This window comes from Copadichromis virginalis, linkage group LG16 (assembly GCF_057382275.1).
Source record: "Copadichromis virginalis isolate Kocher_CV1m ecotype Utaka linkage group LG16, C_Virginalis_male_GT1.1, whole genome shotgun sequence".
Taxonomy (NCBI): domain Eukaryota; kingdom Metazoa; phylum Chordata; class Actinopteri; order Cichliformes; family Cichlidae; genus Copadichromis; species Copadichromis virginalis.
Window position 1 is genome coordinate 1,942,231 of NC_140633.1, and position 72,089 is coordinate 2,014,319.

Below are 72,089 nucleotides of genomic sequence, written 5' to 3' on the forward strand. Positions count from 1 at the left end.
CAATGGAATTAGAATAAAAAAAACTGAATTGAAATGTACAGCACAGAGTTTGAATGAAAACAACGGAATTAGAATGTATTAATAGTCCATTGTTTTCATTCTAATTCTGTTGTTTTCATTCAAATTCCATTGTTTTGATTCAAATTCAGTTCAATGGAAAAACAATGGAATTTGAATCAAAACAACAGAATTAGAATGTACAGAACAGAGTTTGAATGAAAACAACAGAATTAGAATGAACAGAACTGAATTTGAATCAAAACAATGGAATTTGAATGAAAACAACAGAATTAGAATGTAGAGAACAGAGTTTGAATGAAAACAACGGAATTAGAATGTACAGAACAGAGTTTGAATGAACACAACGGAATTAGAATGTAGAGAACAGAATTTGAAAGAAAACAATGGAATTTGAATCAAAACAAGAGAATTGAAATGTATAGAACAGAGTTTGAATGAAAAAAACGGAATTTGAATGAGAACAAGAGAATTAGAATGTACAGAACAGAGTTTGAATGAAAACAACGAAATTAGAATGAACAGAACTGAATTTGAATCAAAACAATGGAATTTGAATGAAAACAACAGAATTAGAATCAAAACAATGGAATATTAAAACAAACAACAGAATTAGAATGAAAACAACGGAATTAGAGTAGAGAACAGAATTTGAAAGAAAACAATGGAATTTGAATCAAAACAACAGAATTGAAATGTACAGAACAGAGTTTGAATGAAAACAACGGAATTAGAATGTACAGAACAGACTTTGAATGAAAACAACTGATTAGAATATACAGAAAAGAGTTTGAATGAAAACAACGGAATTAGAATGTACAGAACAGACTTTGAATGAAAACAACGGAATTAGAATGTACAGAACAGAGTTTGAATGAAAAACGGAAGTAGAATGTACAAAACAGAGTTTGAATAAAAACAATGGAATTTGAATCAAAACAACAGAATAGAAATGTACAGAACAGAGTTTGAATGAAAAAAACGGAATTAGAATGTACAGAACAGAGTTTGAATGAAAAAAACAGAATTAGAATAAAAAAAACAGAATTGAAATGTACAGAACAGAGTTTGAATGAAAACAACGGAATTAGAATGTACAGAACAGAATTTGAATGAAAACAACGGAATTAGAATGTACAGAACAGAGTTTGAATGAAAACAACGGAATTAGAATGTACAGAACAGAGTTTGAATGAAAACAAGGGAATTAGAACATACAGAACAGAGTTTGAATGAAAAAAACGGAATTAGAATGTACAGAACAGACTTTGAATGAAAACAACGGAATTAGAATGTACAGAACAGAGTTTGAATGAAAGAAAACGGAATTAGAATGTACAGAACAGAGTTTGAAAGTAAACAACAGAATTTGAATGTACAGAACAGAGTTTGAATGAAAACAACGGAATTAGAATAAAAAAAACAGAATTGAAATGTACAGAACAGAGTTTGAATGAAAACAACGGATTTAGAATGTACAGAACAGACTTTGAATGAAAACAACGGAATTAGAATGTACAGAACAGAGTTTGAATGAACACAACGGAATTAGAATGTAGAGAACAGAATTTGAAAGAAAACAATGGAATTTGAATCAAAACAAGAGAATTGAAATGTATAGAACAGAGTTTGAATGAAAAAAACGGAATTTGAATGAGAACAAGAGAATTAGAATGTACAGAACAGAGTTTGAATGAAAACAACGAAATTAGAATGAACAGAACTGAATTTGAATCAAAACAATGGAATTTGAATGAAAACAACAGAATTAGAATCAAAACAATGGAATATTAAAACAAACAACAGAATTAGAATGAAAACAACGGAATTAGAGTAGAGAACAGAATTTGAAAGAAAACAATGGAATTTGAATCAAAACAACAGAATTGAAATGTACAGAACAGAGTTTGAATGAAAACAACGGAATTAGAATGTACAGAACAGACTTTGAATGAAAACAACTGATTAGAATATACAGAAAAGAGTTTGAATGAAAACAACGGAATTAGAATGTACAGAACAGACTTTGAATGAAAACAACGGAATTAGAATGTACAGAACAGAGTTTGAATGAAAGAAAACGGAATTAGAATGTACAGAACAGAGTTTGAAAGTAAACAACGGAATTAGAATGTAGAGAACAGAATTTGAAAGAAAACAATGGAATTTGAATCAAAACAAGAGAATTGAAATGTATAGAACAGAGTTTGAATGAAAAAAAACGGAATTTGAATGTACAGAACAGAGTTTGAATGAAAGAAAACGGAATTAGAATGTACAGAACAGAGTTTGAAAGTAAACAACAGAATTTGAATGTACAGAACAGAGTTTGAATGAAAACAACGGAATTAGAATAAAAAAAACAGAATTGAAATGTACAGAACAGAGTTTGAATGAAAACAACGGATTTAGAATGTACAGAACAGACTTTGAATGAAAACAACGGAATTAGAATGTACAGAACAGAGTTTGAATAAAAACAATGGAATTTGAATCAAAACAACAGAATAGAAATGTACAGAACAGAGTTTGAATGAAAAAAACGGAATTAGAATGTACAGAACAGAGTTTGAATGAAAAAAACAGAATTAGAATAAAAAAAACAGAATTGAAATGTACAGAACAGAGTTTGAATGAAAACAACGGAATTAGAATGTACAGAACAGAATTTGAATGAAAACAACGGAATTAGAATGTACAGAACAGAGTTTGAATGAAAACAATGGAATTAGAATAAAAAAAACTGAATTGAAATGTACAGAACAGAGTTTGAATGAAAACAACGGAATTAGAATGTATTAATAGTCCATTGTTTTCATTCTAATTCTGGTGTTTTGATTCAAATTCCATTGTTTTGATTCAAATTCAGTTCAATGGAAAAACAATGGAATTTGAATCAAAACAACAGAATTAGAATGTACAGAACAGAGTTTGAATGAAAACAACAGAATTAGAATGAACAGAACTGAATTTCAATCAAAACAATGGAATTTGAATGAAAACAACAGAATTAGAATGTAGAGAACAGAGTTTGAATGAAAACAAGGGAATTAGAACATACAGAACAGAGTTTGAATGAAAACAACGGATTTAGAATGTACAGAACAGACTTTGAATGAAAACAACGGAATTAGAATGTACAGAACAGAGTTTGAATGAAAACAACGGAATTAGAATGTACAGAACAGAATTTGAAGGAAAAAAACGGAATTAGAATGTACAGAACAGAGTTTGAATGAAAACAACGGAATTAGAATGTACAGAACAGAATTTGAATGAAAACAAGGGAGTTAGAACATACAGAACAGAGTTTGAATGAAAACAACAGAATTAGAATGTACAGAACAGAGTTTGAATGAAAACAACGGAATTAGAATGTACAGAACAGAGTTTGAATGAAAACAATGGAATTAGAATGTACAGAACAGAATTTGAATGAAAAAAACGGAATTAGAATGTACAGAACAGAGTTTGAATGAAAACAACGGAATTAGAATGTACAGAATAGAGTTTGAATGAAAACAACGGAATTAGAATGTACAGAACAGAGTTTGAATGAAAACAACGGAATTAGAATGTACAGAACAGACTTTGAATGAAAACAACAGAATTAGAATATACAGAACAGACTTTGAATGAAAACAACGGAATTAGAATGAACAGAACTGAATTTGAACCAAAACAACGGAATTAGAATAAAAAAACAACAGAATTAGAATGAAAACAATGGACTATTAAAACAAACAACGGAATTAGAATGAAAACAACGGAATTTGAATGAAAACAACAGAATTAGAATGTACAGAACAGAGTTTGAATGAAAACAACGGAATTAGAATGTACAGAACAGAGTTTGAATGAAAACAATGGAATTAGAATGTACAGAACAGAATTTGAATGAAAAAAACGGAATTAGAATGTACAGAACAGAGTTTGAATGAAAACAACGGAATTAGAATGTACAGAATAGAGTTTGAATGAAAACAACGGAATTAGAATGTACAGAACAGAGTTTGAATGAAAACAACGGAATTAGAATGTACAGAACAGACTTTGAATGAAAACAACAGAATTAGAATATACAGAACAGACTTTGAATGAAAACAACGGAATTAGAATGAACAGAACTGAATTTGAACCAAAACAACGGAATTAGAATAAAAAAACAACAGAATTAGAATGAAAACAATGGACTATTAAAACAAACAACGGAATTAGAATGAAAACAACGGAATTTGAATGAAAACAACAGAATTAGAATGTACAGAACAGAGTTTGAATGAAAACAACAGAATTAGAATGTACAGAATAGAGTTTGAATGAAAACAATGGAATTAGAATGTACAGAACAGAGTTTGAATCAAAACAACGGAATTAGAATGTACAGAACAGAATTTGAATGAAAACAAGGGAGTTAGAACATACAGAACAGAGTTTGAATGAAAAACGGAAGTAGAATGTACAAAACAGAGTTTGAATAAAAACAATGGAATTTGAATCAAAACAACAGAATAGAAATGTACAGAACAGAGTTTGAATGAAAAAAACGGAATTAGAATGTACAGAACAGAGTTTGAATGAAAAAACAGAATTAGAATAAAAAAAACAGAATTGAAATGTACAGAACAGAGTTTGAATGAAAACAACGGAATTAGAATGTACAGAACAGAATTTGAATGAAAACAACGGAATTAGAATGTACAGAACAGAGTTTGAATGAAAACAACGGAATTAGAATGTACAGAACAGAGTTTGAATGAAAACAAGGGAATTAGAACATACAGAACAGAGTTTGAATGAAAAAAACGGAATTAGAATGTACAGAACAGACTTTGAATGAAAACAACGGAATTAGAATGTACAGAACAGAGTTTGAATGAAAGAAAACGGAATTAGAATGTACAGAACAGAGTTTGAAAGTAAACAACAGAATTTGAATGTACAGAACAGAGTTTGAATGAAAACAACGGAATTAGAATAAAAAAAACAGAATTGAAATGTACAGAACAGAGTTTGAATGAAAACAACGGATTTAGAATGTACAGAACAGACTTTGAATGAAAACAACGGAATTAGAATGTACAGAATAGAGTTTGAATGAAAAAAACGGAATTAGAATGTACAGAACAGAGTTTGAATGAAAAAAACAGAATTAGAATGTACAGAACAGAGTTTGAATGAAAACAATGGAATTAGAATAAAAAAAACTGAATTGAAATGTACAGAACAGAGTTTGAATGAAAACAACGGAATTAGAATGTATTAATAGTCCATTGTTTTCATTCTAATTCTGGTGTTTTGATTCAAATTCCATTGTTTTGATTCAAATTCAGTTCAATGGAAAAACAATGGAATTTGAATCAAAACAACAGAATTAGAATGTACAGAACAGAGTTTGAATGAAAACAACAGAATTAGAATGAACAGAACTGAATTTCAATCAAAACAATGGAATTTGAATGAAAACAACAGAATTAGAATGTAGAGAACAGAGTTTGAATGAAAACAAGGGAATTAGAACATACAGAACAGAGTTTGAATGAAAACAACGGATTTAGAATGTACAGAACAGACTTTGAATGAAAACAACGGAATTAGAATGTACAGAACAGAGTTTGAATGAAAACAACGGAATTAGAATGTACAGAACAGAATTTGAATGAAAAAAACGGAATTAGAATGTACAGAACAGAGTTTGAATGAAAACAACGGAATTAGAATGTACAGAACAGAATTTGAATGAAAACAAGGGAGTTAGAACATACAGAACAGAGTTTGAATGAAAACAACAGAATTAGAATGTACAGAACAGAGTTTGAATGAAAACAACGGAATTAGAATGTACAGAACAGAGTTTGAATGAAAACAATGGAATTAGAATGTACAGAACAGAATTTGAATGAAAAAAACGGAATTAGAATGTACAGAACAGAGTTTGAATGAAAACAACGGAATTAGAATGTACAGAATAGAGTTTGAATGAAAACAACGGAATTAGAATGTACAGAACAGAGTTTGAATGAAAACAACGGAATTAGAATGTACAGAACAGACTTTGAATGAAAAGAACAGAATTAGAATATACAGAACAGACTTTGAATGAAAACAACGGAATTAGAATGAACAGAACTGAATTTGAACCAAAACAACGGAATTAGAATAAAAAACAACAGAATTAGAATGAAAACAATGGACTATTAAAACAAACAACGGAATTAGAATGAAAACAACGGAATTTGAATGAAAACAACAGAATTAGAATGTACAGAACAGAGTTTGAATGAAAACAACAGAATTAGAATGTACAGAATAGAGTTTGAATGAAAACAATGGAATTAGAATGTACAGAACAGAGTTTGAATGAAAACAACGGAATTAGAATTTACAGAACAGACTTTGAATGAAAACAACAGAATTAGAATATACAGAACAGAGTTTGAATGAAAAACGGAAGTAGAATGTACAAAACAGAGTTTGAATAAAAACAATGGAATTTGAATCAAAACAACAGAATAGAAATGTACAGAACAGAGTTTGAATGAAAAAAACGGAATTAGAATGTACAGAACAGAGTTTGAATGAAAAAAACAGAATTAGAATAAAAAAAACAGAATTGAAATGTACAGAATAGAGTTTGAATGAAAAAAACAGAATTAGAATGTACAGAACAGAGTTTGAATGAAAACAATGGAATTAGAATAAAAAAAACTGAATTGAAATGTACAGAACAGAGTTTGAATGAAAACAACGGAATTAGAATGTATTAATAGTCCATTGTTTTCATTCTAATTCTGTTGTTTTCATTCAAATTCCATTGTTTTGATTCAAATTCAGTTCAATGGAAAAACAATGGAATTTGAATCAAAACAACGGAATTAGAATGTACAGAACAGAATTTGAATGAAAACAAGGGAGTTAGAACATACAGAACAGAGTTTGAATGAAAACAACAGAATTAGAATGTACAGAATAGAGTTTGAATGAAAACAACGGAATTAGAATGTACAGAATAGAGTTTGAATGAAAAAAACAGAATTAGAATGTACAGAACAGAGTTTGAATGAAAACAATGGAATTAGAATAAAAAAAACTGAATTGAAATGTACAGAACAGAGTTTGAATGAAAACAACGGAATTAGAATGTATTAATAGTCCATTGTTTTCATCCTAATTCTGTTGTTTTCATTCAAATTCCATTGTTTTGATTCAAATTCAGTTCAATGGAAAAACAATGGAATTTGAATCAAAACAACAGAATTAGAATGTACAGAAAAGAGTTTGAATGAAAACAACAGAATTAGAATGTACAGAACAGAGTTTGAATGAAAACAACGGATTTAGAATGTACAGAACAGACTTTGAATGAAAACAACGGAATTAGAATGTACAGAACAGAGTTTGAATGAAAACAACGGAATTAGAATGTACAGAACAGAGTTTGAATGAAAACAACGAAATTAGAATGAACAGAACTGAATTTGAATCAAAACAATGGAATTTGAATGAAAACAACAGAATTAGAATGAAAACAATGGAATATTAAAACAAACAACAGAATTAGAATGAAAACAACGGAATTAGAGTAGAAAACAGAATTTGAAAGAAAACAATGGAATTTGAATCAAAACAACAGAATTGAAATGTACAGAACAGAGTTTGAATGAAAACAACGGAATTAGAATGTACAGAACAGAGTTTGAATGAAAACAACGAAATTAGAATGAACAGAACTGAATTTGAATCAAAACAATGGAATTTGAATGAAAACAACAGAATTAGAATGAAAACAATGGAATATTAAAACAAACAACAGAATTAGAATGAAAACAACGGAATTAGAGTAGAAAACAGAATTTGAAAGAAAACAATGGAATTTGAATCAAAACAACAGAATTGAAATGTACAGAACAGAGTTTGAATGAAAACAACGGAATTAGAATGTACAGAACAGAGTTTGAATGAAAACAACAGAATTAGAATGTACAGAACAGAGTTTGAATGAAAACAATGGAATTAGAATGTACAGAACAGAGTTTCAATGTAAACAATGGAATTAGAATGTACAGAACAGAGTTTGAATGAAAACAACGGATTTAGAATGTACAGAACACACTTTGAATGAAAACAACAGAATTAGAATGAACAGAACTGAATTTGAATCAAAACAACGGAATTAGAATAAAAAAACAACAGAATTAGAATGAAAACAATGGACTATTAAAACAAACAACGGAATTAGAATGAAAACAACGGAATTTGAATGAAAACAACAGAATTAGAATGTACAGAACAGAGTTTGAATGAAAACAACGGAATTAGAATGTACAGAACAGAATTTGAATGAGAACAAGAGAATTAGAATGTACAGAACAGAGTTTGAATGAAAACAACGGAATTAGAATGTACAGAACAGAATTTGAATGAGAACAAGAGAATTAGAATGTACAGAACAGAGTTTGAATGAAAACAACGAAATTAGAATGAACAGAACTGAATTTGAATCAAAACAATGGAATTTGAATGAAAACAACAGAATTAGAATGAAAACAATGGAATATTAAAACAAACAACAGAATTAGAATGAAAACAACGGAATTAGAGTAGAGAACAGAATTTGAAAGAAAACAATGGAATTTGAATCAAAACAACAGAATTGAAATGTACAGAACAGAGTTTGAATGAAAACAACGGAATTAGAATGTACAGAACAGAGTTTGAATGAAAACAACGGAATTAGAATGTACAGAACAGAATTCGAATGAGAACAAGAGAATTAGAATGTACAGAACAGAGTTTGAATGAAAACAACGAAATTAGAATGAACAGAACTGAATTTGAATCAAAACAATGGAATTTGAATGAAAACAACAGAATTAGAATGAAAACAATGGAATATTAAAACAAACAACAGAATTAGAATGAAAACAACGGAATTAGAGTAGAAAACAGAATTTGAAAGAAAACAATGGAATTTGAATCAAAACAACAGAATTGAAATGTACAGAACAGAGTTTGAATGAAAACAACGGAATTAGAATGTACAGAACAGAGTTTGAATGAAAACAACGAAATTAGAATGAACAGAACTGAATTTGAATCAAAACAATGGAATTTGAATGAAAACAACAGAATTAGAATGAAAACAATGGAATATTAAAACAAACAACAGAATTAGAATGAAAACAACGGAATTAGAGTAGAAAACAGAATTTGAAAGAAAACAATGGAATTTGAATCAAAACAACAGAATTGAAATGTACAGAACAGAGTTTGAATGAAAACAACGGAATTAGAATGTACAGAACAGAGTTTGAATGAAAACAACAGAATTAGAATGTACAGAACAGAGTTTGAATGAAAACAATGGAATTAGAATGTACAGAACAGAGTTTGAATGTAAACAACGGAATTAGAATGTACAGAACAGAGTTTGAATGATATCAAAGGAATTAGAATGTACAGAACAGAGTTTGAATGAAAACAAGGGAATTAGAATATACAGAACAGAGTTTGAATGAAAATAACGGAATTAGAATGTACAGAACAGACTTTGAATGAAAAAAACGGAATTAGAATGTACAGAACAGAGTTTGAATGGAAACAACGGAATTAGAATGTACAGAACAGAATTTGAAAGAAAACAATGGAATTTGAATCAAAACAACAGAATTGAAATGTACAGAACAGAGTTTGAATGAAAACAACAGAATTAGAATGTACAGAACAGAGTTTGAATGAAAACAATGGAATTAGAATGTACAGAACAGAGTTTCAATGTAAACAATGGAATTAGAATGTACAGAACAGAGTTTGAATGAAAACAACGGATTTAGAATGTACAGAACACACTTTGAATGAAAACAACAGAATTAGAATGAACAGAACTGAATTTGAATCAAAACAACGGAATTAGAATAAAAAAACAACAGAATTAGAATGAAAACAATGGACTATTAAAACAAACAACGGAATTAGAATGAAAACAACAGAATTGGAATGTACAGAACAGAGTTTGAATGAAAACAACAGAATTAGAATGTACAGAACAGAGTTTGAATGAAAACAATGGAATTAGAATGTACAGAACAGAGTTTGAATGTAAACAACGGAATTAGAATGTACAGAACAGAGTTTGAATGATATCAAAGGAATTAGAATGTACAGAACAGAGTTTGAATGAAAACAAGGGAATTAGAATATACAGAACAGAGTTTGAATGAAAATAACGGAATTAGAATGTACAGAACAGACTTTGAATGAAAAAAACGGAATTAGAATGTACAGAACAGAGTTTGAATGGAAACAACGGAATTAGAATGTACAGAACAGAGTTTGAATGAAAACAATGGAATTAGAATAAAAAAAACTGAATTGAAATGTACAGAACAGAGTTTGAATGAAAACAACGGAATTAGAATGTACAGAACAGAGTTTGAATGAAAACAACGGATTTAGAATGTACAGAACAGACTTTGAATGAAAACAACGGAATTAGAATGTACAGAACAGAGTTTGAATGAAAACAACGGAATTAGAATGTACAGAACAGAATTTGAATGAAAAAAACGGAATTAGAATGTACAGAACAGACTTTGAATGAAAACAACGGAATTAGAATGTACAGAACAGAGTTTGAATGAAAACAAGGGAATTAGAACATACAGAACAGAGTTTGAATGAAAAAAACGGAATTAGAATGTACAGAACAGAGTTTGAATGAAAGAAAACGGAATTAGAATGTACAGAACAGAGTTTGAAAGTAAACAACAGAATTTGAATGTACAGAACAGAGTTTGAATGAAAACAACGGAATTAGAATAAAAAAGAACAGAATTGAAATGTACAGAACAGAGTTTGAATGAAAACAACGGAATTAGAATGTACAGAATAGAGTTTGAATGAAAACAACGGAATTAGAATGTACAGAACAGAGTTTGAATGAAAACAACGGAATTAGAATGTACAGAACAGAGTTTGAATGAAAACAACGGAATTAGAATATACAGAACAGAGTTTGAATGAAAAACGGAAGTAGAATGTACAAAACAGAGTTTGAATAAAAACAATGGAATTTGAATCAAAACAACAGAATAGAAATGTACAGAACAGAGTTTGAATGAAAAAAACAGAATTAGAATAAAAAAAACAGAATTGAAATGTACAGAACAGAGTTTGAATGAAAACAACGGAATTAGAATGTACAGAACAGAATTTGAATGAAAACAACGGAATTAGAATGTACAGAACAGAGTTTGAATGAAAACAACGGAATTAGAATGTACAGAACAGAGTTTGAATGAAAACAACGGAATTAGAATGTACAGAACAGAATTTGAATGAAAAAAACGGAATTAGAATGTACAGAACAGAGTTTGAATGAAAACAACGGAATTAGAATGTACAGAACAGAGTTTGAATGAAAACAAGGGAATTAGAACATACAGAACAGAGTTTGAATGAAAACAACGGAATTAGAATGTACAGAACAGAGTTTGAATGAAAACAACGGAATTAGAATGTACAGAACAGAATTTGAATGAAAACAACGGAATTAGAATGTACAGAACAGAGTTTGAATGAAAAACGGAAGTAGAATGTACAAAACAGAGTTTGAATAAAAACAATGGAATTTGAATCAAAACAACAGAATAGAAATGTACAGAACAGAGTTTGAATGAAAAAAACGGAATTAGAATGTACAGAACAGAGTTTGAATGAAAAAAACAGAATTAGAATAAAAAAAACAGAATTGAAATGTACAGAACAGAGTTTGAATGAAAACAACGGAATTAGAATGTACAGAACAGAGTTTGAATGATATCAAAGGAATTAGAATGTACAGAACAGAGTTTGAATGATATCAAAGGAATTAGAATGTACAGAACAGAGTTTGAATGAAAACAAGGGTACAGAACAGAGTTTGAATGAAAACAATGGAATTAGAATAAAAAAAACTGAATTGAAATGTACAGAACAGAGTTTGAATGAAAACAATGGAATTAGAATGTATTAATAGTCCATTGTTTTCATTCTAATTCTGTTGTTTTCATTCAAATTCCATTGTTTTGATTCAAATTCAGTTCAATGGAAAAACAATGGAATTTGAATCAAAACAACAGAATTAGAATGTACAGAACAGAGTTTGAATGAAAACAACAGAATTAGAATGAACAGAACTGAATTTGAATCAAAACAATGGAATTTGAATGAAAACAACAGAATTAGAATGTAGAGAACAGAGTTTGAATGAAAACAACGGAATTAGAATGTACAGAACAGAGTTTGAATGAACACAACGGAATTAGAATGTACAGAACAGAGTTTGAATGAAAACAACGGAATTAGAATAAAAAAAACAGAATTGAAATGTACAGAACAGAGTTTGAATGAAAACAACGGAATTAGAATGTACAGAACAGAGTTTCAATGTAAACAATGGAATTAGAATGTACAGAACAGAGTTTGAATGAAAACAACGGATTTAGAATGTACAGAACACACTTTGAATGAAAACAACAGAATTAGAATGAACAGAACTGAATTTGAATCAAAACAACGGAATTAGAATAAAAAAACAACAGAATTAGAATGAAAACAATGGACTATTAAAACAAACAACGGAATTAGAATGAAAACAACGGAATTTGAATGAAAACAACAGAATTGGAATGTACAGAACAGAGTTTGAATGAAAACAACAGAATTAGAATGTACAGAACAGAGTTTGAATGAAAACAATGGAATTAGAATGTACAGAACAGAGTTTGAATGTAAACAACGGAATTAGAATGTACAGAACAGAGTTTGAATGATATCAAAGGAATTAGAATGTACAGAACAGAGTTTGAATGAAAACAAGGGAATTAGAATATACAGAACAGAGTTTGAATGAAAATAACGGAATTAGAATGTACAGAACAGACTTTGAATGAAAAAAACGGAATTAGAATGTACAGAACAGAGTTTGAATGGAAACAACGGAATTAGAATGTACAGAACAGAGTTTGAATGAAAACAATGGAATTAGAATAAAAAAAACTGAATTGAAATGTACAGAACAGAGTTTGAATGAAAACAACGGAATTAGAATGTACAGAACAGAGTTTGAATGAAAACAACGGATTTAGAATGTACAGAACAGACTTTGAATGAAAACAACGGAATTAGAATGTACAGAACAGAGTTTGAATGAAAACAACGGAATTAGAATGTACAGAACAGAATTTGAATGAAAAAAACGGAATTAGAATGTACAGAACAGAGTTTGAATGAAAACAACGGAATTAGAATGTACAGAACAGAGTTTGAATGAAAACAAGGGAATTAGAACATACAGAACAGAGTTTGAATGAAAAAAACGGAATTAGAATGTACAGAACAGAGTTTGAAAGTAAACAACAGAATTTGAATGTACAGAACAGAGTTTGAATGAAAACAACGGAATTAGAATAAAAAAGAACAGAATTGAAATGTACAGAACAGAGTTTGAATGAAAACAACGGAAATAGAATGTACAGAATAGAGTTTGAATGAAAACAACGGAATTAGAATGTACAGAACAGAGTTTGAATGAAAACAACAGAATTAGAATGTACAGAACAGAGTTTGAATGAAAACAACGGAATTAGAATATACAGAACAGAATTTGAATGAAAAACGGAAGTAGAATGTACAAAACAGAGTTTGAATAAAAACAATGGAATTTGAATCAAAACAACAGAATAGAAATGTACAGAACAGAGTTTGAATGAAAAAAACGGAATTAGAATGTACAGAACAGAGTTTGAATGAAAAAAACAGAATTAGAATAAAAAAACAGAATTGAAATGTACAGAACAGAGTTTGAATGAAAACAACGGAATTAGAATGTACAGAACAGAGTTTGAATGATATCAAAGGAATTAGAATGTACAGAACAGAGTTTGAATGAAAACAAGGGTACAGAACTGAATTTGAATCAAAACAATGGAATTTGAATGAAAACAACAGAATTAGAATGTAGAGAACAGAATTTGAAAGAAAACAATGGAATTTGAATCAAAACAACAGAATTAGAATGAAAACAATGGACTATTAATACATTCTAATTCCGTTGTTTTCATTCAAACTCTGTTCTGTACATTTCAATTCAGTTTTTTTTATTCTAATTCCATTGTTTTCATTCAAACTCTGTTCTGTACATTCTAATTCTGTTTTTTTCATTCAAACTCTGTTCTGTACATTCTAATTCCGTTTTTTTCATTCAAACTCTATTCTGTACATTCTAATTCCGTTGTTTTCATTCAAACTCTGTTCTGTACATTCAAATTCTGTTGTTTACTTTCAAACTCTGTTCTGTACATTCTAATTCCGTTTTCTTTCATTCAAACTCTGTTCTGTACATTCTAATTCCGTTGTTTTCATTCAAACTCTATTCTGTACATTCTAATTCCGTTGTTTTCATTCAAACTCTGTTCTGTACATTCTAATTCCCTTGTTTTCATTCAAACTCTGTTCTGTACATTCTAATTCCGTTGTTTACATTCAAACTCTGTTCTGTACATTCTAATTCCATTGTTTTCATTCAAACTCTGTTCTGTACATTCTAATTCTGTTGTTTTCATTCAAACTCTGTTCTGTACATTCTGATTCTGTTGTTTTCATTCAAATTCCGTTGTTTTCATTCTAATTCCGTTGTTTGTTTTAATAGTCCATTGTTTTCATTCTAATTCTGTTGTTTTTTTATTCTAATTCCGTTGTTTTGATTCAAATTCAGTTCTGTTCATTCTAATTCTGTTGTTTTCATTCAAAGTGTGTTCTGTACATTCTAAATCCGTTGTTTTCATTCAAACTCTGTTCTGTACATTCTAATTCCGTTGTTTTCATTCAAACTCTGTTCTGTACATTTCAATTCTGTTGTTTTGATTCAAATTCCATTGTTTTCTTTCAAATTCTGTTCTCTACTCTAATTCCGTTGTTTTCATTCTAATTCTGTTGTTTTCATTCAAATTCCATTGTTTTGATTCAAATTCAGTTCTGTTCATTCTAATTTCGTTGTTTTCATTCAAACTCTGTTCTGTACATTCTAATTCTCTTGTTCTCATTCAAATTCTGTTCTGTACATTCTAATTCCGTTGTTTTCATTCAAACTCTGTTCTGTACATTCTAATTCTGTTGTTTTCATTCAAATTCTGTTGTTTTCATTCTAATTCCGTTGTTTGTTTTAATAGTCCATTGTTTTCATTCTAATTCTGTTGTTTTTTTATTCTAATTCCGTTGTTTTGATTCAAATTCAGTTCTGTTCATTCTAATTCTGTTGTTTTCATTCAAAGTGTGTTCTGTACATTCTAAATCCGTTGTTTTCATTCAAACTCTGTTCTGTACATTCTAATTCCATTGTTTACATTGAAACTCTGTTCTGTACATTCTAATTCCATTGTTTTCATTCAAACTCTGTTCTGTACATTCTAATTCTGTTGTTTTCATTCAAACTCTGTTCTGTACATTCTAATTCCGTTGTTTTCATTCAAACTCTGTTCTGTACATTTCAATTCTGTTGTTTTGATTCAAATTCCATTGTTTTCTTTCAAATTCTGTTCTCTACTCTAATTCCGTTGTTTTCATTCTAATTCTGTTGTTTGTTTTAATATTCCATTGTTTTCATTCTAATTCTGTTGTTTTCATTCAAATTCCATTGTTTTGATTCAAATTCAGTTCTGTTCATTCTAATTTCGTTGTTTTCATTCAAACTCTGTTCTGTACATTCTAATTCTCTTGTTCTCATTCAAATTCTGTTCTGTACATTCTAATTCCGTTGTTTTCATTCAAACTCTGTTCTGTACATTCTAATTCCGTTGTTTTCATTCAAAGTCTGTTCTGTACATTCTAAATCCGTTGTTTTCATTCAAACTCTGTTCTGTACATTCTAATTCCGTTGTTTCCATTCAAACTCTGTTCTGTACATTCTAATTCCGTTGTTTTCATTCAAAGTCTGTTCTGTACATTCTAAATCCGTTGTTTTCATTCAAACTCTGTTCTGTACATTTCAATTCTGTTTTTTTTATTCTAATTCCGTTTTTTTCATTCAAAGTCTGTTCTGTACATTCTAATTCCGTTATTTTCATTCAAACTCTGTTCTGTATATTCTAATTCCCTTGTTTTCATTCAAACTCTGTTCTGTACATTCTAATTCCTTTGATATCATTCAAACTCTGTTCTGTACATTCTAATTCCGTTGTTTACATTCAAACTCTGTTCTGTACATTCTAATTCCATTGTTTTCATTCAAACTCTGTTCTGTACATTCTAATTCTGTTGTTTTCATTCAAACTCTGTTCTGTACATTCTAATTCTGTTGTTTTCATTCAAATTCCGTTGTTTTCATTCTAATTCCGTTGTTTGTTTTAATAGTCCATTGTTTTCATTCTAATTCTGTTGTTTTTTTATTCTAATTCCGTTGTTTTGATTCAAATTCAGTTCTGTTCATTCTAATTCTGTTGTTTTCATTCAAAGTGTGTTCTGTACATTCTAAATCCGTTGTTTTCATTCAAACTCTGTTCTGTACATTCTAATTCCATTGTTTACATTGAAACTCTGTTCTGTACATTCTAATTCCGTTGTTTTCATTCAAACTCTGTTCTGTACATTCTAATTCTGTTGTTTTCATTCAAACTCTGTTCTGTACATTCTAATTCCGTTGTTTTCATTCAAAGTCTGTTCTGTACATTCTAAATCCGTTGTTTTCATTCAAACTCTGTTCTGTACATTCTAATTCCGTTGTTTCCATTCAAACTCTGTTCTGTACATTCTAATTCCGTTGTTTTCATTCAAAGTCTGTTCTGTACATTCTAAATCCGTTGTTTTCATTCAAACTCTGTTCTGTACATTTCAATTCTGTTTTTTTTATTCTAATTCCGTTTTTTTCATTCAAAGTCTGTTCTGTACATTCTAATTCCGTTATTTTCATTCAAACTCTGTTCTGTATATTCTAATTCCCTTGTTTTCATTCAAACTCTGTTCTGTACATTCTAATTCCTTTGATATCATTCAAACTCTGTTCTGTACATTCTAATTCCGTTGTTTACATTCAAACTCTGTTCTGTACATTCTAATTCCATTGTTTTCATTCAAACTCTGTTCTGTACATTCTAATTCTGTTGTTTTCATTCAAACTCTGTTCTGTACATTCTAATTCTGTTGTTTTCATTCAAATTCCGTTGTTTTCATTCTAATTCCGTTGTTTGTTTTAATAGTCCATTGTTTTCATTCTAATTCTGTTGTTTTTTTATTCTAATTCCGTTGTTTTGATTCAAATTCAGTTCTGTTCATTCTAATTCTGTTGTTTTCATTCAAAGTGTGTTCTGTACATTCTAAATCCGTTGTTTTCATTCAAACTCTGTTCTGTACATTCTAATTCCATTGTTTACATTGAAACTCTGTTCTGTACATTCTAATTCCGTTGTTTTCATTCAAACTCTGTTCTGTACATTCTAATTCTGTTGTTTTCATTCAAACTCTGTTCTGTACATTCTAATTCCGTTGTTTTCATTCAAACTCTGTTCTGTACATTTCTATTCTGTTGTTTTGATTCAAATTCCATTGTTTTTATTCAAACTCTGTTTTGTACATTCTACTTCCGTTTTTCATTCAAACTCTGTTCTGTATGTTCTAATTCCCTTGTTTTCATTCAAACTCTGTTCTCTACATTCTAATTCCGTTGTTTTCATTCAAACTCTGTTCTGTACATTCTAATTCCGTTGTTTTCATTCAAAATCTGTTCTGTACATTTCAATTCTGTTTTTTTTATACTAATTCCGTTGTTTTCATTCAAACTCTGTTCTGTACATTCAAATTCTGTTGTTTACTTTCAAACTCTGTTCTGTACATTCTACTTCCGTTTTTCATTCAACCTCTGTTCTGTATATTCTAATTCTGTTGTTTTCATTCAAAGTCTGTTCTGTACATTCTAATTCCGTTGTTTTCATTCAAACTCTGTTCTGTACATTCTAATTCCGTTGTTTTCATTCAAACTCTATTCTGTACATTCTAATTCCGTTGTGTTCATTCAAACTCTGTTCTGTACATTCTATTTCCGTTGTTTTCATTCAAACTCTGTTCTGTACATTCTAATTCCGTTGTTTTCATTCAAACTCTATTCTGTACATTCTAATTCCGTTGTTTTCATTCAAACTCTGTTCTGTACATTCTAATTCCGTTTTTTTCATTCAAACTCTGTTCTGTACATTTCTATTCTGTTGTTTTGATTCAAATTCCATTGTTTTTATTCAAACTCTGTTTTGTACATTCTACTTCCGTTTTTCATTCAAACTCTGTTCTGTACATTCTAATTCCGTTGTTTTCATTCTAATTCTGTTGTTTGTTTTAATATTCCATTGTTTTCATTCTAATTCTGTTGTTTTCATTCAAATTCCATTGTTTTGATTCAAATTCAGTTCTATTCATTCTAATTTCATTGTTTTCATTCAAATTCCGTTTTTTTCATTCAAACTCTGTTCTATACATTTCATTTCTGTTGTTTTGATTCAAATTCCATTGTTTTCTTTCAAATTCTGTTCTCTACATTCTAATTCCGTTGTTTTCATTCAAACTCTTTTCTGTATATTCTAATCAGTTGTTTTCATTCAAAGTCTGTTCTGTACATTCTAATTCCGTTGTTTTCATTCAAACTCTGTTCTGTATATTCTAATTCCCTTGTTTTCATTCAAACTCTGTTCTGTACATTCTAATTCCGTTGTTTTCATTCAAAGTCTGTACTGTACATTCTAATTCCGTTTTTTTCATTCAAACTCTGTTCTGTATGTTCTAATTCCCTTGTTTTCATTCAAACTCTGTTCTGTACATTCTAATTCCGTTGTTTACTTTCAAACTCTGTTCTGTACATTCTAATTCCGTTTTTTTTCATTCAAACTCTGTTCTGTACATTCTAATTCCGTTGTTTTCATTCTAATTCCGTTGTTTGTTTTAATAGTCCATTGTTTTAATTCTAATTCTGTTGTTTTCATTCAAATTCCATTGTTTTGATTCAAATTCAGTTCTGTTCATTCTAATTTCGTTGTTTTCATTCAAAGTCTGTTCTGTACATTCTAAATCCGTTGTTTTCATTCAAACTCTGTTCTGTACATTCTAATTCCGTTGTTTTCATTCAAACTCTGTTCTGTACATTTCAATTCATTTTTTTTTCTAATTCCATTGTTTTCATTCAAACTCTGTTCTGTACATTCTAATTCTGTTTTTTTTTCATTCAAACTCTGTTCTGTACATTCTAATTCCGTTGTTTTCATTCAAAGTCTGTTCTGTACATTCTAAATCCGTTGTTTTCATTCAAACTCTGTTCTGTATGTTCTAATTCCCTTGTTTTCATTCAAACTCTGTTCTGTACATTCTAATTCCGTTGTTTACATTCAAACTCTGTTCTGTACATTCTAATTCCGTTGTTTACATTCAAACTCTGTTCTGTACATTCTAATTCCGTTGTTTACATTCAAACTCTGTTCTGTACATTCTAATTCCATTGTTTTCATTCAAACTCTGTTCTGTACATTCTACTTCCGTTTTTCATTCAAACTCTGTTCTGTATATTCTAATTCTGTTGTTTTCATTCAAAGTCTGTTCTGTACATTCTAATTCCGTTGTTTTCATTCAAACTCTGTTCTGTACATTCTACTTCCGTTTTTCATTCAAACTCTGTTCTGTATATTCTAATTCTGTTGTTTTCATTCAAAGTCTGTTCTGTACATTCTAATTCCGTTGTTTTCATTCAAACTCTGTTCTGTACATTCTAATTCCGTTGTTTTCATTCAAACTCTATTCTGTACATTCTAATTCCGTTGTGTTCATTCAAACTCTGTTCTGTACATTCTATTTCCGTTGTTTTCATTCAAACTCTGTTCTGTACATTCTAATTCCGTTGTTTTCATTCAAACTCTATTCTGTACATTCTAATTCCGTTGTTTTCATTCAAACTCTGTTCTGTACATTTCAATTCTGTTTTTTTTATTCTAATTCCGTTGTTTTCATTCAAACTCGGTTCTGTACATTCTAATTCCGTTTTTTTCATTCAAACTCTGTTCTGTACATTTCTATTCTGTTGTTTTGATTCAAATTCCATTGTTTTTATTCAAACTCTGTTTTGTACATTCTACTTCCGTTTTTCATTCAAACTCTGTTCTGTACATTCTAAATCCGTTGTTTTCATTCTAATTCTGTTGTTTGTTTTAATATTCCATTGTTTTCATTCTAATTCTGTTGTTTTCATTCAAATTCCATTGTTTTGATTCAAATTCAGTTCTATTCATTCTAATTTCATTGTTTTCATTCAAATTCCGTTTTTTTCATTCAAACTCTGTTCTATACATTTCAATTCTGTTGTTTTGATTCAAATTCCATTGTTTTCTTTCAAATTCTGTTCTCTACATTCTAATTCCGTTGTTTTCATTCAAACTCTTTTCTGTATATTCTAATCAGTTGTTTTCATTCAAAGTCTGTTCTGTACATTCTAATTCCGTTGTTTTCATTCAAACTCTGTTCTGTATATTCTAATTCCCTTGTTTTCATTCAAACTCTGTTCTGTACATTCTAATTCCGTTGTTTTCATTCAAAGTCTGTTCTGTACATTCTAATTCCGTTTTTTTCATTCAAACTCTGTTCTGTATGTTCTAATTCTCTTGTTTTCATTCAAACTCTGTTCTGTACATTCTAATTCCGTTGTTTTCATTCAAACTCTGTTCTGTACATTCTAATTCCGTTTTTTTCATTCAAACTCTTTTCTGTATATTCTAATCAGTTGTTTTCATTCAAAGTCTGTTCTGTACATTCTAATTCCGTTGTTTTCATTCAAACTCTGTTCTGTATATTCTAATTCCCTTGTTTTCATTCAAACTCTGTTCTGTACATTCTAATTCCGTTGTTTTCATTCAAAGTCTGTTCTGTACATTCTAATTCCGTTTTTTTCATTCAAATTCTGTTCTGTACATTCTAATTCCGTTGTTTTCATTCAAACTCTGTTCTGTACATTCTAATTCCGTTGTTTTCATTCAAAGTCTGTTCTGTACATTCTAAATCCGTTGTTTTCATTCAAACTCTGTTCTGTATGTTCTAATTCCCTTGTTTTCATTCAAACTCTGTTCTGTACATTCTAATTCCGTTGTTTTCATTCAAACTCTGTTCTGTACATTCTAATTCCGTTGTTTTCATTCAAAATCTGTTCTGTACATTTCAATTCTGTTTTTTTTTATTCTAATTCCGTTGTTTTCATTCAAACTCTGTTCTGTACATTCAAATTCTGTTGTTTACTTTCAAACTCTGTTCTGTACATTCTAATTCCGTTTTTTTCATTCAAACTCTGTTCTGTACATTCTAATTCCGTTGTTTTCATTGTAATTCCGTTGTTTGTTTTAATAGTCCATTGTTTTAATTCTAATTCTGTTGTTTTCATTCAAATTCCATTGTTTTGATTCAAATTCAGTTCTGTTCATTCTAATTTCGTTGTTTTCATTCAAACTCTGTTCTGTACATTCTAAATCCGTTGTTTTCATTCAAACTCTGTTCTGTACATTCTAATTCCGTTGTTTTCATTCAAACTCTGTTCTGTACATTTCAATTCATTTTTTTTTCTAATTCCATTGTTTTCATTCAAACTCTGTTCTGTACATTCTAATTCTGTTTTTTTTTTCATTCAAACTCTGTTCTGTACATTCAAATTCTGTTGTTTACTTTCAAACTCTGTTCTGTACATTCTACTTCCGTTTTTCATTCAAACTCTGTTCTGTATATTCTAATTCTGTTGTTTTCATTCAAAGTCTGTTCTGTACATTCTAATTCCGTTGTTTTCATTCAAACTCTGTTCTGTACATTCTAATTCGGTTGTTTTCATTCAAACTCTATTCTGTACATTCTAATTCCGTTGTGTTCATTCAAACTCTGTTCTGTACATTCTATTTCCGTTGTTTTCATTCAAACTCTGTTCTGTACATTCTAATTCCGTTGTTTTCATTCAAACTCTATTCTGTACATTCTAATTCCGTTGTTTTCATTCAAACTCTGTTCTGTACATTCTAATTCCGTTTTTTTCATTCAAACTCTGTTCTGTACATTTCTATTCTGTTGTTTTGATTCAAATTCCATTGTTTTTATTCAAACTCTGTTTTGTACATTCTACTTCCGTTTTTCATTCAAACTCTGTTCTGTACATTCTAATTCCGTTGTTTTCATTCTAATTCTGTTGTTTGTTTTAATATTCTATTGTTTTCATTCTAATTCTGTTGTTTTCATTCAAATTCCATTGTTTTGATTCAAATTCAGTTCTATTCATTCTAATTTCATTGTTTTCATTCAAATTCCGTTTTTTTCATTCAAACTCTGTTCTATACATTTCAATTCTGTTGTTTTGATTCAAATTCCATTGTTTTCTTTCAAATTCTGTTCTCTACATTCTAATTCCGTTGTTTTCATTCAAACTCTTGTCTGTATATTCTAATCAGTTGTTTTCATTCAAAGTCTGTTCTGTACATTCTAATTCCGTTGTTTTCATTCAAACTCTGTTCTGTATATTCTAATTCCCTTGTTTTCATTCAAACTCTGTTCTGTACATTCTAATTCCGTTGTTTTCATTCAAAGTCTGTACTGTACATTCTAATTCCGTTTTTTTCATTCAAACTCTGTTCTGTATGTTCTAATTCCCTTGTTTTCATTCAAACTCTGTTCTGTACATTCTAATTCCGTTGTTTTCATTCAAACTCTGTTCTGTACATTCTAATTCCGTTTTTTTCATTCAAACTCTGTTCTGTACATTCTACTTCCGTTTTTCATTCAAACTCTGTTCTGTATATTCTAATTCTGTTGTTTTCATTCAAAGTCTGTTCTGTACATTCTAATTCCGTTGTTTTCATTCAAACTCTGTTCTGTATGTTCTAATTCCGTTGTTTACATTCAAACTCTGTTCTGTACATTCTAATTCCGTTGTTTACATTCAAACTCTGTTCTGTACATTCTAATTCCGTTGTTTACATTCAAACTCTGTTCTGTACATTCTAATTCCATTGTTTTCATTCAAACTCTGTTCTGTACATTCTACTTCCGTTTTTCATTCAAACTCTGTTCTATATATTCTAATTCTGTTGTTTTCATTCAAAGTCTGTTCTGTACATTCTAATTCCGTTGTTTTCATTCAAACTCTGTTCTGTACATTCTACTTCCGTTTTTCATTCAAACTCTGTTCTGTATATTCTAATTCTGTTGTTTTCATTCAAAGTCTGTTCTGTACATTCTAATTCCGTTGTTTTCATTCAAACTCTGTTCTGTACATTCTAATTCCGTTGTTTTCATTCAAACTCTATTCTGTACATTCTAATTCCGTTGTGTTCATTCAAACTCTGTTCTGTACATTCTATTTCCGTTGTTTTCATTCAAACTCTGTTCTGTACATTCTAATTCCGTTGTTTTCATTCAAACTCTATTCTGTACATTCTAATTCCGTTGTTTTCATTCAAACTCTGTTCTGTACATTTCAATTCTGTTTTTTTTATTCTAATTCCGTTGTTTTCATTCAAACTCTGTTCTGTACATTCTAATTCCGTTTTTTTCATTCAAACTCTGTTCTGTACATTTCTATTCTGTTGTTTTGATTCAAATTCCATTGTTTTTATTCAAACTCTGTTTTGTACATTCTACTTCCGTTTTTCATTCAAACTCTGTTCTGTACATTCTAATTCCGTTGTTTTCATTCTAATTCTGTTGTTTGTTTTAATATTCCATTGTTTTCATTCTAATTCTGTTGTTTTCATTCAAATTCCATTGTTTTGATTCAAATTCAGTTCTATTCATTCTAATTTCATTGTTTTCATTCAAATTCCGTTTTTTTCATTCAAACTCTGTTCTATACATTTCAATTCTGTTGTTTTGATTCAAATTCCATTGTTTTCTTTCAAATTCTGTTCTCTACATTCTAATTCCGTTGTTTTCATTCAAACTCTTTTCTGTATATTCTAATCAGTTGTTTTCATTCAAAGTCTGTTCTGTACATTCTAATTCCGTTGTTTTCATTCAAACTCTGTTCTGTATATTCTAATTCCCTTGTTTTCATTCAAACTCTGTTCTGTACATTCTAATTCCGTTGTTTTCATTCAAAGTCTGTTCTGTACATTCTAATTCCGTTTTTTTCATTCAAACTCTGTTCTGTATGTTCTAATTCCCTTGTTTTCATTCAAACTCTGTTCTGTACATTCAAATTTTGTTGTTTACTTTCAAACTCTGTTCTGTACATTCTAATTCCGTTTTTTTTCATTCAAACTCTGTTCTGTACATTCTAATTCCGTTGTTTTCATTCTAATTCCGTTGTTTGTTTTAATAGTCCATTGTTTTAATTCTAATTCTGTTGTTTTCATTCAAATTCCATTGTTTTGATTCAAATTCAGTTCTGTTCATTCTAATTTCGTTGTTTTCATTCAAAGTCTGTTCTGTACATTCTAATTCCGTTGTTTTCATTCAAACTCTGTTCTGTACATTCTAATTCCGTTGTTTTCATTCAAACTCTGTTCTGTACATTTCAATTCATTTTTTTTTCTAATTCCATTGTTTTCATTCAAACTCTGTTCTGTACATTCTAATTCTGTTTTTTTTTCATTCAAACTCTGTTCTGTACATTCTAATTCCGTTGTTTTCATTCAAAGTCTGTTCTGTACATTCTAAATCCGTTGTTTTCATTCAAACTCTGTTCTGTATGTTCTAATTCCCTTGTTTTCATTCAAACTCTGTTCTGTACATTCTAATTCCGTTGTTTACATTCAAACTCTGTTCTGTACATTCTAATTCCGTTGTTTACATTCAAACTCTGTTCTGTACATTCTAATTCCATTGTTTTCATTCAAACTCTGTTCTGTACATTCTACTTCCGTTTTTCATTCAAACTCTGTTCTGTATATTCTAATTCTGTTGTTTTCATTCAAAATCTGTTCTGTACATTCTAATTCCGTTGTTTTCATTCAAACTCTGTTCTGTACATTCTACTTCCGTTTTTCATTCAAACTCTGTTCTGTATATTCAAATTCTGTTGTTTTCATTCAAAGTCTGTTCTGTACATTCTAATTCCGTTGTTTTCATTCAAACTCTGTTCTGTACATTCTAATTCCGTTGTTTTCATTCAAACTCTATTCTGTACATTCTAATTCCGTTGTGTTCATTCAAACTCTGTTCTGTACATTCTATTTCCGTTGTTTTCATTCAAACTCTGTTCTGTACATTCTAATTCCGTTGTTTTCATTCAAACTCTGTTCTGTACATTTCAATTCTGTTTTTTTTATTCTAATTCCGTTGTTTTCATTCAAACTCGGTTCTGTACATTCTAATTCCGTTTTTTTCATTCAAACTCTGTTCTGTACATTTCTATTCTGTTGTTTTGATTCAAATTCCATTGTTTTTATTCAAACTCTGTTTTGTACATTCTACTTCCGTTTTTCATTCAAACTCTGTTCTGTACATTCTAATTCCGTTGTTTTCATTCTAATTCTGTTGTTTGTTTTAATATTCCATTGTTTTCATTCTAATTCTGTTGTTTTCATTCAAATTCCATTGTTTTGATTCAAATTCAGTTCTATTCATTCTAATTTCATTGTTTACATTCAAATTCCGTTTTTTTCATTCAAACTCTGTTCTATACATTTCAATTCTGTTGTTTTGATTCAAATTCCATTGTTTTCTTTCAAATTCTGTTCTCTACATTCTAATTCCGTTGTTTTCATTCAAACTCTTTTCTGTATATTCTAATCAGTTGTTTTCATTCAAAGTCTGTTCTGTACATTCTAATTCCGTTTTTTTCATTCAAACTCTGTTCTGTATGTTCTAATTCCCTTGTTTTCATTCAAACTCTGTTCTGTACATTCAAATTCTGTTGTTTACTTTCAAACTCTGTTCTGTACATTCTAATTCCGTTTTTTTTCATTCAAACTCTGTTCTGTACATTCTAATTCCGTTGTTTTCATTCTAATTCCGTTGTTTGTTTTAATAGTCCATTGTTTTAATTCTAATTCTGTTGTTTTCATTCAAATTCCATTGTTTTGATTCAAATTCAGTTCTGTTCATTCTAATTTCGTTGTTTTCATTCAAAGTCTGTTCTGTACATTCTAAATCCGTTGTTTTCATTCAAACTCTGTTCTGTACATTCTAATTCCGTTGTTTTCATTCAAACTCTGTTCTGTACATTTCAATTCATTTTTTTTTCTAATTCCATTGTTTTCATTCAAACTCTGTTCTGTACATTCTAATTCTGTTTTTTTTTTTTCATTCAAACTCTGTTCTGTACATTCTAATTCTGTTGTTTTCATTCAAACTCTGTTCTGTACATTCTAATTCCGTTGTTTTCATTCAAACTCTGTTCTGTATATTCTAATTCCCTTGTTTTCATTTAAACTCTGTTCTGTACATTCTAATTCCGTTGTTTACATTCAAACTCTGTTCTGTACATTCTAATTCCGTTGTTTTCATTCAAACTCTGTTCTGTACATTCTAATTCCGTTGTTTACATTCAAACTCTGTTCTGTACATTCTAATTCCGTTGTTTACATTCAAACTCTGTTCTGTACATTCTAATTCCATTGTTTTCATTCAAACTCTGTTCTGTACATTCTAATTCTGTTGTTTTCATTCAAATTCTGTTCTGTACATTCTAATTCCGTTGTTTTCATTCAAACTCTATTCTGTACATTCTAATTCCGTTGTGTTCATTCAAACTCTGTTCTGTACATTCTATTTCCGTTGTTTTCATTCAAACTCTGTTCTGTACATTCTAATTCCGTTGTTTTCATTCAAACTCTATTCTGTACATTCTAATTCCGTTGTTTTCATTCAAACTCTGTTCTGTACATTTCAATTCTGTTTTTTTTATTCTAATTCCGTTGTTTTCATTCAAACTCTGTTCTGTACATTCTAATTCCGTTTTTTTCATTCAAACTCTGTTCTGTACATTTCTATTCTGTTGTTTTGATTCAAATTCCATTGTTTTTATTCAAACTCTGTTTTGTACATTCTACTTCCGTTTTTCATTCAAACTCTGTTCTGTACATTCTAATTCCGTTGTTTTCATTCTAATTCTGTTGTTTGTTTTAATATTCCATTGTTTTCATTCTAATTCTGTTGTTTTCATTCAAATTCCATTGTTTTGATTCAAATTCAGTTCTATTCATTCTAATTTCATTGTTTTCATTCAAATTCCGTTTTTTTCATTCAAACTCTGTTCTATACATTTCAATTCTGTTGTTTTGATTCAAATTCCATTGTTTTCTTTCAAATTCTGTTCTCTACATTCTAATTCCGTTGTTTTCATTCAAACTCTTTTCTGTATATTCTAATCAGTTGTTTTCATTCAAAGTCTGTTCTGTACATTCTAATTCCGTTGTTTTCATTCAAACTCTGTTCTGTATATTCTAATTCCCTTGTTTTCATTCAAACTCTGTTCTGTACATTCTAATTCCGTTGTTTTCATTCAAAGTCTGTTCTGTACATTCTAATTCCGTTTTTTTCATTCAAACTCTGTTCTGTATGTTCTAATTCCCTTGTTTTCATTCAAACTCTGTTCTGTACATTCAAATTTTGTTGTTTACTTTCAAACTCTGTTCTGTACATTCTAATTCCGTTTTTTTTCATTCAAACTCTGTTCTGTACATTCTAATTCCGTTGTTTTCATTCTAATTCCGTTGTTTGTTTTAATAGTCCATTGTTTTAATTCTAATTCTGTTGTTTTCATTCAAATTCCATTGTTTTGATTCAAATTCAGTTCTGTTCATTCTAATTTCGTTGTTTTCATTCAAAGTCTGTTCTGTACATTCTAATTCCGTTGTTTTCATTCAAACTCTGTTCTGTACATTCTAATTCCGTTGTTTTCATTCAAACTCTGTTCTGTACATTTCAATTCATTTTTTTTTCTAATTCCATTGTTTTCATTCAAACTCTGTTCTGTACATTCTAATTCTGTTTTTTTTTCATTCAAACTCTGTTCTGTACATTCTAATTCCGTTGTTTTCATTCAAAGTCTGTTCTGTACATTCTAAATCCGTTGTTTTCATTCAAACTCTGTTCTGTATGTTCTAATTCCCTTGTTTTCATTCAAACTCTGTTCTGTACATTCTAATTCCGTTGTTTACATTCAAACTCTGTTCTGTACATTCTAATTCCGTTGTTTACATTCAAACTCTGTTCTGTACATTCTAATTCCATTGTTTTCATTCAAACTCTGTTCTGTACATTCTACTTCCGTTTTTCATTCAAACTCTGTTCTGTATATTCTAATTCTGTTGTTTTCATTCAAAATCTGTTCTGTACATTCTAATTCCGTTGTTTTCATTCAAACTCTGTTCTGTACATTCTACTTCCGTTTTTCATTCAAACTCTGTTCTGTATATTCAAATTCTGTTGTTTTCATTCAAAGTCTGTTCTGTACATTCTAATTCCGTTGTTTTCATTCAAACTCTGTTCTGTACATTCTAATTCCGTTGTTTTCATTCAAACTCTATTCTGTACATTCTAATTCCGTTGTGTTCATTCAAACTCTGTTCTGTACATTCTATTTCCGTTGTTTTCATTCAAACTCTGTTCTGTACATTCTAATTCCGTTGTTTTCATTCAAACTCTGTTCTGTACATTTCAATTCTGTTTTTTTTATTCTAATTCCGTTGTTTTCATTCAAACTCGGTTCTGTACATTCTAATTCCGTTTTTTTCATTCAAACTCTGTTCTGTACATTTCTATTCTGTTGTTTTGATTCAAATTCCATTGTTTTTATTCAAACTCTGTTTTGTACATTCTACTTCCGTTTTTCATTCAAACTCTGTTCTGTACATTCTAATTCCGTTGTTTTCATTCTAATTCTGTTGTTTGTTTTAATATTCCATTGTTTTCATTCTAATTCTGTTGTTTTCATTCAAATTCCATTGTTTTGATTCAAATTCAGTTCTATTCATTCTAATTTCATTGTTTACATTCAAATTCCGTTTTTTTCATTCAAACTCTGTTCTATACATTTCAATTCTGTTGTTTTGATTCAAATTCCATTGTTTTCTTTCAAATTCTGTTCTCTACATTCTAATTCCGTTGTTTTCATTCAAACTCTTTTCTGTATATTCTAATCAGTTGTTTTCATTCAAAGTCTGTTCTGTACATTCTAATTCCGTTTTTTTCATTCAAACTCTGTTCTGTATGTTCTAATTCCCTTGTTTTCATTCAAACTCTGTTCTGTACATTCAAATTCTGTTGTTTACTTTCAAACTCTGTTCTGTACATTCTAATTCCGTTTTTTTTCATTCAAACTCTGTTCTGTACATTCTAATTCCGTTGTTTTCATTCTAATTCCGTTGTTTGTTTTAATAGTCCATTGTTTTAATTCTAATTCTGTTGTTTTCATTCAAATTCCATTGTTTTGATTCAAATTCAGTTCTGTTCATTCTAATTTCGTTGTTTTCATTCAAAGTCTGTTCTGTACATTCTAAATCCGTTGTTTTCATTCAAACTCTGTTCTGTACATTCTAATTCCGTTGTTTTCATTCAAACTCTGTTCTGTACATTTCAATTCATTTTTTTTTCTAATTCCATTGTTTTCATTCAAACTCTGTTCTGTACATTCTAATTCTGTTTTTTTTTTTTCATTCAAACTCTGTTCTGTACATTCTAATTCTGTTGTTTTCATTCAAACTCTGTTCTGTACATTCTAATTCCGTTGTTTTCATTCAAACTCTGTTCTGTATATTCTAATTCCCTTGTTTTCATTTAAACTCTGTTCTGTACATTCTAATTCCGTTGTTTACATTCAAACTCTGTTCTGTACATTCTAATTCCGTTGTTTTCATTCAAACTCTGTTCTGTACATTCTAATTCCGTTGTTTACATTCAAACTCTGTTCTGTACATTCTAATTCCGTTGTTTACATTCAAACTCTGTTCTGTACATTCTAATTCCATTGTTTTCATTCAAACTCTGTTCTGTACATTCTAATTCTGTTGTTTTCATTCAAATTCTGTTCTGTACATTCTAATTCCGTTGTTTTCATTCAAACTCTTGTTAAGGTTCAAAATATTGGGGATGGACACCAGAGCAAAACCCCACAATAATAATACTGGTCCGGCCGGGTTGAGTCAAACGATGATTTAATGATCACACACGTGGGAGATGGACACTGTATGCAGACAGTCTCAGATCTCGTCTCAAAAAACACATCACCATAGTTTCATGAAATCAGGGTATTAGAACGCCCCTTCATGCGTAGTGACAGGTGTAATACAATCAATGTTGACAATTTTATTTAACACAAAGAATAACATTGTCTCCTTCCCGAGGGCAGACGCTGACTGCCCCCGTCTCCTGGAACCGTCTGTACCCTGCTAAGACACAACATGGCAGCTACAAGGACTCTCTCATTTATTAAGACCATCAGTGTGTATTGCTCTAAATCAAGTATATAATATTAACTGAATATTGCTGGATCAGCTATTTCTACTTAAAACATATTAAAACATGACTAAGCACAAAATCACCAAGAATAACATCTTATAAGTGCTGTGTAAGCGCGTGTGGCCTTCCAAGCTCAAAGCCTTTGCCCTCCATAGATCAGCCAGACTCGCGCTGGCTGTAGCTTTTAACCTTTAATTAACTTGAGCACAACTCTAGAATAAGCAACGAACTGCAATGTGTATGGAATGATCATGGTTACATCTGCAATGGAAAATCATGTTATTATTCTGGTACCTGTAAGGAAAAGATCAAACTAAAGTTATAACAATCACTGTAATGCAAAGGATAATGTAAGGTCAATTTATGTTTAATGCAAAGCTGGTTATATACTTCTGATGAACTAATAATGCCATATTAAAATATTAAATGATAATGAGAAAAACATCCCCTCCTTATTCTACAATTCCCTCTGTTGACCTCTGGAGAATCCAGAGGTCACAAACAGTTGTGTCCCTCCTTGGCCTACACATTCAGTTCTACATGCATCATTGACATCATGGACATTGGAGTAATGACTCCAGGGTCCACTGCCCTCACAGACATACTTTTGACCATTCTTCTGGCACAAGGGATGAGACAACAACAACAAATAACCATAATACCCACCACAACAGACAAAGAAAACATGACCGAAGCGATAACCCCCTTCCACCGTCCGAACACTGAGGTCAGCCAGCCTTCCAACGGACTATCAACACCGGAGTGATCATGCATAGTTTCAGAAAGGCTCTTTAGGCCCTCCAGAGCCTTGGTTACCGACTCATCTGGAGCAGTGTTATTTGGAATAAAGGTGCAACACTGATCGGCAAACATAGAACAAATGCCCCCTTTTTCCGCTAACAACATATCAAGGGCCATTCTATTCTGCACTCCCATTAACGAGGTCGGACCCACCTGCTCCGCCAACCCCTCCATGCCGTCTCTGGTCAGGTTCGAGAGTCTCAGTACATTATAGTGAACATAATTGATCCTATCTACGTTCTTGCGTTCTTAACCCTTTTGGATCAACCCCCGCTGTTTCCACCCCCAGAACCAAATACATAGATTGTTTGCGATGCCAATTCCCCAATGATAAGGTTAACGCGTTTCCAGAGGGGCTAAAATCCCTCTGTAGTTTAAGCTCGTTTTCTGATCCTAATTCTAACGGTTCCCAATTTTGCCCAGTATAACCCCTTACCTGGTCCCAATTACGGCACCAGCTGTCATATGGACGATTTCCCCTCTCACAGTGCGTACTCACTGAATAATCCCAACAGAGCCACACATTATATCCCCTCCAGGCCCTACAATTAACAACATCACACAGATCAAACATAAAAGAAATTGTGGGGCCAATAACATAATCTAATTCTAAACCACCATATGTGCTGAGACACTCATCCTTTTTACCAGAGACCTCGCGCTTCACTCTTGCCCACAGCTTTAAATCACTATAGATCACGCGTGATATAATTTGTGTATCAAACAACGCCGGACTGGCATGGCCTCCGTGCTCAGACTGGTTTCCCGGGTCGGTCTGCAACAAACAAATCAAAAAACAAATAGCCATGATTAGCAACATAATTGACATCAAACTCATAATAATTTTGAACATTGTGATGGCTTTTGAAACTCTTCTTTCATCACCAGTGTCTGATTGTTGTGATGGCATGGTTGTATGTGAATGTTATGGTGTAGTAAAAAGTTCAAAGCCCTTTATCAGAGCCTCTCTCTTGTTCTAGGTGTTCAGTGTGGTACCGCTCCTTTTCGTTGGCGCGGCGATCTCCTCCTAGGCTGCTCTTCTTTCTTCGACCTTCCGGGTAGACCACCGGTCGGCCCGTTGCACAGGTGTGAGGGTTTATTCTGCCTCTCAATTTCACCTGTGATGGGTGGAGATTGATCCTTCCCCACCAAGCCCTCGTGCGCGGCCGCGCACTGCGTCCAGTGATACCAGGTGTCGCCTTTCCCCTTCAGTTGGACCGCTGTCGCCGTCCGAGCCGATACCTCATATGGCTCAATCCAGCGGGGTTCCTTCCACTTGCGTTTGATGACTCTCAGCCACACTGTTTTCGCGTCCGGGACCTCTCCTTCTCCTGTGGGCCCTTTTACAAGCCGCCTGTTTTGTGAAATTGGACACAAGCGCCTTTAACTCGTTCCAGTAGTCTGCGTGGGACCGGTTCCCCTTTTTGTCCCGTTCAACCGAGCCCACCGTCCAAGGTGCCGGAAACTGTCTCCCTGTTTGCAGCTCATATGGTGTAAAACCTGTGGATTAATTAGCAGAACATCTTATGGTCATCAACGCAACCGGCAGGGCTGCGACCCAATTTAGCCCTGTTTGCGCGCAGATTTTTGCCAATTTGTTTTTCAAATTTAGGTTCATTCTTTCTACTTTTCCCTGAGACTGAGGATGATAGACCTTTCCAAATTTATGCTGGACGCCCAACATTTTTCTACTTTTGCCAAATCTTGATTTTTAAAATGGGTTCCATTATCTGATCTAATTCTTTTGGAGAACCCATGACGGGGAATGTAATGATTGATTAAACACTTAATGACAGTCTTAGCATCCTCCTTTTTTGTAGCCCAGGCCTCTGGCCAGCCGGTCAGAGCATCAACACACACTAACAAATATCTTACACCGCCAGGCCCGGAATCAATCATATCAGTGAAATCAATAACAATCTCCTTTCCCGGCCTCTCAGGGGGCCGAAACTTACCCACTTCCGGTTTTACTGCTGGCTTAGGCTTGTGTGCCCCACAGATTAAGCACATCCTGGCTTTTTCTCTTATCATTCCTCGCAGCTCAGGATGCCACCAATGACACAAGTTTCTCTCCATCTGGGCAATCCCCACGTGGGCGAGTCCGTGGGCTTCATCCACCTTCTGTTCTGCCATTTTGGCTGTCAGCACGGGGCGCCCGTCTGGCCCCCTCCACAAATGTCCATCCTGCCAGGCTCCTTTGTTTTTCCACACCCCCTTTTCCTCTGGGGATGCCTCCTCCTGGGCCTGTTTGACTTCCCCAATCAGGTCAACAGATATCTCCTCTTCTGGAGTTACCTGTATCATTTGTCTCCGTCCTTTGTAGCCTGCGGCCTCCTTCGCGGCTTCGTCTGCTCTCTGGTTTCCTTTTTCCACCATGCTGGTTCCTTGGGAGTGAGCTTTGCATTTTATAATACTCACCTCCTCTGGGTCAGCCAAGGCCTTTTCCAGTTCCTCCATTTCATGTTTGTGGGAAATAGGTGCATTGGTTGCTGTTCTGAATCCTGCTCTTTTCCACTGAGGCAGCTCCACATGCGCTGCTCCAAATGCATATGCCGAGTCGGTGTAGATGTTCACTCTCCTATTCTTGGCTAATCTCAAAGCTCGAGCAAGGGCTATCACTTCAGCTCTCTGGGCCGACTGCTTTCCCTCAATCCTTCCTGACTCTCTGACCTGATAATCTCCTTCTACTCTGCAAACCACCGCGTACCCTGCTTTCAGTCCTCCTTCGTCTCGGTGGCAACATCCATCGGTGAACCAGTCCTCAGTTCCCGGTATGGGTTCGGCCTTCAGGTCCTCTCTAATCTTTTCCTCAATCTGTGCTCTTTTGGCGCAGTCATGTGGTTCCCCTACTCCCATTAAATCTGCCATGTTAATTCCTTCATGTGTGAATGTCAAATTTTGGGGCCTCTAAGACTTTGCTCAGTCTCTGTTGTGCCCGTGGTGACATACAAAATGCTTGTGAATTCACGTATGCCACTATGCTATGTGTAGTAAGTATTTTTAGTGGGTGTTCTCTCACTACATGTGCTGTTTTTTGGATAATTCTAGCGACCCCTGCTGCATGTTGTGTGCATGTAGGATGCTTTGCTTCTGTTGGATGTAGTTTTACACTAACATACATGAGCACCTCTCTACCCCCCCCCCCCCCCCCTTTTTTCTGAAACAACACTCCATTTACAATTGAGTGTGTTTCAGAAACATCCAATTAGAATGGCTCATCATAATTGGGTGTGGCTAAATCTGAGGCCCTTGACAAATCCTGTTTTACCCTAATAAATGCGGCTTCAGCTTCAGGCGTCCAAGGCAGCTCAGCCTTAAGGTTTCGAACGCCAACTTGCTTCATTAGGCCCCTTAAAGGGGCAGTTTTGCCTGCATAATCCGGAATGAACTGCCTGCTGTAACCTGTTAAACCAAGAAAAGTAAGCATTTCTCTCACAGTTCGCGGTTTTGGGTGTGTCAGAATTTGGTCTCTGTGTGTGTTCATCAAACCCACTGATTTGTGTGTGATTACCCGGCCCAAAAAGGTCACTTCAGGGCAAACTAACTGCAGCTTGTCTTTACTTACTTTAAAGCCGCACTCCGCCAACCTATTCAACACAACGAACGACGCCGCTGTACAATCCGCTGCTGACGGGGCTGCAATGAGAAGATCATCAACATATTGTATTAATGTACAATCATCAGGCAAATTACATGACGACAGGGTGTCGTTGAGCACCTGATTAAAATGCCTGGAGAAAGTGCAAAGCCTTGTGTCAACCGTGTGTATCTGAGTTGTTGGCCTCTGTATGTGAATGAAAAAATGTCTCTGAGTGACTCATGCAGAGGAAGACAAAAGAATGCATTTGCCAGGTCAATGCACGTGAACCACTTTTGGCCACATGTGATAGCTGATAAAGCTGTGTATGGATTTGGTACTGGTGCAGTGGTGGAGAGTAATATTTCATTAATGGCTCTCAAGTCATGTGCCATGTGGTATCTTCCTGTTCCATGTTTCTCCACTGGTAGAATTGTTGTGTTCCACAGTGAGGGAGAGGGCTCTAACACCCCGGCCCTTAACAGGCCTTCTATTGTTTCTGTAATTCCTTCCTCTGCTTCAGGTTTGTGTTTATACTGTGGTCTATTGATTGGTGTGTGTGACTTGAGCTGGAACAAAACAGGAGGACACTTAGCTAGGCCAACGTCCGTGGGCCCTTTTGACCATAGACTGTCGGGCAGATTTGACAGTCCAGCAACTGCGTGAGGATGATCTACTCTCTCCTCACCATGTGTTTTTGAAATTTCTTTATGTTCCAAGATCACTGTATCATCACAGGCACAAGTTATGCGATAGGTTTTACAATTTCGAGCATAAGATAAGTTAGGAATTTGGGTTCTTTGCCACCCTGTGTCGTCCAGTGCTCGCCTGACCATCGGACCTAGATCACCTGCACCATGACCTTGGTGGATCGCCAATGTAATGTGAGGGGTTGAATTTTCTTCCACATTGTACCAAAGCAGTTGTTCATCAGTTAATTTCACAGCCGCGGCTACACCTGTCATGGTTGGCTGTGTGGCAGGCGTGCAAGCAGGAGTGGTGGATCCAAAATGCAGGACTCAGACACAGAAGTTCAACTTAAAGCGCAGCTTTATTGCTGGAAACCCTCTTACTAACTAAAGGCATCAAAAGACAAACAAAAACGCTGGTGGACTAAAACACTGAAGCAGAAAACACTGAACTGGAACTGGAAACAAAACACTGGTAACACGGAGGCAAAACACACACAGCTTGTTGAGGGTACGACGCCACACTGACACAGAGAAACACAGGGTCTAAATACACTGGGAAGTAATGAGGAGAATGAGACACAGAAGGAGAGCACAGCTGGGGGAAATTAGAACTGACGAGACAAGCAAGGCAGGACACATTCACATAAGTCACGGACCTTCAAAGTAAAACAGGAAGGATCACACAGAGACGCGAACTTGACACAGTGGAGACAGCAACTAAGAAACACAGAGACATAAACCATAAGGCAGAGGACTCTAAGAACCGAGAGGCACAGAGGGGAACTCAAACATGCAGACACAGACTTACACAGAACAGAGGGGACATAGAGAAACATGAAGGGCAAGGGATCGAAACTAGAAACTCACACCAAGTACAATAATACAAAAATCACAAAGAACTAAAACGCTGGGTCAGGAGACCCAGGACCCTGACAACACCTTCTGGTCCGATGTAGATGTCATGTGTTTGCACATTCAGAATCAGAATCAGAATCAGAATACTTTATTGATCCCTGGGGGAAATTATTTTTTTGTTACAGTGCTCAATTTTAAACCAACATTAAGACAAGACAGACAATACGCTAACTAAGAATAGTACAATATATACATATATATACATACATACATACATACATAAGTCACTTATAAATAAATATTTGGAAAAGAAACGTGTAGTTGTAGCAGCAAACAGTGTGTTAAGTGGATGCGTTGTACAGGGAGATGGCCACAGGCAGGAATGATTTCCTGTGTCGTTCAGTGGTGCTTTTCGGTAATCTCAGTCTCTCACTGAACGAGCTCCTGTGACTGACCAACATGTCATGGAGTGGGTGGGAGGTGTTATCCAACATTGTCTTTATCTTGGACAGCATCCGCCTCTCCGACACCACCTTGAGGGAGTCCAGCTCCATCCCCACAACATTGCTGGCCTTACGGATCAGTTTATTAAGTCTGTTGGCATCTGCGACCCTCAGCCTGCTCCCCCAGCATGCAACAGCATAGAGGATCGCACTGGCCACCACAGACTCATAGAAAATCCTCAGCATTTTCTGGCAGATGTTGAAGGACCTCAGTCGCCTCAAAAAATAGAGACGACTCTGGCCCTTCCTGTAAAGTGCTGTGGTGTTTTTAGCCCAGTCCAGTTTATTGTCAATGTGTACTCCAAGGTATTTATAGTCCTCCACAATGTCAACACTGATCCCCTGGATTGAAACAGGGGTCAAGTGTTTCCTGGTCTTCCTGAAGTCCACGATCAGTTCCTTGGTCTTTGCCACGTTGAGCTGCAGATGATTCTGCTCACACCACGTGACAAAGGAGTCGACCACAGCCCGGTACTCTGTCTCATCATCCCTGCTGATGCATCCAACCACCGCAGAGTCATCAGAAAACTTCTGAAGATGGCAGGTCTCTGTGCAGTGGCTGAAGTCTGTGGTGTAGAGGGTGAAGAGGAAGGGGGAGAGGACAGTCCCCTGTGGTGCCCCTGTGTTGCTAATCACCTTGTCAGACACACACTGTGGGAGACGTACATATTGTGGTCTTCCTGTCAGGTAATCAACAATCCAGGACACCAGAGAAGCATCCACCTGCATCGCTGCTAACTTATCACCCAGGAGGGTCGGCCTGATGGTGTTGAAAGCACTGGAAAAGTCAAAAAACATGACCCTCACAGTGCTCGCCGGCTGGTCCAGATGGGTGTAGACACGATTGAGCAGGTAGATGATGGCGTCCTCTGTTCCGAGACGAGGCTGATAAGCGAACTGAAGGGGATCCAGATGTGGTCTTACTATGGGTCGCAGCTGGTCCAGGATGAGCCTTTCCAGGGTCTTCACGTCTGACCCTCAAGATCAGACTGAAATAATTCACGATAGGTGTCGTCACTATCTTTATCATAAAACAGATTGACTTGGTAGGGTTCGCGCGGAGGGAGGTAAACTGCCAAGCTCATTATCAAGGGTCTCCACAACTGAAATTGCCTCAGAACATCCTCTTTCACTACTCTCCCCCAGTACATGTCGGCTTTTGCTCTCTCACAGTCTTGAAGCAGATATTGAGTCTTTGAATTTGTTCCCAGGCACGGGAAATGCTGGCCCCCTGGCAAAGTCACAGATAATCCATCTGCTGAACATGTGATTGTAGCGCCCAACTTCACGAGCAGGTGCCTGCCCATGAGATTTACTGGCGCTTGCGATGACACCACATAGTTGTGTTTCAAAGTCTGCTTGCCCAGCTTTGTCAAAGCTGGGTCAGTCACTGGCAGAGTGATTGGGATCCCGGAAAATCAGAATCAGAATCAGAAAGGGTTTATTGCCAAATGTTGAGCAGGTTTACAACATTAGGAAATTGCTGCGGTGCTTCAGTGCAAACATAGTGTCATAAATAGCACTTAAATAGACATGAAAAAATAAAAGTAGGAATAAGAATTAAAAGTGCTACGTAGAAAGATATGTGCATGAGATATACATGAGATATATACATGAGAATAAGAATAGAGTGCTACGTGGAAAGATATATACATGAGTGCAGGTGGTGATCAGTGCCAAACATGGAATGGTGCAGTGACACAGCGTAGGGTCATGTGTTAGTGGCGGGAACAGTCATATGGTTATTGTTCATGTGTCCAACAGCAGAGGGGAAGAAACTGTTCTTATGGCGAGAGGTTCTGGTGCGAATGGACCGGAGCCTCCTGCCTGAGGGGAGCAGGTCAAACAGACTGTGTCCAGGGTGAGAAGGGTCAGCTGAGATCCGAGCTGCACGCCGCAATGTCCTGGAGGTGTACAGGTCCTGCAAAGATGGGAGTCTGCAGCCAATCACCTTCTCAGCAGAGCGCACAACACACCACGTTCACTGTGTGGCAGGACAACTTTGCACTGTCTGGTGCTGCTCTCAAGGTTGAATAGGTTGCTCCAGTGTCCACTAAGAAGGGCAATTCTGTCCCTTCTACAGTCATTGACAGCATGGGATCTGCCATTTCCATGCTGTTTGGTCCCTCCGGGTCCCTTCAGTACTGGTCCTCCCTCCAGTCAGACACTGGATACTGCGCGGCTGGTGCTGCACTCGGGTTTGGGGCCTGATATGCTCCCCTATAGCCATCTCTTGCTCTTGGAGCTCCACGTGCCTGGGATTGGTAGCCTCTTCTTTGATTGTTCTGACGACGTTCTGGGCAATTTCTGCTCCAATGACCCTCTGCTCCACACCTCCAACAGACATTCCAAGGCACACTGCTGAGATTCCCCGTGTTACGAGCTCTTAGTACTCCCTCCGCTGAGCCACCACGCCCTCTGTACGATCCACCGGTTCCCCAATTCCCTGTGGGTTGGTTCTGCCTTGGTGCATTGGCGGGCCATCCGTCATTAGTGCAGGGACCCGGGCCACTATCTGGCCATTCAGGCCCAGGACCAGGCTGGGTCGCAACTATCATCATTTTTTCTGTTTTTTCTTTTTCCTCTTTTTTTCTTTTCGCAGGCTTTGTTTCTGGCCTCCGCCAACTGTAGTTTGAGCAGAGACGCTTGTGCCTCCCCCAACTCTTTTTTCTGCTTGTTCGCCCTGTCCTGCTCCAGCTGTAAACGATGTGAGACGTGTCTTTCCCACTGCACCGAATCTGCTACGGCAAAATCTGGATTTTTCTGTAGATCTTCTATGACCTGGTTTGGCAGCCCTGCCAGCACCGCTGAGCGAAACCATGCCCGATGCTCACCTTCCCTACTCCCACTCAGGGACTGACATTTAACTGTCATAGGCCCTTCATTATGAAACACCAGTGGTACCCTGGTGTATTCAACATCAGCTACTCCTCCTACAACCACTGCAGTCTGTCCATTTGGGCCCTGAACTTGTCCTCCCCTAAGGGTCATTACAGGCATGACATGTTGTCGTCCTACAGCATTAGATGTTAATGTGGCCCAAGGAAGTATCTCTGCTGTGTGATACTTGTTAGCATCTCCTGGTTTTGGAATCCAGTTCTTCATTTGGTCTTCCAGCTTCTTATTTTGCTTTTTCCGTTGTTTCAAAGCCTCCACTATGCTCTCCATATCTTCTGTTTCAGCTGTGTCATCCTCCTCCATCCAGGAAGATGCTCCGTTCCACAAGAACATCCACTTGCAACACTTTGCATGAGTTTGCTGTATTTTCTTGATTTGTTGGTTAATTCTCCAGTTAATTGAACGTTTCTCTGCCTCGGTTTGCAGTTGTTCCAGTTGCTGCTCACATCTCTCTCCTTCTATTTTGAGCACAAGACTTAGGGCTATTTTGTCATCCAGCCCTCTCTGTTGGGAAGCAATAAGCTTGCTTAGCTCAGCTTCCATTGCTTTGCATTCCTTCTCAGCTAATTTTAAAGATCCAGGAGAAGCTAAACGAATGGCTCTTTTTAACTGTTCCTGCTGCTCCTTCAGAGGCTTATAGCCTCTGTGCCCAGTAGGTGTCATGGTTGGGCTGTCAGCCATTATCCTAGAACACAGGCTTACCTCCCTTTTTGTGACGTTATACGGCTCCTCCCCTTGGGTCACCCCACAGCGTCTGCCTGTTAACATTCCGGAACTCTGAACATTTTGGAATGTTCGGAATTCCGGAATTCTGAACATTCCGGAATTCCGAACATTCCGGAACCTTGGTGCATTCCGGAACTCTGAAAAGTCCGGAACTTTGGTGCATTCCGGAACTCTGAACATTCCGGAATTCCGAACATTCCGGAACCTTGGTGCATTCTGGAACCTTGGTGCATTCCGGAACTCTGAATTCCGGAACCTTGATACATTCCGGAACTCTGAACATTCCGGAACTCTGAACATTCCGGAACCTTGCTGCATTCCGGAACTCTGAACATTCCGGAATTCCGAACATTCCGGAACCTTGGTGCATTCCGGAACCTTGGTGCATTCCGGAACTCTGAATTCCGGAACCTTGGTACATTCCGGAACTCTGAACATTCCGGAATTCCGAACATTCCGGAACCTTGGTGCATTCCGGAATTCCGAACATTCCGGAATTCCGAACATTCCGGAACCTTGGTGCATTCCGGAATTCCGAACATTCCGGAACCTTGGTGCATTCCGGAACTCTGAACATTCCGGAACCTTTGTGCATTCCGGAATGTTCGGAATTCTGGAATGTTCAGAATTCCGGAATGCACCAAGGTTCCGGAATGTTCCGGAACCTTGGTGCATTCCGGAACTCTGAACATTCCGGAATTCCGAACATTCCGGAATCTTGATGCATTCCGGAACTCTGAACATTCCAGAACCTTGGTTCATTCCGGAATTCCGAACATTCCGGAACCTTGGTGCATTCCGGAACTCTGAACATTCCGGAATTCCGAAAATTCCGGAACCTTGCTGCATTCCGGAACTCTGAATTCCGGAACCTTGATACATTCCGGAACTCTGAACATTCCGGAACTCTGAACATTCCGGAACCTTGGTGCATTCCGGAACTCTGAACATTCCGGAACCTTGGTGCATTCCGGAACTCTAAACATTCCAGAACTCTGAACATTCCGGAACCTTTGTGCATTCCGGAACCTTGGTGCATTCCGGAACTCTGAACATTCCGGAATTCCGAACATTCCGGAACCTTTGTGCATTCCGGAACCTTGGTGCATTCCGGAACTCTGAACATTCCGGAACCTTGGTACATTCCGGAATTCCGAACATTCCGGAACCTTGGTGCATTCCGGAACTCTGAACATTCCGGAATTCCGAACATTCCGGAATTCCGAACATTCGGAACCTTGGTGCATTCCGGAACTCTGAACACCCCGGAACCTTGGTGCATTCCGGAATTCCGAACATTCCGGAATTCCGAACATTCCGGAATGCACAATGGTTCCGGAGTGTTCAGAGTTCCGGAATGTTCAGAGTTCCGGAATGTACAGAACAGAGTTTGAATGAAAACAACGGAATTAGAATGTACAGAACAGAGTTTGAATGAAAAAAAACGGAATTAGAATGTACAGAACAGAGTTTGAAAGTAAACAACAGAATTTGAATGTACAGAACAGAGTTTGAATGAAAACAACGGAATTAGAACATACAGAACAGAGTTTGAATGAAAAAAACGGAATTAGAATGTACAGAACCGACTTTGAATGAAAACAACGGAATTAGAATGTACAGAACAGTTTGAATGAAAACAAGGGAATTAGAATATACAGAACAGAGTTTGAATGAAAACAACGGAATTAGAATGTACAGAACAGACTTTGAATGAAAACAACTGATTAGAATATACAGAAAAGAGTTTGAATGAAAACAACGGAATTAGAATGTAGAGAACAGAATTTGAAAGAAAACAATGGAATTTGAATCAAAACAACAGAATTGAAATGTATAGAACAGAGTTTGAATGAAAAAAACCGAATTTGAATGAAAACAATGAAATTAGAATGAATAGAACTGAATTTGAATCAAAACAATGGAATTTGAATGAAAACAACAGAATTAGAATGAAAACAATGGAATATTAAAACAAACAACAGAATTAGAATGAAAACAACGGAATTAGAATGTACAGAACAGAGTTTGAATGAAAAACGGAAGTAGAATGTACAAAACAGAGTTTGAATAAAAACAATGGAATTTGAATCAAAACAACAGAATAGAAATGTACAGAACAGAGTTTGAATGAAAAAAAACGGAATTAGAATGTACAGAACAGAGTTTGAATGAAAACAACGGAATTAGAATAAAAAAAACAGAATTGAAATGTACAGAACAGAGTTTGAATGAAAACAACGGAATTAGAATGTACAGAATAGAGTTTGAATGAAAACAACGGAATTAGAATGTACAGAACAGAGTTTGAATGAAAACAACGGAAATAGAATGTACAGAACAGAGTTTGAATGAACACAACGGAATTAGAATGTACAGAATAGAGTTTGAATGAAAACAACGGAATTAGAATGTACAGAACAGAGTTTGAATGAAAACAACGGAATTAGAATGTACAGAACAGACTTTGAATGAAAACAACAGAATTAGAATATACAGAACAGAGTTTGAATGAAAAACGGAAGTAGAATGTACAGAACAGAGTTTGAATGAAAACAACGGAATTAGAATGTACAGAACAGATTTTGAATGAAAACAACAGAATTAGAATATACAGAACAGAGTTTGAATGAAAAACGGAAGTAGAATGTACAGAACAGAGTTTGAATGAAAACAATGGAATTAGAATGTACAGAACAGAGTTTGAATGAAAAAAAAACAGAATTAGAATGTACAGAACAGAGTTTGAATGAAAACAATGGAATTAGAAAAAAAAATGAATTGAAATGTACAGAACAGAGTTTGAATGAAAACAACGGAATTAGAATGTACAGAACAGAGTTTGAATGAAAACAACGGATTTAGAATGTACAGAACAGACTTTGAATGAAAACAACGAAATTAGAATGAACAGAACTGAATTTGAATCAAAACAATGGAATTTGAATGAAAACAACAGAATTAGAATTAAAACAATGGACTATTAAAACAAACAACGGAATTAGAATGAAAACAACGGAATTAGAATGTACAGAACAGAGTTTGAATGAAAAAAAACGGAATTAGAATGTACAGAACAGAGTTTGAAAGTAAACAACAGAATTTGAATGTACAGAACAGACTTTGAATGAAAACAAGGGAATTAGAACATACAGAACAGAGTTTGAATGAAAAAAACGGAATTAGAATGTACAGAACAGACTTTGAATGAAAACAACGGAATTAGAATGTACAGAACAGAGTTTGAATGAAAACAAGGGAATTAGAATATACAGAACAGAGTTTGAATGAAAACAACGGAATTAGAATGTACAGAACAGACTTTGAATGAAAACAACTGATTAGAATATACAGAAAAGAGTTTGAATGAAAACAACGGAATTAGAATGAAAACAATGGAATATTAAAACAAACAACAGAATTAGAATGAAAACAACGGAATTAGAATGTACAGAACAGATTTTGAATGAAAACAACAGAATTAGAATATACAGAACAGAGTTTGAATGAAAAACGGAAGTAGAATGTACAGAACAGAGTTTGAATGAAAACAATGGAATTAGAATGTACAGAACAGAGTTTGAATGAAAACAATGGAATTAGAAAAAAAAATGAATTGAAATGTACAGAACAGAGTTTGAATGAAAACAACGGAATTAGAATGTACAGAACAGAGTTTGAATGAAAACAACGGATTTAGAATGTACAGAACAGACTTTGAATGAAAACAACGAAATTAGAATGAACAGAACTGAATTTGAATCAAAACAATGGAATTTGAATGAAAACAACAGAATTAGAATTAAAACAATGGACTATTAAAACAAACAACGGAATTAGAATGAAAACAACGGAATTAGAATGTACAGAACAGAGTTTGAATGAAAAAAACACGGAATTAGAATGTACAGAACAGAGTTTGAAAGTAAACAACAGAATTTGAATGTACAGAACAGACTTTGAATGAAAACAAGGGAATTAGAACATACAGAACAGAGTTTGAATGAAAAAAACGGAATTAGAATGTACAGAACAGACTTTGAATGAAAACAACGGAATTAGAATGTACAGAACAGAGTTTGAATGAAAACAAGGGAATTAGAATATACAGAACAGAGTTTGAATGAAAACAACGGAATTAGAATGTACAGAACAGACTTTGAATGAAAACAACTGATTAGAATATACAGAAAAGAGTTTGAATGAAAACAACGGAATTAGAATGAAAACAATGGAATATTAAAACAAACAACAGAATTAGAATGAAAACAACGGAATTAGAATGTACAGAACAGAGTTTGAATGAAAAACGGAAGTAGAATGTACAAAACAGAGTTTGAATAAAAACAATGGAATTTGAATCAAAACAACAGAATAGAAATGTACAGAACAGAGTTTGAAAGTAAACAACAGAATTTGAATGTACAGAACAGAGTTTGAATGAAAACAACGGAATTAGAATGTACAGAACAGAGTTTGAATGAAAGAAAACGGAATTAGAATGTACAGAACAGAGTTTGAAAGTAAACAACAGAATTTGAATGTACAGAACAGAGTTTGAATGAAAACAACGGAATTAGAATAAAAAAAACAGAATTGAAATGTACAGAACAGAGTTTGAATGAAAACAACGGAATTAGAATGTACAGAATAGAGTTTGAATGAAAACAACGGAATTAGAATGTACAGAACAGAGTTTGAATGAAAACAATGGAATTAGAATGTACAGAACAGACTTTGAATGAAAACAACAGAATTAGAATATACAGAACAGAGTTTGAATGAAAACAACGGAATTAGAATGTACAAAACAGAGTTTGAATAAAAACAATGGAATTTGAATCAAAACAACAGAATAGAAATGTACAGAACAGAGTTTGAATGAAAAAAACGGAATTAGAATGTACAGAACAGAGTTTGAATGAAAAAAACAGAATTAGAATAAAAAAAACAGAATTGAAATGTACAGAACAGAGTTTGAATGAAAACAACGGAATTAGAATGTACAGAATAGAGTTTGAATGAAAACAACGGAATTAGAATGTACAGAACAGAGTTTGAATGAACACAACGGAATTAGAATGTAGAGAACAGAATTTGAAAGAAAACAATGGAATTTGAATCAAAACAAGAGAATTGAAATGTATAGAACAGAGTTTGAATGAAAAAAACGGAATTTGAATGAGAACAAGAGAATTAGAATGTACAGAACAGAGTTTGAATGAAAACAACGAAATTAGAATGAACAGAACTGAATTTGAATCAAAACAATGGAATTTGAATGAAAACAACAGAATTAGAATCAAAACAATGGAATATTAAAACAAACAACAGAATTAGAATGAAAACAACGGAATTAGAGTAGAGAACAGAATTTGAAAGAAAAAATGGAATTTGAATCAAAACAACAGAATTGAAATGTACAGAACAGAGTTTGAATGAAAACAACGGAATTAGAATGTACAGAACAGACTTTGAATGAAAACAACTGATTAGAATATACAGAAAAGAGTTTGAATGAAAACAACGGAATTAGAATGTACAGAACAGACTTTGAATGAAAACAACGGAATTAGAATAAAAAAAACAGAATTGAAATGTACAGAACAGAGTTTGAATGAAAACAACGGAATTAGAATGTACAGAATAGAGTTTGAATGAAAACAACGGAATTAGAATGTACAGAACAGAGTTTGAATGAAAACAATGGAATTAGAATGTACAGAACAGACTTTGAATGAAAACAACAGAATTAGAATATACAGAACAGAGTTTGAATGAAAACAACGGAATTAGAATGTACAAAACAGAGTTTGAATAAAAACAATGGAATTTGAATCAAAACAACAGAATAGAAATGTACAGAACAGAGTTTGAATGAAAAAAACGGAATTAGAATGTACAGAACAGAGTTTGAATGAAAAAAACAGAATTAGAATTAAAAAAACAGAATTGAAATGTACAGAACAGAGTTTGAATGAAAACAACGGAATTAGAATGTACAGAATAGAGTTTGAATGAAAACAACGGAATTAGAATGTACAGAACAGAGTTTGAATGAAAAAAACAGAATTAGAATGTACAGAACAGAGTTTGAATGAAAACAATGGAATTAGAATAAAAAAACTGAATTGAAATGTACAGAACAGAGTTTGAATGAAAACAACGGAATTAGAATGTATTAATAGTCCATTGTTTTCATTCTAATTCTGTTGTTTTCATTCAAATTCCATTGTTTTGATTCAAATTCAGTTCAATGGAAAAACAATGGAATTTGAATGAAAACAACAGAATTAGAATGTAGAGAACAGAGTTTGAATGAAAACAACGGAATTAGAATGTACAGAACAGAGTTTGAATGAACACAACGGAATTAGAATGTAGAGAACAGAATTTGAAAGAAAACAATGGAATTTGAATCAAAACAAGAGAATTGAAATGTATAGAACAGAGTTTGAATGAAAAAAACGGAATTTGAATGAGAACAAGAGAATTATAATGTACAGAACAGAGTTTGAATGAAAACAACGAAATTAGAATGAACAGAACTGAATTTGAATCAAAACAATGGAATTTGAATGAAAACAACAGAATTAGAATCAAAACAATGGAATATTAAAACAAACAACAGAATTAGAATGAAAACAACGGAATTAGAGTAGAGAACAGAATTTGAAAGAAAACAATGGAATTTGAATCAAAACAACAGAATTGAAATGTACAGAACAGAGTTTGAATGAAAACAACGGAATTAGAATGTACAGAACAGACTTTGAATGAAAACAACGGAATTAGAATGTACAGAACAGAGTTTGAATGAAAGAAAACGGAATTAGAATGTACAGAACAGAGTTTGAAAGTAAACAACAGAATTTGAATGTACAGAACAGAGTTTGAATGAAAACAACGGAATTAGAATAAAAAAAACAGAATTGAAATGTACAGAACAGAGTTTGAATGAAAACAACGGAATTAGAATGTACAGAATAGAGTTTGAATGAAAACAACGGAATTAGAATGTACAGAACAGAGTTTGAATGAAAACAACGGAATTAGAATGTACAGAACAGACTTTGAATGAAAACAACAGAATTAGAATATACAGAACAGAGTTTGAATGAAAAACGGAAGTAGAATGTACAAAACAGAGTTTGAATAAAAACAATGGAATTTGAATCAAAACAACAGAATAGAAATGTACAGAACAGAGTTTGAATGAAAAAAACGGAATTAGAATGTACAGAACAGAGTTTGAATGAAAACAACGGAATTAGAATGTACAGAATAGAGTTTGAATGAAAACAACGGAATTAGAATGTACAGAACAGACTTTGAATGAAAACAACAGAATTAGAATATACAGAACAGAGTTTGAATGAAAACAATGGAATTAGAATGTACAGAACAGAGTTTGAATGAAAACAACGGAATTAGAATGTACAGAACAGACTTTGAATGAAAACAACAGAATTAGAATATACAGAACAGAGTTTGAATCAAAACAACGGAATTAGAATAAAAAAACAACAGAATTAGAATGAACACAATGGACTATTAAAACAAACAACGGAATTAGAATGAAAACAACGGAATTTGAATGAAAACAACAGAATTAGAATGTACAGAACAGAGTTTGAATGAAAACAACAGAATTAGAATGTACAGAACAGAGTTTGAATGAAAACAATGGAATTAGAATGTACAGAACAGAGTTTGAATGAAAACAACGGAATTAGAATGTACAGAACAGACTTTGAATGAAAACAACAGAATTAGAATATACAGAACAGAGTTTGAATGAAAAACGGAAGTAGAATGTACAAAACAGAGTTTGAATAAAAACAGTGGAATTTGAATCAAAACAACAGAAATAGAATGTACAGAACAGAGTTTGAATGAAAACAACAGAATTAGAATGAACAGAACTGAATTTCAATCAAAACAATGGAATTTGAATGAAAACAACGGAATTAGAATGTACAGAACAGAATTTGAATGAAAAAAACGGAATTAGAATGTACAGAACAGAGTTTGAATGAAAACAACGGAATTAGAATGTACAGAATAGAGTTTGAATGAAAACAACGGAATTAGAATGTACAGAACAGAGTTTGAATGAAAACAACGGAATTAGAATGTACAGAATAGAGTTTGAATGAACACAACGGAATTAGAATGTACAGAACAGACTTTGAATGAAAACAACAGAATTAGAATATACAGAACAGAGTTTGAATGAAAACAACGGAATTAGAATGTACAGAACAGAGTTTGAATGAAAACAAGGGAATTAGAACATACAGAACAGAGTTTGAATGAAAAAAACGGAATTAGAATGTACAGAACAGACTTTGAATGAAAACAACGGAATTAGAATGTACAGAACAGAGTTTGAATGAAAGAAAACGGAATTAGAATGTACAGAACAGAGTTTGAATGAAAACAACGGAATTAGAATAAAAAAAACAGAATTGAAATGTACAGAACAGAGTTTGAATGAAAACAACGGAATTAGAATGTACAGAATAGAGTTTGAATGAAAACAACGGAATTAGAATGTACAGAACAGAGTTTGAATGAAAACAACGGAAATAGAATGTACAGAACAGAGTTTGAATGAACACAACGGAATTAGAATGTACAGAATAGAGTTTGAATGAAAACAACGGAATTAGAATGTACAGAACAGAGTTTGAATGAAAACAACGGAATTAGAATGTACAGAACAGACTTTGAATGAAAACAACAGAATTAGAATATACAGAACAGAGTTTGAATGAAAAACGGAAGTAGAATGTACAGAACAGAGTTTGAATGAAAACAACGGAATTAGAATGTACAGAACAGATTTTGAATGAAAACAACAGAATTAGAATATACAGAACAGAGTTTGAATGAAAAACGGAAGTAGAATGTACAGAACAGAGTTTGAATGAAAACAATGGAATTAGAATGTACAGAACAGAGTTTGAATGTAAACAACGGAATTAGAATGTACAGAACAGAGTTTGAATGTAAACAACGGAATTAGAATGTACAGAACAGAGTTTGAATGTAAACAACGGAATTAGAATGTACAGAACAGAGTTTGAATGAAAACAAGGGAATTAGAACATACAGAACAGAGTTTGAATGAAAACAACGGATTTAGAATGTACAGAACAGACTTTGAATGAAAACAACGGAATTAGAATGTACAGAACAGAGTTTGAATGAAAAAAAAACAGAATTAGAATGTACAGAACAGAGTTTGAATGAAAACAATGGAATTAGAAAAAAAAATGAATTGAAATGTACAGAACAGAGTTTGAATGAAAACAACGGAATTAGAATGTACAGAACAGAGTTTGAATGAAAACAACGGATTTAGAATGTACAGAACAGACTTTGAATGAAAACAACGAAATTAGAATGAACAGAACTGAATTTGAATCAAAACAATGGAATTTGAATGAAAACAACAGAATTAGAATTAAAACAATGGACTATTAAAACAAACAACGGAATTAGAATGAAAACAACGGAATTAGAATGTACAGAACAGAGTTTGAATGAAAAAAAACGGAATTAGAATGTACAGAACAGAGTTTGAAAGTAAACAACAGAATTTGAATGTACAGAACAGACTTTGAATGAAAACAAGGGAATTAGAACATACAGAACAGAGTTTGAATGAAAAAAACGGAATTAGAATGTACAGAACAGACTTTGAATGAAAACAACGGAATTAGAATGTACAGAACAGAGTTTGAATGAAAACAAGGGAATTAGAATATACAGAACAGAGTTTGAATGAAAACAACGGAATTAGAATGTACAGAACAGACTTTGAATGAAAACAACTGATTAGAATATACAGAAAAGAGTTTGAATGAAAACAACGGAATTAGAATGAAAACAATGGAATATTAAAACAAACAACAGAATTAGAATGAAAACAACGGAATTAGAATGTACAGAACAGAGTTTGAATGAAAAACGGAAGTAGAATGTACAAAACAGAGTTTGAATAAAAACAATGGAATTTGAATCAAAACAACAGAATAGAAATGTACAGAACAGAGTTTGAAAGTAAACAACAGAATTTGAATGTACAGAACAGAGTTTGAATGAAAACAACGGAATTAGAATGTACAGAACAGAGTTTGAATGAAAGAAAACGGAATTAGAATGTACAGAACAGAGTTTGAAAGTAAACAACAGAATTTGAATGTACAGAACAGAGTTTGAATGAAAACAACGGAATTAGAATAAAAAAAACAGAATTGAAATGTACAGAACAGAGTTTGAATGAAAACAACGGAATTAGAATGTACAGAATAGAGTTTGAATGAAAACAACGGAATTAGAATGTACAGAACAGAGTTTGAATGAAAACAATGGAATTAGAATGTACAGAACAGACTTTGAATGAAAACAACAGAATTAGAATGTACAGAACAGAGTTTGAATGAAAACAACGGAATTAGAATGTACAGAACAGAGTTTGAATGAAAACAACGGAATTAGAATGTACAGAACAGAGTTTGAATGAAAACAACGGAATTAGAATGTACAGAACAGACTTTGAATGAAAACAACAGAATTAGAATATACAGAACAGAGTTTGAATGAAAAACGGAAGTAGAATGTACAAAACAGAGTTTGAATAAAAACAGTGGAATTTGAATCAAAACAACAGAAATAGAATGTACAGAACAGAGTTTGAATGAAAACAACAGAATTAGAATGAACAGAACTGAATTTCAATCAAAACAATGGAATTTGAATGAAAACAACGGAATTAGAATGTACAGAACAGAATTTGAATGAAAAAAACGGAATTAGAATGTACAGAACAGAGTTTGAATGAAAACAACGGAATTAGAATGTACAGAATAGAGTTTGAATGAAAACAACGGAATTAGAATGTACAGAACAGAGTTTGAATGAAAACAACGGAATTAGAATGTACAGAATAGAGTTTGAATGAACACAACGGAATTAGAATGTACAGAACAGACTTTGAATGAAAACAACAGAATTAGAATATACAGAACAGAGTTTGAATGAAAACAACGGAATTAGAATGTACAGAACAGAGTTTGAATGAAAACAAGGGAATTAGAACATACAGAACAGAGTTTGAATGAAAAAAACGGAATTAGAATGTACAGAACAGACTTTGAATGAAAACAACGGAATTAGAATGTACAGAACAGAGTTTGAATGAAAGAAAACGGAATTAGAATGTACAGAACAGAGTTTGAAAGTAAACAACAGAATTTGAATGTACAGAACAGAGTTTGAATGAAAACAACGGAATTAGAATAAAAAAAACAGAATTGAAATGTACAGAACAGAGTTTGAATGAAAACAACGGAATTAGAATGTACAGAATAGAGTTTGAATGAAAACAACGGCATTAGAATGTACAGAACAGAGTTTGAATGAAAACAACGGAATTAGAATGTACAGAACAGACTTTGAATGAAAACAACAGAATTAGAATATACAGAACAGAGTTTGAATGAAAAACGGAAGTAGAATGTAAAAAACAGAATTTGAATAAAAACAATGGAATTTGAATCAAAACAACAGAATAGAAATGTACAGAACAGAGTTTGAATGAAAAAAACGGAATTAGAATGTACAGAACAGAGTTTGAATGAAAAAAACAGAATTAGAATAAAAAAAACAGAATTGAAATGTACAGAACAGAGTTTGAATGAAAACAACGGAATTAGAATGTACAGAATAGAGTTTGAATGAAAACAACGGAATTAGAATGTACAGAACAGAGTTTGAATGAAAAAAACAGAATTAGAATGTACAGAACAGAGTTTGAATGAAAACAATGGAATTAGAATAAAAAAAACTGAATTGAAATGTACAGAACAGAGTTTGAATGAAAACAACGGAATTAGAATGTATTAATAGTCCATTGTTTTCATCCTAATTCTGTTGTTTTCATTCAAATTCCATTGTTTTGATTCAAATTCAGTTCAATGGAAAAACAATGGAATTTGAATCAAAACAACAGAATTAGAATGTACAGAACAGAGTTTGAATGAAAACAACAGAATTAGAATGAACAGAACTGAATTTGAATCAAAACAACAGAATTAGAATGTAGAGAACAGAGTTTGAATGAAAACAACGGAATTAGAATGTACAGAACAGAGTTTGAATGAACAAAACGGAATTAGAATGTACAGAACAGAGTTTGAATGAAAACAACGGAATTAGAATGTACAGAACAGAGTTTGAATGAAAACAACGGAATTAGAATGTAGAGAACAGAATTTGAAAGAAAACAATGGAATTTGAATCAAAACAAGAGAATTGAAATGTATAGAACAGAGTTTGAATGAAAAAAACGGAATTTGAATGAGAACAAGAGAATTAGAATGTACAGAACAGATTTTGAATGAAAACAACGGAATTAGAATGTACAGAACAGAGTTTGAATGAAAACAACGGAATTAGAATGTACAGAACAGAGTTTGAATGATATCAAAGGAATTAGAATGAACAGAACTGAATTTGAATCAAAACAACGGAATTAGAATGAAAACAATGGAATATTAAAACAAACAACAGAATTAGAATGAAAACAACGGAATTAGAATGTACAGAACAGAGTTTGAATGAAAAACGGAAGTAGAATGTACAAAACAGAGTTTGAATGAAAACAATGGAATTTGAATCAAAACAACAGAATAGAAATGTACAGAACAGAGTTTGAATGAAAAAAACGGAATTAGAATGTACAGAACAGAGTTTGAATGAAAACAACGGAATTAGAATAAAAAAAACAGAATTGAAATGTACAGAACAGAGTTTGAATGAAAACAACGGAATTAGAATGTACAGAATAGAGTTTGAATGAAAACAACGGAATTAGAATGTACAGAACAGAGTTTGAATGAAAACAACGGAAATAGAATGTACAGAACAGAGTTTGAATGAACACAACGGAATTAGAATGTACAGAACAGACTTTGAATGAAAACAACAGAATTAGAATATACAGAACAGAGTTTGAATGAAAAACGGAAGTAGGATGTACAAAACAGAGTTTGAATAAAAACAATGGAATTTGAATCAAAACAACAGAATTAGAATAAAAAAACAACAGAATTAGAATGAAAACAATGGACTATTAAAACAAACAACGGAATTAGAATGAAAACAACGGAATTAGAATGAAAACAACAGAATTAGAATGTACAGAACAGAGTTTGAATGAAAACAACAGAATTAGAATGTACAGAACAGAGTTTGAATGAAAACAATGGAATTAGAATGTACAGAACAGAGTTTGAATGTAAACAACGGAATTAGAATGTACAGAACAGAGTTTGAATGATATCAAAGGAATTAGAATGTACAGAACAGAGTTTGAATGAAAACAAGGGAATTAGAATATACAGAACAGAGTTTGAATGAAAATAACGGAATTAGAATGTACAGAACAGACTTTGAATGAAAACAACGGAATTAGAATGTACAGAACAGAGTTTGAATGGAAACAACGGAATTAGAATGTACAGAACAGAGTTTGAATGAAAACAATGGAATTAGAATAAAAAAAAACTGAATTGAAATGTACAGAACAGAGTTTGAATGAAAACAACGGAATTAGAATGTACAGAACAGAGTTTGAATGAAAACAACGGATTTAGAATGTACAGAACAGAATTTGAATGAAAAAAACGGAATTAGAATGTACAGAACAGAGTTTGAATGAAAACAACGGAATTAGAATGTACAGAACAGAGTTTGAATGAAAACAAGGGAATTAGAACATACAGAACAGAGTTTGAATGAAAAAAACGGAATTAGAATGTAGAGAACAGACTTTGAATGAAAACAACGGAATTAGAATGTACAGAACAGAGTTTGAATGAAAGAAAACGGAATTAGAATGTACAGAACAGAGTTTGAAAGTAAACAACAGAATTTGAATGTACAGAACAGAGTTTGAATGAAAACAACGGAATTAGAATAAAAAAAACAGAATTGAAATGTACAGAACAGAGTTTGAATGAAAACAACGGAATTAGAATGTACAGAATAGAGTTTGAATGAAAACAACGGCATTAGAATGTACAGAACAGAGTTTGAATGAAAACAACGGAATTAGAATGTACAGAACAGACTTTGAATGAAAACAACAGAATTAGAATATACAGAACAGAGTTTGAATGAAAAACGGAAGTAGAATGTAAAAAACAGAATTTGAATAAAAACAATGGAATTTGAATCAAAACAACAGAATAGAAATGTACAGAACAGAGTTTGAATGAAAAAAACGGAATTAGAATGTACAGAACAGAGTTTGAATGAAAAAAACAGAATTAGAATAAAAAAAACAGAATTGAAATGTACAGAACAGAGTTTGAATGAAAACAACGGAATTAGAATGTACAGAACAGAGTTTGAATGAAAAAAACAGAATTAGAATGTACAGAACAGAGTTTGAATGAAAACAATGGAATTAGAATAAAAAAAACTGAATTGAAATGTACAGAACAGAGTTTGAATGAAAACAACGGAATTAGAATGTATTAATAGTCCATTGTTTTCATCCTAATTCTGTTGTTTTCATTCAAATTCCATTGTTTTGATTCAAATTCAGTTCAATGGAAAAACAATGGAATTTGAATCAAAACAACAGAATTAGAATGTACAGAACAGAGTTTGAATGAAAACAACAGAATTAGAATGAACAGAACTGAATTTGAATCAAAACAACAGAATTAGAATGTAGAGAACAGAGTTTGAATGAAAACAACGGAATTAGAATGTACAGAACAGAGTTTGAATGAACAAAACGGAATTAGAATGTACAGAACAGAGTTTGAATGAAAACAACGGAATTAGAATGTACAGAACAGAGTTTGAATGAAAACAACGGAATTAGAATGTAGAGAACAGAATTTGAAAGAAAACAATGGAATTTGAATCAAAACAAGAGAATTGAAATGTATAGAACAGAGTTTGAATGAAAAAAACGGAATTTGAATGAGAACAAGAGAATTAGAATGTACAGAACAGATTTTGAATGAAAACAACGGAATTAGAATGTACAGAACAGAGTTTGAATGAAAACAACGGAATTAGAATGTACAGAACAGAGTTTGAATGATATCAAAGGAATTAGAATGAACAGAACTGAATTTGAATCAAAACAACGGAATTAGAATGAAAACAATGGAATATTAAAACAAACAACAGAATTAGAATGAAAACAACGGAATTAGAATGTACAGAACAGAGTTTGAATGAAAAACGGAAGTAGAATGTACAAAACAGAGTTTGAATGAAAACAATGGAATTTGAATCAAAACAACAGAATAGAAATGTACAGAACAGAGTTTGAATGAAAAAAACGGAATTAGAATGTACAGAACAGAGTTTGAATGAAAACAACGGAATTAGAATAAAAAAAACAGAATTGAAATGTACAGAACAGAGTTTGAATGAAAACAACGGAATTAGAATGTACAGAATAGAGTTTGAATGAAAACAACGGAATTAGAATGTACAGAACAGAGTTTGAATGAAAACAACGGAAATAGAATGTACAGAACAGAGTTTGAATGAACACAACGGAATTAGAATGTACAGAACAGACTTTGAATGAAAACAACAGAATTAGAATATACAGAACAGAGTTTGAATGAAAAACGGAAGTAGGATGTACAAAACAGAGTTTGAATAAAAACAATGGAATTTGAATCAAAACAACAGAATAGAAATGTACAGAACAGAGTTTGAATGAAAACAAGGGAATTAGAACATACAGAACAGAGTTTGAATGAAAAAAACGGAATTAGAATGTACAGAACAGACTTTGAATGAAAACAACGGAATTAGAATGTACAGAACAGAGTTTGAATGAAAGAAAACGGAATTAGAATGTACAGAACAGAGTTTGAAAGTAAACAACAGAATTTGAATGTACAGAACAGAGTTTGAATGAAAACAACGGAATTAGAATAAAAAAAAACAGAATTGAAATGTACAGAACAGAGTTTGAATGAAAACAACGGAATTAGAATGTACAGAATAGAGTTTGAATGAAAACAACGGAATTAGAATGTACAGAACAGACTTTGAATGAAAACAACAGAATTAGAATATACAGAACAGAGTTTGAATGAAAACAACGGAATTAGAATGTACAAAACAGAGTTTGAATAAAAACAATGGAATTTGAATCAAAACAACAGAATAGAAATGTACAGAACAGAGTTTGAATGAAAAAAACGGAATTAGAATGTACAGAACAGAGTTTGAATGAAAAAAACAGAATTAGAATAAAAAAAACAGAATTGAAATGTACAGAACAGAGTTTGAATGAAAACAACGGAATTAGAATGTACAGAATAGAGTTTGAATGAAAACAACGGAATTAGAATGTACAGAATAGAGTTTGAATGAAAACAACGGAATTAGAATGTACAGAACAGAGTTTGAATGAAAAAAACAGAATTAGAATGTACAGAACAGAGTTTGAATGAAAACAATGGAATTAGAATAAAAAAAACTGAATTGAAATGTACAGAACAGAGTTTGAATGAAAACAACGGAATTAGAATGTATTAATAGTCCATTGTTTTCATTCTAATTCTGTTGTTTTGATTCAAATTCCATTGTTTTGATTCAAATTCAGTTCAATGGAAAAACAATGGAATTTGAATCAAAACAACAGAATTAGAATGTACAGAACAGAGTTTGAATGAAAACAACAGAATTAGAATGAACAGAACTGAATTTGAATCAAAACAATGGAATTTGAATGAAAACAACAGAATTAGAATGTAGAGAACAGAGTTTGAATGAAAACAACGGAATTAGAATGTACAGAACAGAGTTTGAATGAACACAACGGAATTAGAATGTAGAGAACAGAATTTGAAAGAAAACAATGGAATTTGAATCAAAACAAGAGAATTGAAATGTATAGAACAGAGTTTGAATGAAAAAAACGGAATTTGAATGAGAACAAGACAATTAGAATGTACAGAACGAAATTAGAATGAACAGAACTGAATTTGAATCAAAACAATGGAATTTGAATGAAAACAACAGAATTAGAATCAAAACAATGGAATATTAAAACAAACAACAGAATTAGAATGAAAACAACGGAATTAGAGTAGAGAACAGAATTTGAAAGAAAAAAATGGAATTTGAATCAAAACAACAGAATTGAAATGTACAGAACAGAGTTTGAATGAAAACAACGGAATTAGAATGTACAGAACAGACTTTGAATGAAAACAACTGATTAGAATATACAGAAAAGAGTTTGAATGAAAACAACGGAATTAGAATGTACAGAACAGACTTTGAATGAAAACAACGGAATTAGAATAAAAAAAACAGAATTGAAATGTACAGAACAGAGTTTGAATGAAAACAACGGAATTAGAATGTACAGAATAGAGTTTGAATGAAAACAACGGAATTAGAATGTACAGAACAGAGTTTGAATGAAAACAATGGAATTAGAATGTACAGAACAGACTTTGAATGAAAACAACAGAATTAGAATATACAGAACAGAGTTTGAATGAAAACAACGGAATTAGAATGTACAAAACAGAGTTTGAATAAAAACAATGGAATTTGAATCAAAACAACAGAATAGAAATGTACAGAACAGAGTTTGAATGAAAAAAACGGAATTAGAATGTACAGAACAGAGTTTGAATGAAAAAAACAGAATTAGAATAAAAAAAACAGAATTGAAATGTACAGAACAGAGTTTGAATGAAAACAACGGAATTAGAATGTACAGAATAGAGTTTGAATGAAAACAACGGAATTAGAATGTACAGAACCGAGTTTGAATGAAAAAAACAGAATTAGAATGTACAGAACAGAGTTTGAATGAAAACAATGGAATTAGAATAAAAAAAACTGAATTGAAATGTACAGAACAGAGTTTGAATGAAAACAACAGAATTAGAATGTATTAATAGTCCATTGTTTTCATTCTAATTATGTTGTTTTCATTCAAATTCCATTGTTTTGATTCAAATTCAGTTCAATGGAAAAACAATGGAATTTGAATCAAAACAACAGAATTAGAATGTACAGAACAGAGTTTGAATGAAAACAACAGAATTAGAATGTAGAGAACAGAGTTTGAATGAAAACAACGGAATTAGAATGTACAGAACAGAGTTTGAATGAACACAACGGAATTAGAATGTAGAGAACAGAATTTGAAAGAAAACAATGGAATTTGAATCAAAACAAGAGAATTGAAATGTATAGAACAGAGTTTGAATGAAAAAAACGGAATTTGAATGAGAACAAGACAATTAGAATGTACAGAACAGAGTTTGAATGAAAACAACGAAATTAGAATGAACAGAACTGAATTTGAATCAAAACAATGGAATTTGAATGAAAACAACAGAATTAGAATCAAAACAATGGAATATTAAAACAAACAACAGAATTAGAATGAAAACAACGGAATTAGAGTAGAGAACAGAATTTGAAAGAAAAAAATGGAATTTGAATCAAAACAACAGAATTGAAATGTACAGAACAGAGTTTGAATGAAAACAACGGAATTAGAATGTACAGAACAGACTTTGAATGAAAACAACTGATTAGAATATACAGAAAAGAGTTTGAATGAAAACAACGGAATTAGAATGTACAGAACAGACTTTGAATGAAAACAACGGAATTAGAATAAAAAAAACAGAATTGAAATGTACAGAACAGAGTTTGAATGAAAACAACGGAATTAGAATGTACAGAATAGAGTTTGAATGAAAACAACGGAATTAGAATGTACAGAACAGAGTTTGAATGAAAACAATGGAATTAGAATGTACAGAACAGACTTTGAATGAAAACAACAGAATTAGAATATACAGAACAGAGTTTGAATGAAAACAACGGAATTAGAATGTACAAAACAGAGTTTGAATAAAAACAATGGAATTTGAATCAAAACAACAGAATAGAAATGTACAGAACAGAGTTTGAATGAAAAAAACGGAATTAGAATGTACAGAACAGAGTTTGAATGAAAAAAACAGAATTAGAATAAAAAAAACAGAATTGAAATGTACAGAACAGAGTTTGAATGAAAACAACGGAATTAGAGTGTACAGAATAGAGTTTGAATGAAAACAACGGAATTAGAATGTACAGAACAGAGTTTGAATGAAAAAAACAGAATTAGAATGTACAGAACAGAGTTTGAATGAAAACAATGGAATTAGAATAAAAAAAACTGAATTGAAATGTACAGAACAGAGTTTGAATGAAAACAACGGAATTAGAATGTATTAATAGTCCATTGTTTTCATTCTAATTCTGTTGTTTTCATTCAAATTCCATTGTTTTGATTCAAATTCAGTTCAATGGAAAAACAATGGAATTTGAATCAAAACAACAGAATTAGAATGTACAGAACAGAGTTTGAATGAAAACAACAGAATTAGAATGAACAGAACTGAATTTGAATCAAAACAATGGAATTTGAATGAAAACAACAGAATTAGAATGTAGAGAACAGAGTTTGAATGAAAACAACGGAATTAGAATGTACAGAACAGAGTTTGAATGAACACAACGGAATTAGAATGTAGAGAACAGAATTTGAAAGAAAACAATGGAATTTGAATCAAAACAAGAGAATTGAAATGTATAGAACAGAGTTTGAATGAAAAAAACGGAATTTGAATGAGAACAAGAGAATTAGAATGTACAGAACAGAGTTTGAATGAAAACAACGAAATTAGAATGAACAGAACTGAATTTGAATCAAAACAATGGAATTTGAATGAAAACAACGGAATTAGAATGTACAGAACAGAATTTGAATGAAAACAACGGAATTAGAATGTACAGAACAGAGTTTGAATGAAAACAACGGAATTAGAATGTACAGAACAGAGTTTGAATGATATCAAAGGAATTAGAATGTACAGAACAGAGTTTGAACGATATCAAAGGAATTAGAATGTACAGAACAGAGTTTGAATGAAAACAACGGAAATAGAATGTACAGAACAGAGTTTGAATGATATCAAAGGAATTAGAATGTACAGAACAGAGTTTGAATGAAAACAAGGGAATTAGAATATACAGAACAGAGTTTGAATGAAAATAACGGTATTAGAATGTACAGAACAGACTTTGAATGAAAAAAACGGAATTAGAATGTACAGAACAGAGTTTGAATGGAAACAACGGAATTAGAATGTACAGAACAGAGTTTGAATGAAAACAACGGATTTAGAATGTACAGAACAGACTTTGAATGAAAACAACGGAATTAGAATGTACAGAACAGAGTTTGAATGAAAACAACGGAATTAGAATGTACAGAACAGAATTTGAATGAGAACAAGAGAATTAGAACGTACAGAACAGAGTTTGAATGAAAACAACGAAATTAGAATGAACAGAACTGAATTTGAATCAAAACAATGCAATTTGAATGAAAACAACAGAATTAGAATGAAAACAATGGAATATTAAAACAAACAACAGAATTAGAATGAAAACAACGGAATTAGAGTAGAGAACAGAATTTGAATGAAAATAACGGAATTAGAATGTACAGAACAGACTTTGAATGAAAAAAACGGAATTAGAATGTACAGAACAGAGTTTGAATGGAAACAACGGAATTAGAATGTACAGAACAGAGTTTGAATGAAAAAAACAGAATTAGAATAAAAAAAACAGAATTGAAATGTACAGAACAGAGTTTGAATGAAAACAACGGAATTAGAATGTACAGAACAGAGTTTGAATGAAAACAACAGAATTAGAATGTACAGAACAGAGTTTGAATGAAAACAATGGAATTAGAATGTACAGAACAGAGTTTCAATGTAAACAATGGAATTAGAATGTACAGAACAGAGTTTGAATGAAAACAACGGATTTAGAATGTACAGAACAAACTTTGAATGAAAACAACAGAATTAGAATGAACAGAACTGAATTTGAATCAAAACAACGGAATTAGAATAAAAAAACAACAGAATTAGAATGAAAACAATGGACTATTAAAACAAACAACGGAATTAGAATGAAAACAACGGAATTTGAATGAAAACAACAGAATTAGAATGTACAGAACAGAGTTTGAATGAAAACAACGGAATTAGAATGTACAGAACAGAATTTGAATGAGAACAAGAGAATTAGAATGTACAGAACAGAGTTTGAATGAAAACAACGGAATTAGAATGTACAGAACAGAATTTGAATGAGAACAAGAGAATTAGAATGTACAGAACAGAGTTTGAATGAAAACAACAGAATTAGAATGAACAGAACTGAATTTGAATCAAAACAACGGAATTAGAATAAAAAAACAACAGAATTAGAATGAAAACAATGGACTATTAAAACAAACAACGGAATTACAATGAAAACAACGGAATTTGAATGAAAACAACAGAATCAGAATGTACAGAACAGAGTTTGAATGAAAACAACAGAATTAGAATGTACAGAACAGAGTTTGAATGAAAACAATGGAATTAGAATGTACAGAACAGAGTTTGAATGTAAACAACGGAATTAGAATGTACAGAACAGAGTTTGAATGATATCAAAGGAATTAGAATGTACAGAACAGAGTTTGACTGAAAACAAGGGAATTAGAATATACAGAACAGAGTTTGAATGAAAATAACGGAATTAGAATGTACAGAACAGACTTTGAATGAAAAAAACGGAATTAGAATGTACAGAACAGAGTTTGAATGGAAACAACGGAATTAGAATGTACAGAACAGAGTTTGAATGAAAACAACGGATTTAGAATGTACAGAACAGACTTTGAATGAAAACAACGGAATTAGAATGTACAGAACAGAGTTTGAATGAAAACAACGGAATTAGAATGTACAGAACAGAATTTGAATGAGAACAAGAGAATTAGAATGTACAGAACAGAGTTTGAATGAAAACAACGAAATTAGAATGAACAGAACTGAATTTGAATCAAAACAATGGAATTTGAATGAAAACAACAGAATTAGAATGAAAACAATGGAATATTAAAACAAACAACAGAATTAGAATGAAAACAACGGAATTAGAGTAGAGAACAGAATTTGAAAGAAAACAATGGAATTTGAATCAAAACAACAGAATTGAAATGTACAGAACAGAGTTTGAATGAAAACAACGGAATTAGAATGTACAGAACAGAGTTTGAATGATATCAAAGGAATTAGAATGTACAGAACAGAGTTTGAATGAAAACAAGGGAATTAGAATATACAGAACAGAGTTTGAATGAAAATAACGGAATTAGAATGTACAGAACAGACTTTGAATGAAAAAAACGGAATTAGAATGTACAGAACAGAGTTTGAATGAAAACAATGGAATTAGAATCAAAACAACAGAATAGAAATGTACAGAACAGAGTTTGAATGAAAAAAACGGAATTAGAATGTACAGAACAGAGTTTGAATGAAAAAAACAGAATTAGAATAAAAAAAACAGAATTGAAATGTACAGAACAGAGTTTGAATGAAAACAACGGAATTAGAATGTACAGAACAGAATTTGAATGAAAACAACGGAATTAGAATGTACAGAACAGAGTTTGAATGAAAACAAGGGAATTAGAACATACAGAACAGAGTTTGAATGAAAAAAACGGAATTAGAATGTACAGAACAGACTTTGAATGAAAACAACAGAATTAGAATGAAAAACAATGGACTATTAATACATTCTAATTCCGTTGTTTTCATTCAAACTCTGTTCTGTACATTTCAATTCTGTTTTTTTTATTCTAATTCCGTTGTTTTCATTCAAACTCTGTTCTGTACATTCAAATTCTGTTGTTTACTTTCAAACTCTGTTCTGTACATTCTAATTCCGTTTTCTTTCATTCAAACTCTGTTCTGTACATTCTAATTCCGTTGTTTTCATTCAAAGTCTGTTCTGTACATTCTAATTCCGTTTTTTTCATTCAAACTCTGTTCTGTATGTTCTAATTCCCTTGTTTTCATTCAAACTCTGTTCTGTACATTCTAATTCCGTTGTTTTCATTCAAACTCTGTTCTGTACATTCTAATTCCGTTTTTTTCATTCAAATTCTGTTCTGTACATTCTAAATCCGTTGTTTTCATTCAAACTCTGTTCTGTACATTCTAATTCCGTTGTTTTCATTCAAACTCTGTTCTGTACATTTCAATTCAGGTTTTTTTATTCTAATTCCATTGTTTTCATTCAAACTCTGTTCTGTACATTCTAATTCCGTTGTTTTCATTCAAACTCTGTTCTGTACATTCTAATTCCTTTGATATCATTCAAACTCTGTTCTGTACATTCTAATTCTGTTGTTTTCATTCAAACTCTGTTCTGTACATTTCAATTCAGGTTTTTTTATTCAAATTCCATTGTTTTGATTCAAATTCAGTTCTGTTCATTCTAATTCTGTTGTTTTGATTCAAATTCCATTGTTTTTCCATTGAACTGAATTTGAATCAAAACAGTGGTATTTGAATGAAAACAACAGAATTAGAATGAAAACAATGGACTATTAATACATTCTAATTCCGTTGTTGTCATTCAAACTCTGTTCTGTACATTTCAATTCAGTTTGTTTTATTCTAATTCCATTGTTTTCATTCAAACTCTGTTCTGTACATTCTAATTCTGTTTTTTTCATTCAAACTCTGTTCTGTACATTCTAATTCCGTTGTTTTTCATTCAAACTCTGTTCTGTACATTTCTATTCTGTTGTTTTGATTCAAATTCCATTGTTTTTATTCAAACTCTGTTTTGTACATTCTACTTCCGTTTTTCATTCAAACTCTGTTCTGTATATTCTAATTCTGTTGTTTTCATTCAAAGTCTGTTCTGTACATTCTAATTCCGTTGTGTTCATTCAAACTCTGTTCTGTACATTCTATTTCCGTTGTTTTCATTCAAACTCTGTTCTGTACATTCTAATTCCGTTGTTTTCATTCAAACTCTGTTCTGTACATTTCAATTCTGTTTTTTTTATTCTAATTCCGTTTTTCATTCAAACTCTGTTCTGTACATTCTAATTCCGTTGTTTTCATTCTAATTCTGTTGTTTGTTTTAATATTCCATTATTTTCATTCTAATTCCGTTGTTTTGATTCAAATTCAGTTCTGTTCATTCTAATTCCGTTGTTTTCATTCAAACTCTTTTCTGTATATTCTAATCAGTTGTTTTCATTCAAAGTCTGTTCTGTACTTTCTAATTCCGTTGTTTTCATTCAAACTCTGTTCTGTATATTCTAATTCCCTTGTTTTCATTCAAACTCTGTTCTGTACATTCTAATTCCGTTGTTTTCATTCAAAGTCTGTTCTGTACATTCTAATTCCGTTTTTTTCATTCAAACTCTGTTCTGTATGTTCTAACTCCCTTGTTTTCATTCAAACTCTGTTCTGTACATTCTAATTCCGTTGTTTTCATTCAAACTCTGTTCTGTACATTCTAATTCCTTTGATATCATTCAAACTCTGTTCTGTACATTCTAATTCTGTTGTTTTCATTCAAATTCTGTTCTGTACATTCTAATTCCGTTGTTTTCATTCAAATTCCATTGTTTTGATTCAAATTCAGTTCTGTTCATTCTAATTCTGTTGTTTTGATTCAAATTCCATTGTTTTTCCATTGAACTGAATTTGAATCAAAACAGTGGTATTTGAATGAAAACAACAGAATTAGAATGAAAACAATGGACTATTAATACATTCTAATTCCGTTGTTCTCATTCAAACTCTGTTCTGTACATTTCAATTCAGTTTGTTTTATTCTAATTCCATTGTTTTCATTCAAACTCTGTTCTGTACATTCTAATTCTGTTTTTTTCATTCAAACTCTGTTCTGTACATTCTAATTCCGTTTTTTTCATTCAAACTCTGTTCTGTACATTTCTATTCTGTTGTTTTGATTCAAATTCCATTGTTTTTATTCAAACTCTGTTTTGTACATTCTACTTCCGTTTTTCATTCAAACTCTGTTCTGTATATTCTAATTCTGTTGTTTTCATTCAAAGTCTGTTCTGTACATTCTAATTCCGTTGTGTTCATTCAAACTCTATTCTGTACATTCTAATTCCGTTGTTTTCATTCAAACTCTGTTCTGTACATTTCAATTCTGTTCTTTTTTATTCTAATTCCGTTGTTTTCATTCAAACTCTGTTCTGTACATTCTAATTCCGTTTTTTTCATTCAAACTCTGTTCTGTACATTTCTATTCTGTTGTTTTGATTCAAATTCCATTGTTTTTATTCAAACTCTGTTTTGTACATTCTACTTCCGTTTTTCATTCAAACTCTGTTCTGTACATTCTAATTCCGTTGTTTTCATTCTAATTCTGTTGTTTGTTTTAATATTCTATTGTTTTCATTCTAATTCTGTTGTTTTCATTCAAATTCCGTTGTTTTCATTCTAATTCCGTTGTTTGTTTTAATAGTCCATTGTTTTCATTCTAATTCTGTTGTTTTTTTATTCTAATTCCGTTGTTTTGGTTCAAATTCAGTTCTGTTCATTCTAATTCCGTTGTTTTCATTCAAAGTCTGTTCTGTATATTCTAATTCTGTTGTTTTCATTCAAAGTCTGTTCTGTACATTCTAATTCCGTTGTTTTCATTCAAACTCTGTTCTGTACATTCTAATTCCGTTGTTTTCATTCAAACTCTATTCTGTACATTCTAATTCCGTTGTTTTCATTCAAACTCTGTTCTGTACATTCTAATTCCGTTTTTTTCATTCAAATTCTGTTCTGTACATTCTAATTCCATTGTTTTCATTCAAACTCTGTTCTGTACATTCTAATTCCGTTGTTTTCATTCAAACTCTGTTCTGTACATTCTAATTCTGTTGTTTTCATTCAAACTCTGTTCTGTATGTTCTAACTCCCTTGTTTTCATTCAAACTCTGTTCTGTACATTCTAATTCCGTTGTTTTCATTCAAACTCTGTTCTGTACATTCTAATTCCGTTTTTTTCATTCAAATTCTGTTCTGTACATTCTAATTCCGTTGTTTTCATTCAAACTCAGTTCTGTACATTCTAATTCCGTTGTTTTCATTCAAAGTCTGTTCTGTACATTCTAAATCCGTTGTTTTCATTCAAACTCTGTTCTGTATGTTCTAATTCCCTTGTTTTCATTCAAACTCTGTTCTCTACATTCTAATTCTGTTGTTTTCATTCAAATTCCATTGTTTTGATTGAAATTCAGTTCTGTTCATTCTAATTCTGTTGTTTTCATTCAAACTCTGTTCTGTACATTCTAATTCTGTTGTTTTGATTCAAATTCCATTGTTTTTCCATTGAACTGAATTTGAATCAAAACAATGGAATTTGAATCAAAACAACAGAATTAGAATGAAAACAATGGACTATTAATACATTCTAATTCCGTTGTTTTCATTCAAACTCTGTTCTGTACATTTCAATTCAGTTTTTTTTATTCTAATTCCATTGTTTTCATTCAAACTCTGTTCTGTACATTCTAATTCTGTTTTTTTCATTCAAACTCTGTTCTGTACATTCTAATTCCGTTTTTTTCATTCAAACTCTATTCTGTACATTCTAATTCCGTTGTTTTCATTCAAACTCTGTTCTGTACATTTCAATTCTGTTTTTTTTATTCTAATTCTGTTTTTTTCATTCAAACTCTGTTCTGTACATTCTAATTCCGTTTTTTTCATTCAAACTCTGTTCTTTACATTTCTATTCTGTTGTTTTGATTCAAATTCCATTGTTTTTATTCAAACTCTGTTTTGTACATTCTACTTCCGTTTTTCATTCAAACTCTGTTCTGTATATTCTAATTCTGTTGTTTTCATTCAAAGTCTGTTCTGTACATTCTAATTCCGTTGTTTTCATTCAAACTCTGTTCTGTACATTCTAATTCCATTGTTTTCATTCAAACTCTGTTCTGTACATTCTAATTCTGTTGTTTTCATTCAAACTCTGTTCTGTACATTCTAATTCTGTTGTTTTCATTCAAATTCCGTTGTTTTCATTCTAATTCCGTTGTTTGTTTTAATAGTCCATTGTGTTCATTCTAATTCTGTTGTTTTTTTATTCTAATTCCGTTGTTTTGATTCAAATTCAGTTCTGTTCATTCTAATTCCGTTGTTTTCATTCAAAGTCTGTTCTGTATATTCTAATTCTGTTGTTTTCATTCAAAGTCTGTTCTGTACATTCTAATTCCGTTGTTTTCATTCAAACTCTGTTCTGTACATTCTAATTCCGTTGTTTTCATTCAAACTCTATTCTGTACATTCTAATTCCGTTGTTTTCATTCAAACTCTGTTCTGTACATTCTAATTCCGTTTTTTTCATTCAAACTCTGTTCTGTACATTTCTATTCTGTTGTTTTGATTCAAATTCCATTGTTTTTATTCAAACTCTGTTTTGTACATTCTACTTCCGTTTTTCATTCAAACTCTGTTCTGTATATTCTAATTCTGTTGTTTTCATTCAAAGTCTGTTCTGTACATTCTAATTCCGTTGTTTTCATTCAAACTCTGTTCTGTACATTCTAATTCCGTTGTTTTCATTCAAACTCTATTCTGTACATTCTAATTCCGTTGTTTTCATTCAAACTCTGTTCTGTACATTTCAATTCTGTTTTTTTTATTCTAATTCCGTTGTTTTCATTCAAACTCTGTTCTGTACATTCAAATTCTGTTGTTTACTTTCAAACTCTGTTCTGTACATTCTAATTCCGTTTTCTTTCATTCAAACTCTGTTCTGTACATTCTAATTCCGTTGTTTTCATTCAAAGTCTGTTCTGTACATTCTAATTCCGTTGTTTTCATTCAAACTCTTTTCTGTATATTCTAATCAGTTGTTTTCATTCAAAGTCTGTTCTGTACATTCTAATTCCGTTGTTTTCATTCAAACTCTGTTCTGTACATTTCAATTCTGTTGTTTTGATTCAAATTCCATTGTTTCTTTCAAATTCTGTTCTCTACTCTAATTCCGTTGTTTTCATTCTAATTCTGTTGTTTGTTTTAATATTCCATTGTTTTGATTCTAATTCTGTTGTTTTCATTCAAATTCCATTGTTTTGATTCAAATTCAGTTCTGTTCATTCTAATTTCGTTGTTTTCATTCAAACTCTGTTCTGTACATTCTAATTCTCTTGTTCTCATTCAAATTCCGTTTTTTTCATTCAAACTCTGTTCTCTACATTCTAATTCTGTTGTTTTCATTCAAATTCCATTGTTTTGATTCAAATTCAGTTCTGTTCATTCTAATTCTGTTGTTTTCATTCAAACTCTGTTCTGTACATTCTAATTCTGTTGTTTTGATTCAAATTCCATTGTTTTTCCATTGAACTGAATTTGAATCAAAACAATGGGATTTGAATGAAAACAACAGAATTAGAATGAAAACAATGGACTATTAATACATTCTAATTCCGTTGTTTTCATTCAAACTCTGTTCTGTACATTTCAATTCAGTTTTTTTTATTCTAATTCCATTGTTTTCATTCAAACTCTGTTCTGTACATTCTAATTCTGTTTTTTTCATTCAAACTCTGTTCTGTACATTCTAATTCCGTTGTTTTCATTCAAACTCTATTCTGTACATTCTAATTCCGTTGTTTTCATTCAAACTCTATTCTGTACATTTCAATTCTGTTTTTTTATTCTAATTCTGTTTTTTACATTCAAACTCTGTTCTGTACATTCTAATTCCGTTTTTTTCATTCAAACTCTGTTCTGTACATTACTATTCTGTTGTTTTGATTCAAATTCCATTGTTTTTATTCAAACTCTGTTTTGTACATTCTAATTCCGTTGTTTTCATTTAAACTCTGTTCTGTATATTCTAATTCTGTTGTTTTCATTCAAAGTCTGTTCTGTACATTCTAATTCCGTTGTTTTCATTCAAACTCTGTTCTGTACATTCTAATTCCGTTGTTTTCATTCAAACTCTATTCTGTACATTCTAATTCCGTTGTTTTCATTCAAACTCTGTTCTGTACATTTCAATTCTGTTTTTTTTATTCTAATTCCGTTGTTTTCATTCAAACTCTGTTCTGTACATTCAAATTCTGTTGTTTACTTTCAAACTCTGTTCTGTACATTCTAATTCCGTTTTCTTTCATTCAAACTCTGTTCTGTACATTCTAATTCCGTTGTTTTCATTCAAAGTCTGTTCTGTACATTCTAATTCCGTTGTTTTCATTCAAACTCTTTTCTGTATATTCTAATCAGTTGTTTTCATTCAAAGTCTGTTCTGTACATTCTAATTCCGTTGTTTTCATTCAAACTCTGTTCTGTACATTTCAATTCTGTTGTTTTGATTCAAATTCCATTGTTTTCTTTCAAATTCTGTTCTCTACTCTAATTCCGTTGTTTTCATTCTAATTCTGTTGTTTGTTTTAATATTCCATTGTTTTGATTCTAATTCTGTTGTTTTCATTCAAATTCCATTGTTTTGATTCAAATTCAGTTCTGTTCATTCTAATTTCGTTGTTTTCATTCAAACTCTGTTCTGTACATTCTAATTCTCTTGTTCTCATTCAAATTCCGTTTTTTTCATTCAAACTCTGTTCTCTACATTCTAATTCTGTTGTTTTCATTCAAATTCCATTGTTTTGATTCAAATTCAGTTCTGTTCATTCTAATTCTGTTGTTTTCATTCAAACTCTGTTCTGTACATTCTAATTCTGTTGTTTTGATTCAAATTCCATTGTTTTTCCATTGAACTGAATTTGAATCAAAACAATGGAATTTGAATGAAAACAACAGAATTAGAATGAAAACAATGGACTATTAATACATTCTAATTCCGTTGTTTTCATTCAAACTCTGTTCTGTACATTTCAATTCAGTTTTTTTTATTCTAATTCCATTGTTTTCATTCAAACTCTGTTCTGTACATTCTAATTCTGTTTTTTTCATTCAAACTCTGTTCTGTACATTCTAATTCCGTTGTTTTCATTCAAACTCTATTCTGTACATTCTAATTCCGTTGTTTTCATTCAAACTCTATTCTGTACATTTCAATTCTGTTTTTTTTATTCTAATTCTGTTTTTTACATTCAAACTCTGTTCTGTACATTCTAATTCCGTTTTTTTCATTCAAACTCTGTTCTGTACATTTCTATTCTGTTGTTTTGATTCAAATTCCATTGTTTTTATTCAAACTCTGTTTTGTACATTCTAATTCCGTTGTTTTCATTTAAACTCTGTTCTGTATATTCTAATTCTGTTGTTTTCATTCAAAGTCTGTTCTGTACATTCTAATTCCGTTGTTTTCATTCAAACTCTGTTCTGTACATTCTAATTCCGTTGTTTTCATTCAAACTCTATTCTGTACATTCTAATTCCGTTGTTTTCATTCAAACTCTGTTCTGTACATTTCAATTCTGTTTTTTTTATTCTAATTCCGTTGTTTTCATTCAAACTCTGTTCTGTACATTCAAATTCTGTTGTTTACTTTCAAACTCTGTTCTGTACATTCTAATTCCGTTTTCTTTCATTCAAACTCTGTTCTGTACATTCTAATTCCGTTGTTTTCATTCAAAGTCTGTTCTGTACATTCTAATTCCGTTGTTTTCATTCAAACTCTTTTCTGTATATTCTAATCAGTTGTTTTCATTCAAAGTCTGTTCTGTACATTCTAATTCCGTTGTTTTCATTCAAACTCTGTTCTGTACATTTCAATTCTGTTGTTTTGATTCAAATTCCATTGTTTTCTTTCAAATTCTGTTCTCTACTCTAATTCCGTTGTTTTCATTCTAATTCTGTTGTTTGTTTTAATATTCCATTGTTTTGATTCTAATTCTGTTGTTTTCATTCAAATTCCATTGTTTTGATTCAAATTCAGTTCTGTTCATTCTAATTTCGTTGTTTTCATTCAAACTCTGTTCTGTACATTCTAATTCTCTTGTTCTCATTCAAATTCCGTTTTTTTCATTCAAACTCTGTTCTCTACATTCTAATTCTGTTGTTTTCATTCAAATTCCATTGTTTTGATTCAAATTCAGTTCTGTTCATTCTAATTCTGTTGTTTTCATTCAAACTCTGTTCTGTACATTCTAATTCTGTTGTTTTGATTCAAATTCCATTGTTTTTCCATTGAACTGAATTTGAATCAAAACAATGGAATTTGAATGAAAACAACAGAATTAGAATGAAAACAATGGACTATTAATACATTCTAATTCCGTTGTTTTCATTCAAACTCTGTTCTGTACATTTCAATTCAGTTTTTTTTATTCTAATTCCATTGTTTTCATTCAAACTCTGTTCTGTACATTCTAATTCTGTTTTTTTCATTCAAACTCTGTTCTGTACATTCTAATTCCGTTGTTTTCATTCAAACTCTATTCTGTACATTCTAATTCCGTTGTTTTCATTCAAACTCTATTCTGTACATTTCAATTCTGTTTTTTTTATTCTAATTCTGTTTTTTACATTCAAACTCTGTTCTGTACATTCTAATTCCGTTTTTTTCATTCAAACTCTGTTCTGTACATTTCTATTCTGTTGTTTTGATTCAAATTCCATTGTTTTTATTCAAACTCTGTTTTGTACATTCTAATTCCGTTGTTTTCATTTAAACTCTGTTCTGTAT